We start from the raw sequence: 70357 nt of genomic DNA on the forward strand, positions 1-70357 counted from the left end.
CCATAGGTTTAGAATTCTTTTTCTTAAAAAAAAAAAAGTTTTTATTGATCTTAGAGAGAGGAGAAGGGAGAGGGATAGAGAGATAAAAACATGAACTGCCTCCTGGAGCCCCCAACCTGGGCATGTGCCCTGACCTGGAATCAAATGGGTGACCTCTTGGTTCATGGGTCCACACTCAACCACTGAGCCACCAGGCCAGGGGGTTTAGAATTCTTATTCTCAAAGCGGGGGAGTGGGTTGGAAGAGGTTTATGGGGGGAAAAGGAGGGCCTATGTAATACTTTCAACAATAAAGATTAAAAAGAATTATTATTCCCACATGGCTAGTGAGTGGCAAGCAAGGCCTCAAGCCAGGTCTTTGGGTGCTGTGTGGCTGGTCCAACATGAGAGCCAGAGGAGCTGGGGAGAAGCGCCTGAGTTTGGGGGTGGGCTGAGAGTGATGCTTACAACACACCTCATATGTACCATTCTGGGCAGGCCCCAAGTGGAAAGGACGTTCCCCGAGTAGATTCCACCATCACCCTTATACCTAAATTCGTAGATTCTCTACGGAACCAAGCTGAGTGAAGCAGTGCCCCCTGGCGCCAGCTCAGGGGTCTGAGCAGCTGCGGCGTGAGCGCCCCTTAGTTATGGGTCTGGGGCCGCCAGCTGGGCGCTCTTTGAGCAAACACTTGGCAGCCGGAGCCTCGACAGAAGGTGCGTGTGCGCGACGAAGGTCATCGCGGCCCTGGGGTGGGCTCCGCTGCACGCTCCGCGGCCGGGGTTGGTGGGAGAGGCGGGGCGGGACGGGGTCTGGAGGGCGCTGGCCTGAGCCTAGACGGCGCTGGGCGGGGCGGGGTCTGGAGGGCGCTGGACTGGGCCTAGACGGCGCTGGGCGGGGCCTGGACGGGGCCTGGACGGGGGGCGGGGCCTATAGGGGGCGGGGAATAGATGGCGCTGGGCGGGGCCTGGACGGCGGGAGTTGCTGGGCGGGGCCTGGACGGCGGGAGTCGTTGGGCGGGGCTGGCGCCCTCAGAACCGCGCGCCGGCACCTTGGGGTCTCAGCGGCTGGCTGCGCACAGACTGCTGGACACTCAGACAGACATGGTGTGCTCCCCGGGAGAAGGAAATGGGGCCACTCCCGCGGGCGCACCCGGCGAGGAACCAGAAGCCTCCACGCTGCCGGGAAGTAGGCGGGAGCGGTCAGGCCGCGCTGTCTCTTTGAGACCGTGTTCCCGCTGACAGCGACGGTGAGGAACCTAGCCCCAGGTCCCGGGAAAACCCCAGAGGATGGGCATTTGCGTTTTCAGGTCTCTGGGCGTGGAATTTTGGGAGGTTATGAATTGGGGGAGGGGGGCACCCTGCTTTGAGTCAAAGCCCCAGGTACCTTGTAAATTTTAACAGGGCTCAGGTGAGTCTGAGCAAGGCCAAGTTCCAAAGGGAGGAGAGGACGCCGTCTGGCTTCAGGGCCCACTCGGGGCTTGGTCCTTCATGATCTTGGTAAGCCCAGCCAGCTTGTGAACTAGTGGGGTGAATACAGGAAGCTCCAGGCCTCTGTGGTGGGTGGGGAGGCAGAGGAACCAACTACTGTCAGCTGTCGGGTGGCCTTGGCCACCCTGTTCAGTTTCCTGAGCTGAGAGGTGCAGCCTTGCCTGCCTATGGGCCCCAATGAGGCAGCAGCACCCCCCTTAAGACCTCAGAGAGCACAGCAGCAAGCAGTGGAGAGGTGGCTGAGCACTGTGCCTCCCTGGTACCCACTGGGAGTTGGCCCACTGGGCACCAGGGAGAAGAGGCTGGGTTGTTTGATGACAGTGGGTGGCAGAATTGAGGATTGTGAAGTCATAGTGTAAGTGGGATGCTACAGGTGGGGCCTGGGGCTGACTGCCTGGCAAGAGGAGGTATTGCCCAGGCAGACCAGTGCTTCCTGCTCGTGGAAGGGAGCTTCTGGGATCCGCAGGGCACACCTGGTTCCCATGGTGGACTGATGAACTGGGTAAGGCCACCCTACCCCCAAGATCCCTCTCCCCATCCTACACAGGAAGGGAAGCAATCCCATGCCATTCTGGAAGCCTAAATACCACCCACACCATGGGGAAGGAAAGCAGCAGAGAGACTGAGTGGCATATCCTGCTGCCCCCCTTTCTCCCAAACCTCCTCCTGGGCAGACCACCCAGGCTCTGCCTAACCCCAGCTCTGTGAGTGTTCTCTTTGTCCCGGGTAGTTGGCTTCCAGGATGTAGGGTTCCAGGGCTCTGGGAAGATGCACTGGGGAGCAGATGAGTCCTGAGGATGACCACTGACCCACCCCTACTTCTCCAGATGCAGAGGCCTCCATGGCTGTGCTAAGCCTCCTGTTCTTGGCAGTGATGTATGTTGTTCACCACCCCCTGATGGTCAGTGACCGGATGGACCTGGACACACTAGCCAGAAGTCGGCAGCTGGAGAAGCGCATGAGTGAGGAGATGCGCCAGTTAGAGATCGAGTTTGAAGAGAGAAAGCGAGTAGCTGACCAGAAGCAGAAGGCAGAGAACTTCTGGAGAGGAGACACATCCAGTGACCAGTTAGTGCTGGGAAGGAAAGACATGGGGTGGCCATTCCAAGACGAGGGCCAGGAGGGACCGCTGAACTGGATGCTGGGAAACCTGTGGAATGCTGGCCTCTTTTGCCTTTTTCTCATCTTCGAGCTTCTGCGACAGAACATGCAGCACGAGCCGGCCTTTGATTCCAGCAGTGATGAGGAAGAGGAGGAAGTCCGGGTGGTGCCTGTCACCTCCTACAACTGGCTTACCGACTTCCCTTCGCAGGAGGCCCTGGAATCCTTTTACAAACACTATGTCCAGAATGTCATCCGTGACCTGCCCTGCACCTGTGAGTTTGTGGAGAGCTTTGTGGACGACCTCATTGAAGCCTGTCGGGCACTCAACCGCCAGGTGGTCAGCCCCCAAGAGGCTCGCCCACAGCTGGAGGACTGCCTGGGCATCGGGGCTGCCTTTGAGAAATGGGGAACCCTCCATGAGACCCAGAAATTTGATATCCTGGTGCCCATTGTTCCGCCCCAGGGCTCCACATTTGTGCTGGAAATGAGGGATCCATCCCTAGGCCGCCGCTGTGGCAGTGTGCTGGTAGAGTCGGAATGCGTGTGCAAACGCGAGAAGCTTCTGGGCGATGTGCTGTGCCTGGTGCACCACCACAGGGACCACTCGGCCCTCTTGGGCCAGTGCAACAACTCCATCAAAGCAACCCTCTGCACCGGCTCCCACCTGGACGTGTGCAAGACCGTTCAGTGGTTCCGGAACATGGTGGGCAATGCCTGGGCCCTGGTGGCCCACAAGTATGACTTTCAGCTCAGCCTCCCACCGTCCACCACATCCTGCAAACTCAGGCTGGACTATCGCTCAGGCCGCTTTCTCTCAATCCGCTTGGTCCTGGGGGTGCAACGGGAAGACACCTTGGTCTACCTGGTGAGTCGGGCCCCTGACCAGGAACAGCTCACTAGTGTGGACTGGCCCGAGTCCTTTGCAGCCTGTGAGCACTTGTTCCTGAAGCTGGTAGGGCGTTTTGCTCCAGAGAATACCTGCCACCTCAAGTGCCTCCAGATCATTTTAAGTCTCCAGGATCTTCAGAGCTTACCCCAGGGAGCATCCTGTCCCATCCTTACCTCTTACCACTTCAAAACAGCCCTCATGCACCTGTTGCTGTGGCTGCCCCTCACGGACTGGCAGCACAGCATGCTCTCCCAGCGGCTCCAGGACATCCTCTGGTTCTTGGGCCGTGGCCTCCAGCAAAGGTCCCTCCATCATTTCCTCATTGGTAACAACTTCCTGCCCCTGACCATCCCGATCCCTAAGAAATTTCGGAATGCCGAGCCTGTCAATCTCTTCCAACACCTGGTGCTAAACCCCATGGCACACTCACAGGCACTGGAAGAGTTCCACAACCTTCTGACCCGGGTGAAAGCTCTGCCTTGTGCCCCGTTGGCCGGGGCACATTAATGTAAAGGCCCTTAATAAAGGGGAGAAGGTATTTGTGATTCTTCAGGCTGCAAAAGAGTTTATTTTTCAGATACATCAGTGGTATATATGCCTTTACTTTGTGAACAGGAGTTATGATAGATTAAGACACTTTAAGGAGTATGTGAAGTGGTCACAAAGATGGGGTCCCAGTGGGTCTTCTGAGTTTTTCTTCTCCTGACTTAACTTGCATCATGACCCACAGAGAGACCAGGGAAACAGATGTTGTGGGAGCATCTTGCTGCTAAAGAGTTAGATCCAGAGTTGGCTTGGGAAGTTGTGTTTTGTATCAACACTGGAAGTAAAAGAATCAGAGAATACCTCCATTCCAGCTTACTCCTTCTCATATTTTAGGAGCTAATTTTTCAGACTTTCACTATTTGAAGATAAAACCAAGATGTTTATTTTCTGTTTTCTTAATTTAGCCCAATCTTTATATGTCAGTATTCTTGTTTTATGCATCTGAAAACATTCCAATACTACCCAAATAACTTATTAGCATTGATTCAAAAATATCAAGTCAATAGTGACCTGTCCCATAATTGAGGTAATGTATTTACTAAAGAGCAACGTCTGCCGAAACCGGTTTGGCTCAGTGGATAGAGCATTGGCCTGCGGACTGAGGGGTCCCGGGTTTGGTTCCGGTCAAGGGCATGTACCTTGGTTGCGGGCATATCCCCAGTAGGGGGTGTGTAGGAGGCAGCTGATCGATGTTTCTCTCTCATTGATGTTTCTAACTCTCTATCCCTCTCTCTTCCTCTCTGTAAAAAATCAATAAAATATAGAGAAAAAAGAGCAACATCTGATGACCTCCTCCGTGCCTGGAAGCAACATTATAAAACCCTTAACAAGGATGATCTTTTGGGGGCTCTGAGATGAATAATTGTTTCCGTAGGGAGCCCCTTGTTTGGTGAATGGAAAGAAGTTCTAGCTACCATGTGTAGCTCTGCTTTTTCTCAGCCTGGTAATGCCTTTGTATTCTCTTTTCAAAGATCAGAGGAATTACTTGAACTATATTTGCGGTTTTGCAAAACAAGTTCATAACGATTGACCACTGGCAGGGCTGGACTGGAAGGGACTATGAAGCAGTCCAACTCAAATAAAGTCGAGGTTCGGGAGATGTGATTGATGTATTTTTCTGTGCTTTAAAAGCCTGAGGAGGAGTGTTAAGAAATGTGAAAATAGTTGTGGGTGTGGTTGTTTTGGAAATCCAATGCTGTCCCTCCCTTGCAAGCCTGGAAGATCTGCTCAGAGGAGGACGTGGTCCCACATTTAACTTGACCTCGGTGGGGTTAAGATGTTGGCCTTATGGGCTTTGGTTGTAGAATCCACACCCTCCACCAAGCAGAAATAAATTACAAGTGTCCCAGAAACAGATGCCAGTCAAAATTTGGGGCTCCCTCTGCTCAGTAGCTACTGTTGTCAGCTGGTATCTGCCAGGTACTGCTTTCAGGTTAAGGTGCGTGATGGATGGTTCCATGCTGGTGGGATTTTGGTGTTTTATATTCATATGCTTTTTGTATAGAAAATAACTGGTGTTTCTTTCTAAATCAATAAATGAGGCTATTTTCTGTATCAGTTGGAATCTGTGCAATAACACATACAGCAGATCAGCATTCTCACAGCCTGTTCCCAAGAAGTTCATGTTACCCTGATGGCTCATCTAGCACATCCTGGTGTTTCTCAGCATACCTGGAACCAGTCTGCCCTGTGGTTTCCCAGTGGCCTGGCCAGTAGCCAGGAAAGAATAATTCAGAATGTTAAGGAATACCTAAGTCATTCATTTCTATGGGGCCCAAACCAAAATAGCAGCCAAATTGAAAGATCTTAGCGGCTACAAACAACCTAAGTTCTAGAGGGCATAAGTCTGTCAGGTAGTGAGAAGTTGGTATGAAGTTCTAGCACTGGGGTTTCTAGTGTACTAAGAGGCGAGAAAGAAAAGTTATGAACGGGCAGAAGACTACAAGGAACAGCACAGCTTGGGTGGGGCAGTAGATGTGAGAGAGTATAGCAAAAACAAGTAGTGGGAAGAATGGAGCTGTAGTGCTCTGGGAATACTCTTACAATGAAAGGGGAAACCAGATATTTAGGAAGCTGAGCTTTCTTCTAAAACAATACTGGCTGGCACCCAGGATAAAACAGCAGTCATAGTAATGAAAACAGTAGCATTCATTGAGCATTGCCAATGTTCTAAATGCTTCACATCTGGTAACTCATTTAATCCTCACACACCCCACGAAGTTGGTGCTTGATCTTCTCCACTTTACCAATGAGATGACAGGCACAGAAAGAGCACACAACGTTGCAAGGTCACAGCTGGTAAACAGCAGAGCCTGGAGGGAAGTACCTGTCCCAGCAGGAATCAAACAACACGTAGGGCTTAAAGTTATTTCAAAAGCAAAAAGCACTGTATTAATTTTAAGCTAAAGGGTGGTATGTTGGGAATTCCAGAAGACAGAAATTTTTGGTTCTTAGCCCAGTCTTTAGGAGGTCAGGAATTTTATATCACATACAAAATTAAAGGCATTTGCTCAGAGGCCAAAATGAATGTAAAGCCATTTTAACTATGTGTCCTTTGAGCCCCAGTGACAATATGGTTTATATTATAAGCCAACTGCAAGCTGGAAGGTCAGGGCAGATTTGAAGCCAAAAACTTGCTTGTTCAGGTAACTAATTTATAGCACTATTGTTCTTCACCTAAACTGAGGCTGTTGGCTTTCATTTGGGGGAAGCAAAATCTCAGTGAGAAGTGAAATGAGGAAGACCAATGGCCTCAGCATTGCTTTTCTGCGGAGAAGGAATGGGGGAGGGGCCCCACTACTTTACTTTTGTACAGACAGGGTAATTGAGTTTTGCACACCATTGACACCACTGATAAATCCATCTTTTTGCACCCTCTGTACTCCTAATCCCCCAAAACAAAAGATGGGCTGGGAGTGGGCGGTGAATGAGCTGCCTGCGCTCAGAGAGAGCAGGAGGTGGAGCTGGCCCCTTCCTCCCAGCACATGGCACCCCAAGCAATCAGCTCAGGAGGCTCCATTATAACCACAGAACAGCTGTCTGCCTCACCTAATGGGTCACCTAGTAGCCTTCCTTTGCCAGGAGTTCCAAGCCAGTTCTTCAGAGGCTCCCGATTTTGTGCCACCTATCACCCCAACACCCAATGCTCTTAGTTGGTGCAAACATGGAATCCAGAGGCTTACTCTCCTGGACCCTAGCACATACTGACCCCATGTGCTCACTCATGGGAGTTTAATCTGTTACTAATTCCTCATAAACCCCAGTGAAATGGGGTATTCTCATCACTGTTTTTTAAAAATATTTTTGATTTCAGAGGAAAGGAGCGGGAGATAGAAACATCAATGATAAGATAATTGATTGGCTGCCTCCTGCACGCTCCCTACTGGGGACAGAGCCCAATACCCAGACATGTGCCCTTGACTGGAATCAAACCCGGAACCCTCCAGTCCTCAGGCCAATGCTCTATCTACTGAGCCAAACTGGCTAGGGCTATTTTTTTTTTTAATTTTAAACATGTTTTTATTGATTTCAGAGAGGAAGAGAGAGGTACAAACATCAATGATGAGAGAATCATTGATCAGCTCCCTCCTGCACACCCTCCAACTGGGGATGGAGCTCGCAACCTGGGCATGTGCCTTGACTGGGAATTGAACTGTGACCTCCAGGTTCATAGGTCAACACTCAACCACTGAACCACACCAGCTGGCCAGCTGGGCTCATCAGTGTTTTATAACTGGGGAAAGAATGGGGCCCAGAAAGGTTAAGATGCCCAATTTAGGATTTAAACTTATCTTCCAATGTCCCTCATTTGCTATGCCCAGGGCTAGCACCAGGCCCTGGGAAAACAAAGGTGAGCAAGGACACAGCTTCATCCTCATGGAATTGACAGTCTGGGGAGGGGATAGACATGAAATAGTCACCCCAGCAGATGTAAAATTTCACAGGTGACAAGTTTTGCTAAAGCCTCTAGTACAGATACTTGAGTATATCAGGGAAGGTCTCCCTGAAGAAGTGATGTGACCTAATTGGGTGAAGATGGGATGAAGAGGATCCTATGTGGAGGACATGGCGTGCGCAGAGGCGCTGTGCTGGACGTGGGCCTGGCGAGGGCCAGTCTGAAGGCCAAGTGACCGGAGGGCAGGGAGCAAAGGGAGGCAGGATGAGGCTGGAGAGGCTGCAGGGACGGGACCCTGCCAAGACCTTGTAGACCACTTTAAAGTTCCCAGAGCAGTGCAATGTTTTAATGTGTGGGGACTAAAAAAATTAATACTTTTCCTCCCACCTTCTAAGTTCTTCTAACTAGACTAATAAATGAACAGAGACAGATTAACAGGAGAAAAATGTTTAATACATGTTCCTGGGGAATTCACACAAACATGAAAAGTTCAAAGACACTATTGAGGCAACATTCAATATATATGACATTTTTGGACAAAGGAGAAAAGGGGTTGGTGAATGGGTAAAATGGGCGATTTACAGGTGGTTGAGGAAGAACGGATTATACATGGCAGGTAAATTCTTGCCAGGCAATTCAGAAACAATGGGACATGGGGTATCTAGCTAACAGGCCTGGAGTCTTCCTGACTAAAGCTAGGGTGAAGATTTTTAAGACGATTAAGCCAAACTCCCTTCCTAAAGCAGATCTGTCTGAATCTTAGGCAGCAAGGGAGTGAGGGTCAAGGGTTCTGAGTCTTGTTTCTCAACAAACAGCTTAAAATCAATATCCCAAAAGGACAGCTTAAGGGTGGCAAAAATTTAGTTCCCTTCAAATGCTTTTAGACTTTGGGGGAAAAGTAGCAGGTCAGATTTGTACTTAGCGACCACCACCCTGGACCCAACGAGAACGGGGTCAGAGCAGGTGTGGGGTTGCTGCAGACCTGCAAGGTGGGACAAGGAGACACGAGACTGAAGAGATTTTTAGGGAGAAAAGAGAACTCAATGGATTGTACATGGAGTGAGAGGGAGGCGCCCAGGATGGCTCCTGGGTGGCTGGTTTCATTTGTGGAGATGAGGCGTACTGTAAAAGTGTTTTATCTCCTCTCTCCCACGTTGCCTTTCGCTAAAGATTTGGTGGGCACAGAGAGAACAAGTTCATGCAAAAAACAGGCTTAAAAAGTAGTTTTCAACAAAGGGTAGCACATTTTTGGTTGCCAAACTGACTGAGGGGCACTGATGGTATTTGGCAGGTGTTAGGGTCGCTGAAGGAAGAATCCATGAGGCCAAAAGGAGTGAAAATTATGAATTTATTAGGTCATCTGGATATGAGATGGGCTGACCCCCAAAATGGCGCCAGCCCCAGGGACAGGGAGTCAGAGATTTTAAAGGACTCTAGGCTGGCTTTTTCTGGCGGAGAATGCTCTGGGCAGGTCTGGGTCCTAGGAAGGTTCCAGGGGAAGGATGATGGCCTTAGCAAGTGGAATGTGGTCTCAGTGAAAGGGACTGACCGCTGTGAAGTGGCCTCAAGGTCAGTCCCAGGGGAGGGGTATCGATTTAGTTATTTGATCAGACCTAACAGCAGGCAAATGGTGTCAGGGATTCCGAAGAGTTCTACACAGAGGGCAGGAGTCCCACACACCAGGAATTGTTTCGTCTTCCTGGAATCAGATCCAGGGGTCAGGTGAAGCGGAGCGAAGGGGCAGGCGGCACATTGCATCCGCCTCACTTTCTTGATTTTTCCATTGATTTTTAGAGAAGATGGGAGGGAGGGGTGGGGGGAAGAGAGAGAGAGAGAGAGAGAGAGAGAGAGAGAGAGAGAGAGAGAGAGAGAGAGAGAGAGAGAGAGACACGTATCGATTGGTTGCCTCCCCCACGCGCCTCAACCGGGAGGTGCCCTGGACCAGGAATGGAACCCGGGACCCTCCAGTCCGCGGGCCCAGGCGCTACCCACTGGGAAAACCGGCTAGGACCCGCCTCACTTTCGACATTAACTTTTTTTTAAAAAGGGGGTTGGAGAGAGAGAACTAGGAAGCTTTTCACGAGAACTTGAAAACGAAGGCCTGCCTTTAAAAAAGGTACATAAAACATTGTGCATCTGTCCTTCCCGCCCGGAACGCTCGTTGCGGGGTCGGCTCCCTTCACCTCCGTCCCGCGCCCGTCTGTCACCCGCTGGGCCCCGCGCTGCCCTCTCAGCACAGGGGCAGGAACCTCGTTCCCCGGGAACCGGCTTTCCCCGTCAGGGAGGGAATCCCAGGAAAGCAGAGCCCTCGCCCGCCCTGCTCCACGCTGGGACCCCAGCGCCCGGTGCTCGAAAGGAGGGAGTTCACCCTGTCCCGGGGGTCTCCACGGACCCCTCCAGTCAGCCCACGGGACGCGAGCCTGGACCCCACCTCCCTGGGCTGGTCCCACCCGCGCCTCCCGAGCGCGGCTCTCCCCCACCCCTCGCGGCGGACCCGGCGGTCTGCGCAGGCGCGCCTCCGATCCGCCCACCGGTGACGTCAGCGCGGCCGTTAACCGCTCTCCGTCGTGTCGGCGCGCGATTTAAAAGCAGTTGAGGAGACGCGACGGGCAGGATGGGACCTCCGTGCCCAGGTGAGGCCGGGCGTGCGGAGGCGCCGTGGGAAGGCCCCGGCGCGAGCGAGGGTCCCGCGGGCAGGGTCGGGGTCTGGCCTGAGCGGGACTGCGGCGTTCTCGGCCCAGTCGGTGCCTTAGCTCTCCGTCGGCCGGGGGGGCCTGGCGCGGGGGAGGGGGGAGGGGAGGAGGGAGGGCCGGCGAGTGCGCTCCGCCAATCAGGACGCGGCCTCGGGGCGTCCGCTCGGTTCGCGGACGGAAACCCGTCTCCCCGGGGTGCCTCCGCCGAGCTGGCGTCTCCGCTTTCAAAAGGCCGTTTTCCTGGGAGGCGCGTTAGAAGCGCCTTGATCACCGCTGTCTGCTTAACACGCTTGTATTAAATTTTACTTCCGTTCCACAAATATTGAGTGCTCCTTTTGGGCCAGACGCAGAGACACAGTAAAGAACACGTAAGATGCCAGGCTATTGTATTCTAGTTGGGGAGACAGACAATAAACAAACGAAATAATTTACAGGTGAGACCGAGACCGAGACCGAGTGCTGTGATTGAGAATAGCGGGGGAGGGGGGCGCTTTAGATCAGGATTGAGCCCTTAGCAGAGACTGGGGAACGTGTTTCAGGCAGAGGAGCAAATGCAACAACGAAAAGGGCTAGCAGGAAGTGCCCGGCAGGACATGGAGACTAAACAGTGAGCAGGTCTCTCAGGTGAGCAGGGGCCTCTGTAGGTCTTGGTGAGACATTTGGGAATTTAGAGTTATATTTTAGACGTGATAAATTACTTACCTCAGAGGCAGTCAGGTGGAGGGAAGGGGTCGATAAACACTTGGATAAGAGATTGCCATTGAGGGGAAGTGATAGGGCCGCTCAAGGAAGTGGCCCATGGCCTGAGGAATAAATTTGGATATCATCATCATAGATTGTAAAACCATGGGAACAGGTGAAGAGCCTGTAGAGAAAACCACAGGACCAACATTTAGAAGCTGGATAGAAGAAAGTTATAGAGGCCAAAAGTGTTTCAAGAAACGGGCGTGCCAGCTGCTTCAAATGCTGCTGAATCTCGAGAGATGAGGCCTGAAAAGTGCTGGATTTGGTGACTTGAAAATTGTGGGTGATCAGTAATAGTTATCATAAGGTGGTGGGGATGGGGGTCAGACTAGAGGGAGCTGAAAATGAGTAGGAGGTGAGGAAGGGAATGCAGAAAGTGTTCTTTGAGCTCAGTAACCGTGATGCATGATGTCAAAAGCAGAGCGAGAATCAGAGAATGTTCCAAGAATTGAAGTGTGCCTCTAATCCCCATCTTGAGTCTCCCTCTTAGACAAATTCCTTCTTCGATGCTTCCTATTCTGTTCTCTTCTCCCAAGTCCAGCTCCTTCCTTACCTTGCGGTGCCCACATCTAAATAGTCACAAGCCCTCTTAATTCAGTCTCTCAAAATGTCTCTTACCTCCTTCCTTCCTGTTTTTACTTTTTTTTCTTTTGTTTTGATCTCAGCTGAGAATTATGTTAATCACTCTTCAGCTTGTGGGAAGCTATCAGGGGAACATGTGAAGTTCTTGTATGTTTCCTTTTAAAAAAAATTTCTAATCACCACTCCGTTTTCCTTCCCCTTACATGGGCAAAAAAATTCAGTGTTTATTATGTATCATTTTTAATGTGTTCCTATGAAATATGTGCTATAATGTACATATGTATTTTTTAATATCATGAATTCTGAACCATCTGAGATACACATTTTTATTCTCATTTAGAGGATGAAGAAGCAAATGCTTTGGGCATGTACATGTTTCAAATTTTTCCAGCTAGTAAGTGATGGAGCTGGGGTTTGAAAACAGGCTTTCTGTTTCTTAAATTTGGAAACATTCTTCCATGATCTCTGTTTCCTCATCTCTCTCTTCCAGTGATCTTGCTTCTCCCAATCATAATAAGCCTCAGCACTCACTACCATAGTCACACCCTAGACCTTGTCATTATCAATAGCTGCACTACTCTACAATCTCAATTTTAAGACCCCGTTTCTCAATACCACTCCTATCTTTCCAATTCACTCCCTCTTGTTCCCTGACTCCAACAATCTTTTGATGACCCAGCAGATCCAATATTCTTTCACTGTCCCTCACTTCTCTCATGACCTTGTTCCCTCCTTACTTAGCTTACATTCCATGGTCAGTCAGTGTAATCACTCCCTTTTATACACCTGCAACCCCTTGCCCTCTTCTTGCTTTCTTACACTTGCTTGATTAAATCACAACCCTGGTTAATTCCAACTTTGCCTATTCTGCTCAGTGTACCCAATGGCCAAGGGGACCCTAAGGCCACTCAGCAGTCATGCTTTATTCTCTGATTCACCCACTCCTCTCCTAGATGGTTATTTCCTTCCTTCCTTTTTCTTCTGAAATCTCTTCCCCAACCTTTACACTTAATTGTGGAGTTTTCAGTTTTCACTTGCTTCCTATTTTTCTAAGAAAAGAAAAGCAACCAAAAGAGATCATCCAGCCCAAGATGGTTTTGCTCGTTAAAAGGTCAGCCTGTGGACCAAAGGATCTCGGGTTTGATTCCAGTCAGGGGCACGTACCTCCATTGCAGGCTCAATCCCCAGAGGGGTCGGGGCCCCTATGGGAGGCAACCAGTCTGTGTCTCTCTCACATCGATATTTCTCTCTCTGCCCCTCCTCCCCCTCCCATTCTCTCTAAAAATCAATAAAAAAATATCCTTAGGTGAGGCTTTAAAAGAGAGAGAGAGAAAGAGAGAGAGAGAAAGAGAGAGAGAGAGAGAGAGAGAGAGAGAGAGAACATCCAAAGTCCACCATGGAATCTGCTCCCCTATCCACACTTGTGCCTGTGCTCTCCACCCTCCCGTTGCTGTGGATGGGTTCTATGTGCTCTCAGCAGAGGAACCCCTCTAACTGCTTGAATACTTTGGTCAGCAACTTTTACCCCTTCTTCTGCATGATCCCTGTGAATAATGTCCCCCAAGGTGTCTGGAACCTGTGAATGTGTTACCTTACATGTAAAAGACTTTGTAGATGTGATTAAGGATCCTGAGATGGGGAGATTATCCTGGACTATCTGAATGGGCCCAATGTAATCACAATGATTCTTACAAGAAGGAGGCTGAAGACAGAAACAAGAGGTTGGAGTGATGGGAGGGAAGGGACCCCAACCCAAGGAATGTAGGTGGCCTCTAGAAGCTGAACAGGCACAGAAACAGATTCTTCTCTAAAGCCTCCAAAATGAATGCAACCCTGCTGACATTTGTTTTTTAGACTTGAGTCTAGAACTGCAAAAGAATACATTTGTGTCATTTTAAACCACCAAGTCTGTGGTAATTTGTTATAGCTGTAATAGGAAACTAATACAATCTTTTTGCTTTATTCTTTCTACCAACCTGGGATTTTCCCCCCCATCTTAAAATTACTTTCTTGACCTCACTTGCCTTTCAACTTCCTCCCTCCCATTTCTCTCCTTCCTTTTACAGCATAAGTCCTTGAAAACCTTGTCCCATTTGCTGTTTCCAATTTCTTCCATCTACTCTTGAATCTCTGCTCTTTTGACTTTTTCTCTTTCCTCTGTCACTCTAGGAAAACTCTTGTCAAGATCATCAATAAGTTGCTAAATGCAGTGATCAGTTTTAAGTCCTTAACTAATTTGACCTGTCAGCTGCATTTGACATAGTCATCACTCCTTCCTCCCTCCTGAAATGTTTTTTACCTGACTTGTAGCATACCACATTCCCCTGGTTTTTTCCCTGCCTCGTTAGTTGCATATTCCCCATCTCTTTTGCTGGTTCCTCATTCTTTCCTTCTCTTTAAACCTTTGAAGTATTCTAGGACTCAACCTTCTGCTCTATTTGTACTCATTTAATTGAAGTTCTCATCTAGTCTTATGGCTTTTAATACCCTATATATGCTTATGATATCCAAATTTATGTACCTAGCTCAGAACGTCTCCCTAAACTCTAGACTTAAATATCTGCTCTCTATCCCAGTGGATGATTAGTGAGCATCTAAGCCCAACATGTCCAGAACTGAGCCCTGATCTTGTTTCTTTCCCCACAAATATGCTTCGCCTGCAGCCTTTCTTTTTTCCAGTCATGGCAACTCTGTTACATCAGTTGTTCAGATAACTGTAGAGTTATCCTTGATTCTTCTGTTTTCTCTCATGCCCACATTTAATCCATCAGGAGATCATGTTGGCTCTGTCTTGAGACTATATTCAGTGTCTGACTACTTCTTACCACTTCCATGCCACCTCTCTGAGCCACCATCATTTCTCTCATGTGTGGTGAACAGGGAAGTGATTGGACCTGGTGAGGAAGGGAATAGAGAGGTGGTGTATAACGACACAAATGTATTCTCTTGCAGTTCTGGACTCAAGTCTAAAATCAAGGTGTCAGCAGGGTTGCATTCATTCTGGAGGCTTTAGTGGAAAATCTGTTTCTGTGCCTTTTCAACTTTTGGAGGCTGCCTACATTCCTTGGCTAGGGGTTCCTCCCTCCCATCAGTCTTGCTTATGTCCTCACATCTCCTCTGACTCTGTTTCCCTCTATCGGGACAATTGTGATTACACTGGGAGATGAGAATTGCATCATACCGAGTTATTGGTGGTTGCCCCCTAATCTGTCTTTCTGCTTGTCAATTCTGCTCCCTTTTCAGTCAGTTTTCATCACAACAGCCATTGTGATCTTCTTGAAGCAGAAGTTAGATCACTTTATTTCTCTTCTCACCATTGTCCAATTACTTCCCTTCTCACTCCACCTGAAAGCCACAATCTTTTCAGTGGCCTGTGAATAAGGCTCTACACCCCCGTCAGCTGTCCTTCCCTTATCCTGACTTGGTGTCTCTGCTCTACCAGGCCCTGGAGAGCCTGACCCCATCCTCTCTCACTCCACTTTAACCACATGGCCCCTCAGACATGCCAGGCATATTCCAGCCTCTGTGCTTGCAGTTCCCTCTGCCTCGGTGTAGCTTCCCCCAAATATCTCTGCGGTCTTGATTCTGAGGCTTCCTTCTTAGTGAAGCCTCTCCTAACCACTGTATTTAAACAGGCCTCTACCTCCATTCCCAAGTCCTCCTTCCAGGCTTTACTTTTCTCCACATGTTTATGGTCATACAGCATGCCATCTATTTTCTGACTTCTTGTATGAAAATGTTTAAAACACAGGGACATTGAAAGGCCAAGACAATAAACAGCTTATACTCAGTACCTAGATCCAACAATTGCTAATTGGCCAAACTTACTTTAGCCCCCCCCCCTTACATACACATATTTTTGACTGATTCAGATGAAAGTTGTAGACATCATGTTATATCACCTCTAAATTGTTTCTCATGCATCTCCTAAAAGTAAAGATATTCTTCTACATACCATAATAATCATTATCACATGTAAGAAAATAAAAATTATTTTTTAAAGTCAGTGTTATCTCATAATTCAGATTGTATTCCAAATTTCCCTTTTTGTCCCCAAAATGTTTCTAGCTGATTTTTTTGTTTGACCAAGGATTGGCTGAAAGTTAAGACTTTTGCTTGTTTGTTTTGTATGCCTCTTCGGTTTCTTTTGATTGAGAAGACCCCTCCTTCCTCCCACCTGCATTTTTTCTTTTTTTTTTTTTGACACTGATTTCTTTAAGAGACTAAGTCAGTTGTCTTGTAAACTATCCCACATTCTGGATTTGTCTGAATGTTTCCTTGTGATATTTAACTTGCTCCTCTGCTCCTATATTTCTTATAAAATGGAAGTTAGATCTAAAATCTTAGTTACATTTAGGTTCCCCATCTTTGGCAAAAATATTTTATGGGTGATGTGAGTTTCATATTTTGTCCAATCAGGAGATGAGACAGTCAGGCTGTCTCATTTTTAGAGAGGCTACATTGAATGTTTGGTTAACGTGGTGACTGCTAGACCTTTTGTTGTTAGAACCATCTTTCCCTTTGCAGTTAGCGAGCAATCTGTGGGTGATTCTTTGGCACGTTATATTTATTTTACACATTTGTGTTGTTTATTCTCTGTGTTCTATTGGGATTATAACCTGGCTTATATCTGACTTGATAGCCCATTTCTCACCCTTATTTCAGCATCTGTTTCTCTCCCCTGGGAGTATGCTTATATGTGTCTGTTGTTCTGTTAGTTTGTGAGCTTATCAGAGGCAGCAACTTTCTCTTAACCCATCTTTATATCCCAAAAGTGCTGGAGGTTCACATAGTGGATATTTGTCCCATGGGGAAGGAAGCATCAGCAACCCCTCATTCCCCAAGAAAAGCATGCTAAAGAGGTTCTAGCCATAGACTCTTAGAGTTGGCAGCGATCTTGGTGGGCATTGTGCAGTGAACTTCCACCTTGTGATGGGCCCCAAGCCCCCTTTAGATCTAGGAAACATTCTGTTGAAGGTTCTTGAGCAAGTGTTTTGTCCCATCACTGTGAACCACAATGAATCACTGTTCTTCAGAGACCCGTGGACACTCCCTCAATGCCTCACCGTCAAAACGGGTGTTCTCGATGCCCCCACCTAAGAAGGCCCCTCTCAACACTCCTGGCACCCCAGTTCTTGAAGACTTCCCTCAGAATGACGATGAAAAGGAGCGTCTGCAGCGGAGGCGCTCCCGGGCCTTTGAGCTACAGTTCAGCATAGATTCGCCCCGTCTGCTGGCCTCCCCCTCCAGTCGGTGAGTGTGTTCTGGGCTACCTCGTAGGGTAGCACCTGGCATGGGTGCATGGGCCTGGCATCTCCACACTACCTCGAGCATTCTGGGTCTTGATTTTGAAAAGTTACAGCATCATGGATCCACGCCAGAGTTTTTTATTTTTTGTTTTTCATTTAGGAATATTGACATTTCAGCTACAATTCCGAAGTTTACAAACACACAGATTACAGAGCATTATTCCACCTGTATCAAACTATCCACTGAAAACGTGAGTATCTGCTGGGGTTTATCAGTGAAGCTTCTGCAGCTTGAGCACCAGGGAAATCTAGCCTTGATTCTATGGAGAATGCATGATCCATAATAACTGTGTATGTCTATTCTCCAGCGACTCCTCTTAGTGTTGGTGCTTTCATTATGGTTTTACTGTTTCTTATATACCTTTGGTGTACCTTCTGACAGGTTGCCTGTCACCTGCAGTATATCAGCATGGCTTAGGGGATAATAGTGTGGGCTCTGGAGCAGATAGTAGAGTTGTGGAGCTAATGTGAGCTTTAGAGCTCACTTGAATTGGAATCCTGTCTCTGCCACTTACAAGCTGTGTGGCCTTGGCAAGTCACTCAACCATTTTGCTGCGGGGTCCTCTGTAAAATGAGAATGAGAATAGTGCCTGCTCATAGAGTTGTTCTAAGGGTGATGGGGTCCCTTTGTGTGCAGTATTAAGAACAGGTCCTGCACAGTGAGCACTCAGGAGTCATGTGCTGTGACTCTCTAGGACTTGAGAATGAGGAGGGACACATATGTATTAGCTGTGTCTCGAGTGTTTGTGGAAATTGATATCTGTGGGAATATGTGGGATATCCCTGTTTAAAAACTTAGCTACCTCGTAGGGTAGCATCATTTATGTGAACCTCTGCTATAAATAACAAATGTTTCTGCAATTTTCTCTTTCTAGAAAATCACTACCAAGAATGCTTTTGGCTTGCACTTGATTGATTTCATGTCAGAAATTCTTAAACAGAAAGACACCGAACTGACCAACTTTAAAGTAAGGAGGATATTACCTTCTCTTGCATCTGAATTAATGATGAGTATTTCTGATACTTAGTATAGCACAATCATTAAATTCTACAAACACATGAGATTCTCCCTTGTTTAAGACATATTATTAACTACTTTACCTTCTTTTCCTTAACTGACGAAATGTAGAAAAGCTATCTTTCTGTTATGTTGTCTAATCCCTGTCAGTCTTAAGGATCTTTGTCACTTTTTTCATAAGGACAAGTAAATATTTTATGAAGATTGCTGTGTTTTGCCTGTTCAGCACAACCTTTTTATATATCCCCACGAGTACAGCTCTGCTTGTCTGATTAGGTGGCTGCGGGCACTCTGGATGCCAGCACCAAGATCTATGCTGTGCGTGTGGATGCTGTCCACGCTGATGTGTACAGAGTCCTTGGGGGGCTGGGCAAAGATGCACCATCTCCAGAAGAGGCAGAGAGCCATGCTGCAGGTACGTGTGTGAGGATCTGGATTTAAGGTAAGGGCTTCTTAGAGGGTGTGGCAGGTTGTTATGTGAGTAATACATTGGAATGAAGTCACACGAAATCAGTTATCTCATCTTGTGAAGACACGGACATTTTCCGATTTGTCTTGAGAAGCATTAGATTTTATTTAGGCCTGATTGAGTGAACATCACCAGTTCCCTAGGGAACTTCTGATTTGTGGGTCTTTGGAAATTGACCTGTCTTAGAAGCTTAATTGAGTAGTTTGGTTTCTCCTTCAGCTGCAGATTAGATGTGCCTGTTGCTGTGAGAGAATGGCATGTGTTTGTCACAGTCTTTAGAGTTTTGAGGAACTTGAAGTTCAGTTGCACCCGCCAAAGCAATCCTTGCAGTACACAGACTTATTCCTTCTTTAGATGGAAGTGTGACTGAAACAGGAACTACTAAAAAGGCTCCAAAGCCCAAGAAGAAGCACTCGCACAAAACCATCGAGCAGAATATAAACAACATCAATGTCTCCGAGGCGGATCGGAAGTGTGAGGTGAGGAGCCGTGTGCACAGTGTGGTCTCTGACTCATTTGAGACGTGGGTGCTGAGCCTGTCTTGCTGGTTTGTGCTTGTTTAGGTCTCAAGGAGGTAAAATATTCAACAGGTCTCTTCAGTGTCATCCTTTAGCCTTCCAGTAAGACTGATGGGCAAGTCCCTGCTTTCCCTCAGTGTTTCAGAATGACTGAAGATGGCAAATTACCGAGAAATCTGATTAAAACATTTCTTAGTACATGCAGCAATGCTGGCATTAGTGAACATTTATTCTGTACTTGCTAGGCACATTGTGCTGCCCTGAGTGTGTGACCAGTGTTAACTTATTTAATCCTTATAACATCCTTGCTACATTTTATGAAGAGGTGATTGAGGTGCAGGGCTGTTAAGTAACTTGCCCAAGATGGCACAGCTAGTCTGTAAACCTGGATGGGAAGCTAAGTGGTCTGCTCCAGAGTCCTTGCTCTAAGTAGCCAATACAACTTGGCAAACTTAAGGAATCTGCTTACAGGAATGGTGTTGGAGCTTCATTTATAATTATCACAGTTAATTTGAAGCAAACAAGTGTTGCCAGAATATTTTTTTAAATTTGCTATTAAAAACAATACTTCTATGAACATTTTTGTACATATCATCTTTGCACTCTTCTGGGAGTATATGTATAAGAAAATTCTGAGGGAATTTCCACTGCCCTCAAAAAAAGTTTGTACCAACTTACTTTCCCACCAACAATGGACTAGATTACTTCTTTGTTATCTCCATGACATTCATAAATGGTAATTAAGGTCACGAGACTGGACTTGATCACCAAGGGGATGTGTGCATGTGGAAGAAGGACTGAGCCTTGGGGGATGCCCCAATTTTAAGAGTTCAGTAAGCTGAAGGGAAAACCTCCAGTAGGTAGGAGGAAAGCCAGGAGAGTGTGGTATCCAAATGAGGGAGCATTGGAGTTTCAGGGAGGTGGGAATGATGAGCCACGTTACATCTGGCAACCTGAAGCTTCTAATGAGCTTGGAGGGGGCCCTGTGGAACTGAAGCTCAAGCCTCCAAGAAAGGGAAACTTCTTGGCTGTGCTGGTGTCCCTGAATTTGGAAGAAGGGCTCGTGGGCCAAGGACCCAAAGGGCTTGCTGGTTGGTGCTGGTGTCTGAGGCACACAGTGGGGCTGGTTCTTTGAGTGAGAAAAGGTAGATTGAATGCAGCTACTGTTACAGGTAGGACCTGTCACATCTGGAATGAAGAAGCACTGCTGGGTGACAAATAGGAGGCTTGCAGAAAGAAGTCCTTTCTCCCTCTAGCCCTGCACTCTCTCTCTAGTGCCCCCTATTGGTGGATCCCAACAGCAAGCTGCTGGCAAAGCCAGAATATGGCCACAGACCCAGCATCAGAGAATAGAAGGTAGTTTTGGAGTTGAGAGGCAGTAGTAGCTTAATAACTGGCAGAGAAGTAGAATGAGTGTCATGATCTCTTCTTTCAAAAAAAGTTCTGTTGTGGGCGGGGAGGGAGGAAGAGAAAGGCAATATGCAAAATGTTACCCATTGGGGAATGTAGGTAAAAGTTAAGTGGAAGTTCATACTACTTTTTCAGAATTCTTGTAGGTGTGAAATTTTTCATAACAAATGGGGGGAAACAAATAGAAACTGATATAGGCTGTTGTTTTAAAGAGTAATGGATAGGTAAATGGAGGGGAAAGTAAGATCTGGAAGTTTTGTATTTTTTTAAATGGGAGAATTAACAGCATGTTTGCTTCTTGATGGCAACAATCTAGTGGAGAAGGAATTACTGACAATGCAGAAAAGAACAGAGAAATGCTAGCATGGCATCCTTGAATGTGGGAGAAGGGAAGGGGATGGACAGCATTGATGGGGCTGGGCTGAGGAGCCCAACACCAATGGGAGATGGGACATTCTCTTCTGGTTGAGTGTCCATCTCCTCCCCCAACCCCAATTGAAATAGGAAGCCACATCATCAACTGACAGAGAGTGTGGAGGAAGAAAGTGTTAAGAGGTTTGAGGAGAGAAAAAGGTAGGAAGGAAAGAGTCACCTGGGGGTGGTGGTAAGAACATGGACTAGGGAAATACAGTTTGCTTGCCAGACAATACTTAGGGTCCATTTGATGGATTTGAAGTGAGGTCAGTCAGCATGCTTTGTTTCATCATGATAAGCTATGTGGGTGCAAGCATGGAGTAGGCAGAAAATTGTATTTAACAAAGGATTGTGTTTAGCTGAATGAATGTGACACAGAAAGAGGCTGGAGTTAAGAGCATGTGCATGGGAGTGGTCACAATCATTGCTTATGGAATTTTAGCTGGGAAGGTAGGTAAAGTAATGGGTAAATAAATAAAACCTATTTTACTTTGTGAGTGTAAAGTAATTTGACCAGTAGTTGTAAGGCCTGGTGGGATCAAACTTGTTGGAGACATCACCTCTAGGCTATACAGGTGGGAGGTGATTGTCAGAGAGGCACTTAGAATTAAGGGAATGGAGCCTGGCCATCGTAGCTCAGTGGTTGAGCGCTGATCTATGGACCAGGAGGTCACTGTTCGATTCTTTTTGTATTATTCACTGTTCGATTCTTGGTCTTGGCACATGCCCAGGTTGCGGGCTCCATCCCCAATGCGGGGCATGCAGGAGGCAGCCGATCAATGATTCTCTCTCGTCATTGATGTTTCTTTTTCTCTTGCCTCTCCGTTCCTCTCTGAAATCAATAAAAATGTATTTTAAAAAAGCATTAAAAATGGTGACTTAGGAAAAGAGACCAACATAAGGTTACTGTTCAGGTTGTAACAAATGTGTTTGTTGATGTGTTATAAGGTTGCGATCATGTGCTATGTACTTGAGTGGCATCTATTTATTTATTTGACTACATACAGCCTTTCTTTTGAACTGGTATCTGTTGGGATGGGCCTTTGCCTGATCAGTTAGAAAGCCCCATCCACTTTTTTTTTTTTAATTATTTTATTATATATCTTTTTTCAACAATTTTTTTTAAATCCTCACCTGAGGGTATTTTTCTATTGATTTTTAGAGAGAGTAGAAGAGAGAGGGAAAGACAGAGAGAAACATTGATGTGAGAGAAACATCGATTAGTTGCCTCCTGCATGTGCCCTGGAGCCTGCAACTGAGGTATGTGCCCCTGACTGGAATTGAACCCAGGACCCTTCAGTCTGCAGGCCGACACTCCACTGAACCAAACCAGCTAGGATCCCATCCACTTTTGATTATGTGCAGAGACATTTCAGTCCAGTGTGTGCAGCCGTGATGAGCAGGCCCAGTGAATGGATTTGATATTTCCTTTGGCTCCTTTCCATAACCTTGGGTTCCCTGTGTTTGTGCTCAGATTGATCCCCTGTTTCAGAAGACTGCAGCCTCGTTTGATGAGTGCAGCACAGCAGGCGTGTTTCTCTCCACCCTCCACTGCCACGACTACAGAAGCGAGCTGCTTTTCCCTTCGGATGTCCAGACCCTCTCCAGTGCAGGGCCCCCTGAGATGCCAGATTTAGATTGGGTAGAAATGACAGATTTAAAAGGTAAGTCCACACAATGCCTTTCACTGAGATGTCAGTCATTGGAGATGATTCTTATAACCCTGGGGTGTAGAAAGCGCCTGGTGCTCTCGGGAAGATTCGTCTGGAGTGCCAGATTGGGCACCCTATTTGGTGAAACTGACTTTCCCACTTTCTGAAGCATGGGGAGTCTGAAACAGTAGTTTCTAGTGTTCTCCTGTTCTCGGCCTGGGTGTGCCAGTCCCTCAGGTGCCCCATAGCAGCCAGTTCTCATAGTCACATATTGCAATGGAGGGCGGAGGGGGGAGACAACCTGCAAAGAAGGGGGCATTGGGAACTGCTCACAGATGGCTCTGTGGTAGTCTGAGAACAGACTGCCCTGTTGTCAGCCTCTTATGCTGGCTTGGCAAGGATTTTAACCCCCATCCTGTCCTCTCCCTCCACGCGCCCCTAGTGCTTTCTCCTCTTTTAGTCTTCTCCCAGATTTGTTAAGTAGAACAGTTTTGTACTAACAATCTGTTTTCCAAGTTTATGTGCTCCAGTGGGGCTCTAATCCTGGGAGGCAGTAATCTGTAGTTTGGGACTGAAATGACATGATGGGGCGCTGTGTACTGAGCACGCTCTAAGGGAGGGGTTTTCATTTCCCGACTATAGCGAAAGGCATGGGATCTGTTTCATAGTCACATGTATGTGCTTCAGGTTTCTGCTCAAGGGTTTTACTAATCGTTGGAATGCTCGTGAGCAGCTTGCCTTTCAGTGGGGGTGCCTGCGTATCTGCCTCTCCCAGAGAACAGCCATTCTCTCTGCCTGGTGACTGTGCCTCCCTCGACATCCTGCTGCTCTGATCCTTCTGGGAGTGGGGAGCGGGCTCTTCTCACCTTAACCTTCTGTGCTCTCCCTGTCCTCTCCAGCACTCCTGGAGCAGTGTACGGAGGACCGCCAGATCTGCCCTTCCTTGGCTGGCTTCCAGTTCACAAAATGGGACAGCGAGACACATAATGAGGTGTGGACCCTTGGACTTTTTAGGGCTTTGGGCATTTCTCCAGCACCTGTGGTTTCAGTGAGACAGTCTGAGATTAGTTCTGCCCAATGGGAAACTGTGGCATTACTTTTATTTAGCCACAAGTAGAGAAAACATTTCCTTTGGCACTTTTTTTTTTCCCCTTTGGCACTTTTGTTGGGACTAAAACCTGGGAACATCCGGAGGAGCTAGGAGTGGGGTTGTGAGATCCAGCAAGACCAGTGGACAGGTGGGTGAATTCTGGGACCGACTTTGTGTTCTCCTTGCACGAGGCAGCCCTGCCATTTCTGGGTACACGTTTCTATCAGATTTACTCTTGAACATAGTTATGCCATGGCCATTGGTCTCTTGGACAGCTGTCAAGCTCGAGGAATTTCCTGCTCTTTGAGATTGAGACCCTTGGCACAGAGTTTCCCGAGAAATTGTCACGTGTAAAGCTTTCCTCTGTGTATTTTTAGCCAGGCCCCTTTAGCCTACTTACTACAACTTCCAAAACAAATGGTCTCCATGGACAACTCTTTTCTCTAAACATGTAGCTAATGATGTGGAGTCCTGTTTCACATTTTACAAAAGACAGTACAGCTCCATTCTGTACTGCACAATATAAACTTCCTCCACGCTTTTCTGTTATGAGAACATTGGCTCTGGGGAGCGGGGGAGGAATTCCTCCAGCATTGACCGTGGTCACCAGAATGAGAACTCTCTCTTTGTTCCTCTAGTCTGTGTCAGCCCTGGTAGACAAGTTCAAGAAGAATGATCAGGTATTTGACATCAACGCTGAGATAGAGGACAGTGATGGCGGGGACGTCCTTGATGGGCCTCTGGAGGATGACTTTGATGCCAACGACGAACCGGACCACACCGCCTCTGGGGATCATGCAGAGTTCAGGAGCTGGAAGGACCCCTGCCATAGTCAAAGCTGCCAGTAAGGCTCTCAGGGCCATGGAGAATGTTCCCATGGGAGTTTCCCCGGATTTCCTTCTGGGACAGTCTCATTCCATCTCTTTGGATAGCTGGGCTGCTGGGCCATGTTGTCTATACAGGTGGAGCCACCTGACTCACAGTGGAATCATACCTGCCTTTGAATGTCACCTCAGCTACTTAATTGGTTATAAAACTGACATTGCAGCCTTGGCCAGGTGGCTCAGTTGGTTGTGCATCATCCCATAGACCAAAAGGTTGCAGATTCCATTCCCGGTCAGGGCACTTACCTGGGTTTCGGGTTTGATCCTTAGTCAGAGCAGGCAACTAATTGATGTTTTTCTCTCTGTCCTTTCCTCTCTCTAAAATTAGTAAACATAGCCTCAGGTGAGGATTAAAAAAAACCGCGACATCGCAGGAGTTTGTAAGGATAGAACTAAAATAGGTAAAGTGCTGGGGGAAAGTAGCGGGAATATAGTAGCTACTTCAGTGGTGGCTATTGGTAGCACTTGCATTTGGTAGCATGGAGGGTGCCCCCTTTCCGCACACTGCAACTGGTCCAGCTTTTGGCTAAATTGCTCTCTATTGTTATAGATGGAAACAGGCTAATGTGTTGCTTACAGAAAAAATGTGGTCCCTGCCTGAAGGACCAGGCAAAGTGGGGCTGGTCAGTGTTGGGTTACTGGGGACAAGCAGAGCAGGGGAAACTCAATAGGTAGATATCATTGAGCATATGGGGCGGGTAAAATTGGTCTGTAGTCATTTATTACTTTAGTAACCATCTAAGAAAATCAGAACTTTCTTGGCCTTTATTATATGTACTTAACAAATTAGTATTATTTAAACTTTGAATATAATTTGGAAGCAGGATCTCATAAAATCCTATAGTGCTGAGGGCCCCTAAAGGTCTTGAATGGGCCTACGTGTAGAACAGACCCTCTGATGTCGCCTGTGCCTCTAAGAGCAGCTTTGCAACCCTGGACTGGGGACAACCAAGGTGGTTGAGTATGTGTAAAACCTTAGAAGTCATCCAGTGTAATTTCCCACTGAGGCAAGAATCCCTTCAAGAGCATTGCTTTCTTGAGCTCATTTTGTCTGCCCATGTGGGAAATGATTCTACTGATTAATGTCTTCAAGTTGGAGTGGACATCAAGGCGCTGAACATTTGGTACCTTGAGACACAGCATCTGGCACTTTAGCACCCTCCTTGCTGCCTGATTTGTGCTGTTGAACTGTGATTTGTTCCTTGTTCCTATCCTATCTTCTAAGAAGTGAGAAATGGCAGGCAGCTTAGTGGGACATTTTCAAATGTCAGAGAAGAAGAGCTGTCACTGTTCCTGAACACTGAGGTGGCATCCGAGGAATTGATGATAGCAAATTCACTTTCATTTGGTTATTTTGTTAGGACCATAGATACTTGTTTTGAACAAGTGTCTCCATTTCTCTCCCTAGCTCCAGAGAGAGCACACTCTTTTTTTTTTTAATATATTTTTATTGACTTTTTACAGAGAGGAAGGGAGAGGGATAGAGAGTTAGAAACATTGATGAGCGAGAAACATCGATCAGCTGCTTCCTGCACATCTCCTACTGGGGATGTGCCCTCAACCAAGGTACATGCCCTTGACTGGAATCGAACCTGGGACCTTTCAGTCCACAGGCTGACGCGAGAGCACACTCTTAGACTCCATCCTAGTGAATGCATTAGGGGTGGGGGCTTAGGTTCTAGTTAGGGTTTTGTCCATCTTGAAGTCCCATACCCTTACATGGAACTGGCCTATTTTGGGAGCTCAGTAAATGAACTGAATTGGACCTGATCCTGCCATGGAAGCTATGAGGTGTCGGGTAAGAGGCATCACCTGTTTATTTTTTTAAATATGTTTTTATTGATTGATTATTTACTTACTTATTTATTTTTTAGAGAGAGAGGAAGGGAGAGGGATAGAAAGATAGAAATATTGATGAGAGAGAGAGAGAAACATCATCGATCAGCTGCCTCCTGCATGCTCCATACTGGGGATCGAGCCCGCAACCCAGGCATGTGTCTTGACCATGGAATCAAACCTGTGACCTTTTGGTTCCTAGGTCAGTGGTCAACCACTGAACAACACTGGCTGGGCTGACATCACCTTTTAGGCGCTTTCTTTTCTCGAAGGGTTGGGATTTGATGATTATAGTGATATCTGATATTTATTGAGCTCCTTATTCTGGCTTTGAGCCAGACACTGCTAGGACCCTTACCTGCATTGTTTTATATAGTCTATATAATATGTAAAATGTACTCACTTAAACCTCACAACAGTCCTATAATTAGGTTCTATTTGCCTCATTTTACATGTGGAAACAGGCTCAGGGAGGTTATGTAATCCTGGCTGCACGTAATGAGCTATGAATGACAGCTTCCACTCAGAGCACTTAGCTGAGAATCTGTGAGGCAAGCCATGTGTTGCCATTTTCTTAGACCACCCTGGGTGACCATCCTGTGCACCACGGCTAAGAACTCCTCACCATACTGAAAGGTCTTCAGGGTGGGGTGGGTGGGGGCGATGCTGGATTAAATCCCCGTGTGTGTATAGCCTGCCCACGTTACCTGTACCTAGGTGGCATCACTGACAGCTGTGCACAGTGTGAAAGGTGTGTGTGTGTTAACAAGGACACAACTGAGAAAGTGCTCGATGTTTAGGAGCAGGTCTGTGTGTTCCCTCTTCCTGGTCTCTCTGTGGTACAGGCATAACTTGGTGAGGTGCTCGCTGTCCGAGGTCCAGGCCCAAAACACAGCCTGCCCAATGCCTACAAGAGTGAGGTGTGTGCTAGGAGCCAGATGGGAGGAGACCTTTAACCCGAAGATATTAGTGACTTAACTAGTGCTAAGCTGAAGGAAGCGGGGGCAGTATAGAAGAAATAGAATTCCTCTAGGGGATTAGAGATGTTCAGTGCGGGGGGCGGGGGGAGCAAGCTTTGAGAAAGACTGTGGTTAGGTTAGCTATTGAGTGGGGATCAGTAGGCTGCCTCCACACAGCACTGTAAGAATTGTTACTAGTAAATGGCTAGAGTTCAAGCCTCCAGGTCCTCAGTCCAGCCCTGGCCCACAGACTCACTTTTAAAAAAATACATTTTTATTATTTCAGAGAGGAATGGAGAGGGGGAGAGATAGAGAGAGAGGGAACGGGGGACAGAGATGGAGAGAGAGAGACATCAATGATGGCAGAGAATCATTGATCTGCTGTCTCTGCATGCCCCCCACTGGGGATCGAGCCCGCAATCCAGGCATGTGCCCTGACTGGGAATTGTACCGTGACCTCGTGGTTCATAGGTTGATGCTCAACTACTGAGCCATGCCGGCTGGGCCAGGCTCACTCTTTATAGCTTTGCCTTTCAACTCCTAGTGATTCCCAGGATGACCACCTAAGCTTTATCAGAAGAATATTCATGAGAATTGTGTGGGGATGCTGCTGGAGCCATTTTTCTCCGTCTGGAGCTCATAGTGCATACAGTTACTTAATAACATAGGCCAGGCATTTTTGCAGGCTAGAAATGTACATTTTTTAGTACATTTTATTCTTTAAAATTAGTATTTATGCAATAAATATATAAATACAATTTCCTGGGTTTTAAAAAAAGATTCTGTAGATAAAGGCGAAGTCCCCTTTTAAAACATTTTTAGCTTATTCTATAATGCTTGATATAAAGGGTTTATACTTATTGCTCACAACAGGTTAGAAAGCCTTCTGAAGTTTCCTTGTTAACCTTCCTTGTAGCAGGCAGTAGAGCAGTACTCACACACTGGCTGACGTCAGAAGCCTTTAGGAGAAAGCTACCTCAGACAGTCTGGTAATTCACAGAAAGGGTGGAAAATCAAACCAAAGCTGCCATGCTGGACTGGCCAGTTAGACACTTCACACACAGCAAAGCATGAAGCTAGATGGTCTGAGAATTAGATTATAAGGGGACCTCCCAGCATTTGCAGGACATAAATTAGAGTAACATCTTCACTTTTAGTAGGAATGACAATGGTTACTGGAGCCCTCCTTTATGGAAGGATGATGAGGAAAGGATGAGAGACTACCAGCTTATGAAGCACTTGGAAAGTACTTGTGTAGATTTGGTCATGTTGTTATAAAATTAAGAGAGGCAAAACACTTTGATGAAGAAAAAACTAAGGGGTTGTTGATGTGCAGTATTTATATTGGACTTAGAAATGTTGCTCATTTGTGGAAAGGTGGGTAGGTAGAGCCTTCAACTGCATCACATGCTGCTTTACATGTAAGTACATGGTTGTATGCTGACGTGGACATGATTGTATCTGTAAAAACATTATTTCATGTGTGTTACAGGGAAGAAATGATTCCCCTCGGGGATGGAGACATTAGGACCATGTGCCCCCTTCTATCCATGAGACCTGGAGAATATTCCTATTTCAGTCCCCGCACCATGTCGATGTGGGCTGGACCGGAGCATTGGCGCTTCAGACCCCGACACAAACGTATGTACTTCAGGAAAAGAGATAGTGTAGGTGACCAGCAGTCAGCAGGTCGGCCGAGGAAGGGAAATGCCAGTTCCTGACCTATTGAGCCTTTGGCCAGCTGCAGATGCACATAGACAAGCCAGCCTCTCTCACTTGGACAGTCAGTTGGCCTGGCCTAGGATGAGGGATCAGTTAAAACTGAGGCCTCGTGAGGCCTCGCGCACCCAGGTCCGGGTGAGGCCACGCGCCCCTGGGCCCGGGTGAGGCCACGCGCCCCTGGGTCCGGGTGAGGCCGTGTGCCCCTGGACCCGGGTGAGGCCACGCGCCCCTGGGTCTGGGTGAGGCCACGCGCCCCTGGACCCGGGTGAGGCTGGGTCCCTGGGTCCGGGTGAGGCCGTGTGCCCCTGGATCCAGGTGAGGCTGGGTCCCGGGCCCTGGTGAGGCCACGCGCCCCCTGGGTCTGGGTGAGGCCACATGCCCCTGAGTCCGGGTGAAGCCGTGCCCCTGGGTCCAGCCGAGACCAAACCAGAGGGAGTCGGACCTCCGTTACCACCATTTGTCCACCAGCCAGAGCTGAGGGGTCAGTGCTGACATGTACACATAGGGAACTGGTGGACATTGAAATTGGGTCTCAAAAGAACTGTTGGTCCAGAAAGAAACTCACTACAGACTGATTCATTTGCCTGTCAGCATAACTATTATTGCTCATCTCACATTCAGTTCTTATAAGTATATCTCTAGTGACACATGATCTCGCTCATCTAGGGGAAATGATGAACAACGTAGACTGAGGAACAAGAACAGAACCAGAAACAAGGAGGCATTGATCGGACTATGGGGCCTCAGAGGGAGGATAGGGGAGGGGGGGGGAGGGGGGAGAGATCAACCAAAGGACTTGTGTGCATGCATATGAGCCCATCCAACGGTTAAGTTCAACAGGGGTTGGGGCATCCGTGGGGAGGGGTGTGGGATGGGAATGGGGGGTTGAAGACAAATATGTGACACCTTAATCAATAAAGAAATTAAAAAAACAAAACAAACAAACAAAAACAAATACCTGCAATTGAAGTGAAATAAATAAATAAATAAATAAATAAATAAATAAATAAATAAAACTGAGTCCTCTGAGTGGGATGAGTCAGGAGAGCTGGGCTCCTGACCTGGTACTGCCCTCTAGTATCCACGTGGCTTCAAACAATGGCTGCAGGTGGGAATGACCAGGCTCTGGGGCCCATGTGAGTTACTGCACCAGGCAGCCCTTGGCAGGATTCTGAAGGGGGTTTTTCATTCCCTCTTTGAAAAGAAGATATTAATTTGCATACATTTTTATTGTGTTTTGGTAGCAAAACCACAAATTATAAATTAAGGATGAAAATCAGACCTATGATTTGCCATTCCCAGTGCTTTATGGTGCAGTTGGTAAGACTGCCAGTGTGTCCTGTGAGGTGCGGAAATATTGTAGGCCCCTGAAGTGAGCAGTGTTGCTATCTGTGTCCATTTCTGCAGAAGATGCTGCCTTGAAATCAGAGAACAGAAAGAAGAGCACAAAGAAAGAATTTGAAATAGACTTTGATGATGACATTGACTTTGATGTGTATTTTGGAAAATCAAAGGTTTGTGCTGGATTTATTACCCTTTGTGCTTTCTTAAATTACTCTTTGCACTCCTTTTTCCCTTTTAGATGTGATTTTAAAAAATTAATTATAAATTTAACTTTTAAACAGATGGCTTTATTGTCCCTCGATTCTTAGAGGAATTGAGAAATTGTCCCAAGTTCAGTGGCAGAAGGATAAAGTTTAGAATATGAATAATGTCTAGCAAAGTTGTTGGGGATTCTGGATGGCAGACTAGTGCTGCCTATACCCAAGTTTCTTCTAAAAAAGAATGGGTGTTGACCATTTTTATTAAAGATGCCTAGAAAGCACTTTTTTTTTTTTTTAATTAATAGGCTGCTACTATTCTGACCAAGTCTACTTTGGAGAACCAGAACTGGAGAGCCACCACTCTTCCTACAGACTTCCACTATGAGGCTGATCATCTGGCTCAGCTGCACCTCAAACCGGGCACCAGGGTAAGGCTGGTTTTTTGTTTCCCCAAGGCTGCTGTTGAACCTGTTTATGGCATTGGAGGTGTCCAGTGGCTGGTATTGTTGACTGTCAGGCTGTGCCTTCGAGGAAAAGGCGAGAGAGCATGAGCAGGAAAGTGTGTTAACTAAGAGAAGTTACTTGAAGATCCAGGGGGGAGAGGCAGAGCTGAAGGGAAAAGCTCATAGGGAGATGATGGACACTAACGTTTAGGAAATGGCTCTCCTGGTTGGAAGACTATACACAGCCCTATATGTTGAAATGCTAGGGGGCGATAAACAGAATCTTTTGTTGAGGTTTGTATAAGATGTGAGTTGTTTCTGGGTTCTTTCATGTTCTCATTGATGTTGTGGATTCACTAGCTGGGGGCTTTCCCTAGCCCAAGAGCCCTCCCACAAGCAAGGTGTAGACGGGAGCTGACTGTGACCCATTGGGTAATGGAGGTGCCAAGCACCTGACTGTGCAGTCTTTCGGGAGTTTCTAGAACTGCACAAGCGGTCCGGGTTGCTTCTATGACTGTCAGGATGAACATTTGAGACTATCTGGTGCTGTACCCCGGTTACTGTTCACTTCCTTTGCCTCTGGTTCCTCTGGCAATGCTAGGAGCAAGTGCATGTCCCTGTCTCCAGGGTGACCAGACAGTGGTTCATGCCAAGTTCCATTTGATTGGGGCCTTCTGCTCATTTGCATTCCTGGTTGTTTTATTTAATCTTTGGTATCAAATGTGCAGTCTACAGTTTCTCTTCCTTATTTTGCCTGTTCCTTGACAGGGTCGTTTTTTTTGTTTGTTTGTTTGTTTGTTTTATATATATATTTTATTGATCTTTTACAGAGAGGAAGGGAGAGGGATAGAGAGCCAGAAACATTGATGAGAGAGAAACATCGATCAGCTGCCTCCTGCACACCCCTCACCGGGGATGTGCCTGCAACCACGGTACATGCCCTTGACTGGAATCGAACCTGGGACCCTCCAGTCCACAGGCTGACGCTCTATCCACTGAGCCAAACCGGTTTCGGCTTTTTCCTTAAATGTTTATTGTTGAAAATATTACATACGTCCCCTTTTTTCCTCCATTGACCCTTTCTAGTCCGCCCCATCTCCCACCCCAGGCCTTCACTACCCTATTGTCTGTGTCCATGGATTATACATAAATGCATATAAGTTCTTTGGTTGATCCCTTCCTACCCACCCACACACCCCCACCTTCCATCTGAGATGCTTCTATGTCTCTGGATTGATTTTGTTCATCAGATTCCACGTATGAGTGAGATCATGTGATACTTGTCTTTCTCTGACTACCTTACTTCGCTTAGCATAATACTTTCCAGGTCTCTCCATGCTGTCTCAAAGGGTAAGAGATACTTCTTTTTTTACTGTTGCATAGTATTCCATGGTGTAAATGTACCAACACTTTTATCCTCTCATCTACTGATCGGTACTTGGGCTGTTTCCAGATCTTATCTATTGTAAATTGCACTGCTATGAACATAGGAGTGCATATATTCTTTCTAATTGTTTTTTTGGTTCTCTTAGGATATATTGCTAGAAGTGGGATCACTGGGTCAAATGGCAGTTCCAATATTTAATTTTTTGAGGAAACTCCATACTGTTTTCCATAATGGCTGCACCCCACTAGCAGTATACTAGGGTTCCCTTTTCTCCACATCCTTATCAGCACTTGTCACTTATTGATTTGTTGATAGTAGCCATTCTGACATGTGTGAGGTGATAACCTCATGGTCATTTTAATTTGCATCTCTCTGATGATCAGTGACTGAGCATTTTTTCATGTCTCAGCCATCTGTATATCTGCTTTTCAGAAGTATTTAAGTTCTTTGCCCATTTTTAAATTGGATTGTTTGTGAAGTTGTATGAGTTCCTTATAAATTTTGGAAATTAACCCTTTTCAGAACAGTGGCTTTGTAGTATAACTTGATATCTGCATTCTGATCCCTCCAACTTTGTTCTTCTTTCCCAAGATTGCTGTGGCTATTCGGGGTCTTTTTTGGTCCCATATAAATTTTTGGAGTTTTGTTCTAGATCTGTGAAATATGTTGGTATTTTAATAGGGATTGCATTGAATCTGTAGATTGCCTTGGTTAGTAAGGACATTTTAATGATGTTAATTCTACTAAACCATGAGCACGGTATATTCTTTCACTTGTTTATGTCTTCCTCTATCTCTTTTTTCAATGTCCTGTAGTTTTCCTAGTACAAGTCTTTTACCTCCTTGTTAAGTTTATTCCTAAGTATCTTAATTTTTTTTGTTGCAATGGTAAATGGATTGTTTATTTAGTTTCTCTTTCTGAGAATTTATTATCGGTGTTTAAAAATGCCATCGATCTCTGGGTGTTGATTTTTGTATCCTGCTACATTGCCAAATTCAGTCATTAAATTTAGTAGTTTTTTGGTGGAGTCTTTAGGGTTTTCTATGTACAATATCATGTCATCTTCAAATAATGAAGCCTTCTTTCCAATTTAAATGCCTTTTATTTATTTTTCTTGTCTGATTGCTGTGGCTAGGACTTCCAGTACTATCTATATAAAAGGCTAATATGCTAAGTGTCCAACCGGTTGCTAATATGCGCACTGAGCAGGGGGCAGATGCAGGAGCTGCTGTGACACACACTGGCCATTTACAGAGAAATGGACCTGGTGCCCACAAAGCAACACTCGGCTTCTCCCAAGTGGGACACAGACCCCGCCACCAACCCGGAGTGATAGCCCACCAAATTGCAGCCAATGCTGCCGAGACCCCATGGCGCAAAATGCAGCCCACAGCCCAGCCCAGCCCAGAAATGGTTGCTGTGGGCGCCGGGTAATAACATCACATAGCAATGCCTGGCTTCCTCTCCCTAGCAACGAAGAGCCTCCATGCAGTTTCTTCAGCCCAGGTACACAACTTGTTTTATAGCCAGGTGGAAACATTTCATACTTGAACCAAATTTCTGTGAAGCATTTTCCTGTGCCTCATCTCATTTGATCCTCACAGAAGTTCTGGAGTAGATAGATAGGAAACTCGGTGGAATCCTATTTTCTTTTCATTAGCTGGAAAACGGAGATTTAGAAACTTGACCTGACTGAAAAGAATTAAGAAATGGTGGACCTTGAAAATGAGTTTAGGTTTTCTCACTGCGCAGAATATAGTCAAACACTACTATAGTTAAATATTTCACCCTTTGTTCTCCCTGTGTGATCTACAATAATAATTAGCTTTGTGTTGATATTTACTGCTGTGTTGCTGACAATTACCTGAAAGAGAATTTGGGGTGCTTCACTCGGCTGGAAAAAGTTTAGCTAAATCAGAAAGGTCTAGTTAAGCAAGTTTATTCTATATCTATAAAAGGCTAAGTTGACTCGCGCATGTGTGATACATATAAAGCTCTCACTGTCTCTCTCTTCTCTGTCTCTCCTTCTCCCTTCCTGTCTGAAATCAAATAAAATATATATTTAAAAAAAGAAAATCCCAGAGTAAGTAGAAAGAAGAAAATAATAAAGATTAGAGCAGAAATAAATGACAAAGAGGCTTAAAAAAATGCCAAGAAATATCAATGAAACCAAAAGCTGTTTCTTTGAAAAGATAAACAAGATTGATGAACTGTTAGCCAAACTCTTCAAGAAACAGAGAGGAGCCAAATAATCAGAAACTAAAGCGGTGAAGTAACAACTGACATCACAGAAATACAAAGGGTTGTAAGAAAACACTATAAACAACTATATGCCAACAAGCTGGACAACCTGAATGAAATGGACACATTTCTAAAAAAAATACAATCTTCCAAAACTGAATCAGGAAGAATCAGAAAACCTGAATGGGGCAATAACAACTGATGAAACAGAAGCAGTAATCAAAAAACTCCCAGCAATCAAAAGCCCAGGTCCAGATGGCTTCACAGGGAAGTTTTACCAAACACTCAAAGAAGAACTAACACCCATCCTCCTCAAACTATTCCAAAAAAATCCAAGAAAAAGGAACACTTCCAAACATATTAGCCTTTATATGTATAGACTAGAGGCTCAGTGCACGAAATTCATACACAGGGGGTGGGGGGTGTCCCTCAGCCCAGCCTGCACTCTCTCCAATCTGGGACCCCTCAAGGAATGTCCAACTGCCCGTTTAGGCCCGATCCTACCGGGATCGGGCCTAAACGGGCAGTCGGACATCCCTCACAATACAGGACTGCTGGCTCCCAACTGCTCGCCTGCCTGCCTTCCTGATTGCCCCTAACAACTTCTGCCTGCCAGCCTGATCACCCCCTAACCACTCCCCTGCCAGCCTGTTTGCCCCTAACTGCCCTCCCCAGCAGGCCTGGACACCCCTAATTGCCCTCCCTTGCAGGTCTGGTCGCTCCCAGCTGCTCTCCCCTGCTGACCTGATCACCCACAACTGCCCTCCCTTGCAGGCCTGGTCCCTCCAACTGCCCTCCCCTGCTGGCCATCTTGTGGTGGCCATCTTATGTCCACATGGGGGCAGTCATCTTGTGTGTTGGAGTGACGGTCAATTTGCATATTATTCTTTTATTAGATAGGATTATACCTCACTTTTAAAAAAAGAAAGAAGTGCAGAAAAATACAAAGTTGCAGCAGTCATAGCAACTATGGCTACTGTGCATATTGATTAGATGTCAGCAGCAAGTTCCCCACTCAGAAAACAGCCCTGAGGTAGAGCCAGGCTGCTGGGAGCTGAAGGAAGATGATGGAGCTCGTCCACGAGGCCTGGCTCAGCCTTGAGTTGCTTATGATTATCCAAGGAACAAATGCCCCATGTGTACCAGGGCTGCAGTCACAGGGGCAGTGTATCCCCTCACCCTTCCAACAACACTACACTAGGAAAACGACTTTTCAACAGTGGAAAGTGAATGCTGGACTAGTAAATGCTCTATTTACCTAGAGAATCCACAGATCAACTAGCCATCCAGTTTAATATCTTAATGGGGGATTCTAATAGCTGCCAGCCAATACATGAAGAGTTGTGTACCCTTTTTGTGTAATATTATTTTGAGATTTGTATTACAAGAACATTGAGTTGTGGGCACTGCTTTTGGAGTATTTAGTTACATTAAAATACTCATTGTGCTTTTGTAAACTCTACACAGCTTTAATACCATTTCTTTAGCCCAAAGACACACACCCCAGGTGAAAATCACTGGTTTAAGGGCCTGCAAATATCTGAAGGGCTGTGGTTAGCAGGCACTCCCCAAAGAGGCAGCCCTGACCAGTGTGTTCAGTGGTTAGAGCGTCCTCCTGCACACCGAAGGGTCTCAGGTTCAATTCCTGGTAAAGGGAACGTACCTCAGTTTCAGGTTCGCCGGTCAGGGCATGTGCAGGAGGCAGCCAGTCCATGTGTCTCTCACATCAATATTTCTCTCCCTTCCTCCCTCTCTATCTCCCTTCTACTCTCTGAAAAGCAATGGAAAAAATATCCTCAGGTGAGGATTAACAAACAAAAAAAAGGGGGGGGGGGGCGGTCAGACCTGACCTGTGAGGTTCTGGAAGGCAGGACAAGGACCCTGGATGTAATGACGGAGAAGAGCTGGCATTTCTCCCTGTAGTTCTGTGGGGAACAGCCATTGCCTCATTGAAGCAGTGAGTGAGTGAGTTTTCTATCAGAATTGTGCAAGCAGCAAAAAGTTGACTTCTTTTCAGATAGCTATAGGCAGTCTTGATTTTAGTGAAGAAACCCCTTTTCAAATAAAGTTGTGTACAGACCTCATTTCACACTAGCTGCTCTTTTATTTGGGATTGATGGAGGCTCTGAGCCTTACTAGCTAGGCTTGCTCTAGAATGGAGTTGTGCAATTGGAAAGTTGGTTGGATTAGATGACTTCTGAGGGCCCTCATAACTAAATTCTAGGAGATTGAACATAGGGATCCAGTTGAGTGGTTGCTTTTCTAGAAATTGCTTTCTGCAGTTTTTCTTTTCTGCATTATAGATACTTAGGATCGCCCGAGGCCAGAAGACGGGGACTGAGCATTATGAAGAAATTGGAGACTATGACTATAATAACCCTAATGACACATCCAACTTCTGCCCTGGATTACAGGTAAAGGCAAAGAGCTATCCTCTTCCAAGAACCACAGTCTATCTTCCTGCTCCCATTGCCCCTGCCATATGTCGGAGGCTGTAGGGTTTTAATCAGGTGGAGGTTTTCGGATGCCTGCCCTGCCCCAGGCATCAGAGAGCTGAGCAGAGCTGAGGACACAGCCAGAACCCAGCCTGCCTTACTGTTAGCCCTGTTTTCAGAAAAGTGGACCGCTCCAGTAACCCAGTCAATGTGTACACTGAGTTGTTGGCATTTGCAAAGTACTTGTATTAGCTATTTTGGGATTTTAAAAGAAAACACTGTTCTTAGGAGCCGATATTTTGGCCAGGAAGACAAAACTTATAGACATGAGAAGATGCCGGGTGCTAACAGGGGAAAAAGTTCATGGTGGGCCTCGGGAGACCAGGCTGTAGCTCTGATGTTGGTCTCACAGTTGGTTCTGTATTAGCTGCTCCTTTCTGTAGGTCTGTGGACTAGATAATGTCAGTGTTCATCCTGTGAGTCTGCTACTTAGACACACATGGAAATGACTGCAATGGGGGAACACTAGGCTGCATGTGGGGAGAGGGAAAAGAATTGGAAGGATAGTTTATTCACCTTGTTTTCTTACGTGGATAAGAGTTGGGTTTTTATATTTTAGTGGAAATTCAGATTGACCTCTTGACCAACTTTCATTGTGTTTAAGAGCCCCAGGGAGAGCTAATTAAACCATTCCTGGGCCCCACCCAGAGAGCTGATCTATTGCTGCTGGGCTCGGCTAGCACTGACTTTCTCACAGGCTCCCAGCAGGACCCTTGCTCTGGCCTGCTGACAGGTCACCCCATTTCAGGAATGCTTTCTGTAAAATGAAACCCTAAATTTGTTACAAGTCATGTTGTGATGACTGTATTCCTTTTAACTCTCATTCCACAGTCGTAGTTACTAACATGTCTCCCTCGTAGGGTTTATGTACCACAGGAGGATAACTAGAGGTACCTTGAAGTCCACCTCAGCTGACTTAGTGTAACGAACCCTCTGCTCTTGCTGTATAAACCGGGACTCTCTTTCAGGGATATCTCTAAGCCCCTCCCACAGATTCTGCAGAAGTTAAAGAGTTGTTTCCTTGTGCAGGCTGCTGACAGTGATTATGAAGATTCGGGTGACTTATTTGTGGGACCAAATGCGACCTCTGACCTCTCAGCGTATCCTTGCCATTCGCCTAAGACAACACAGGAGGATGACCCACCTGACATCCAAGGATCAGACATCACTCGTTACGGAGAGTCAAACCTGGTAGCTGAGCCTCAGAAGGTAAAGATGGAACGTGGATTCTATTTCCTGGTGTTCTCCTGAGATCTGTGTCATTTGCTTCCTGAATGAGAGTCACATTGGTCTGAGCTTGAGTTTTTTCTTTTTTATTTTAAGCCATTGCTATCTAAGTGGCTGATTCTTAAATAGGACGGTGGGGATGAAATCCATTGGATTTGCCGAACAAGCCATCTCTCCTAAAGTCATGATATACTGCATGTGGCAAACCAGTCACATGAAGTTTGTGAACGAAGGCTGTGGGCAGAGGGAGTGGGTTTCTGTGCCAACTGGCTGAGGCTGTTTGGCTCTGGAAAATCTTGGCCTGGTTCAGTTCATATTAAAATACCTGCATTAAGCATTTGTCTGTTTCTTAGCAGATGATAGGCTCATCAATAGGGTGTCCCCCAAATATGATAACTTAATTTTTACTCCTTTTCAGGTTTAACTAATTTGAAATAATGGGTGAAGCCAGACTAAGCTTTGAACAAAGTGTCACTGGACATTATTTTTTATGGGGATACATAAAATATAAAGTTTACGGCACCAAACAGTGGATGATTGAGGGCACACAAATACCAAATGAAATTATTCTTAATGTTTGTGATTCCATTGCTTCACGTTAGCAGCAGTGCCAGGATCAGAATGGTCATCAGTTTGAAAACAGGCATTGACAAAAAAAGTATTCATTTCTGTAGATTCTTTTAAATGTTGAAAATGAAGTGTATGTTAGTAAACACTTGGTAATCATTAAAAGTGTGTATACATTATTTTGGAACATATTGTTTATGAGATTCTCTCTCTTACACTGGAGTTCCAGGTTGGCCAATGTCATATTTGAGCAAGAAGAAATTAGGTTGAAGTGAAGGACTCTATTTTAATATGTCCAAAGAAAGCTCTCTAACTCTGTAGTTTAAACGGGATTCTTTTTTACTTGAATTCCTGACTCATTTTACAGTGTGTTGATGGTAATGCCTCTTTCTTCTGCTTAGTTTTACTTTTGTCACATACCTATTTCAGGTAAATAAAATTGAAATTCATTATGCCAAGACTGCCAAAAAGATGGACATGAAGAAGTTGAAGCAGAGCATGTGGAGTTTGCTGACGGACTTCCCACAAGTGGACGCGGAGGTTAGCAGGCATGGAGGTGCTGGGGTGAAGGGCTCCACTACTTCTAGGCGCCCGGTGGGGGTGGTGGTTGGGTAGCTGCCGGTATCCAGGGCTCCAGGATCCAGAGTGCCAACACAGAATTCATCACTCAAAAGCACCAGGATGGCATCACACCTGAGAAGTGAACCGAGGGTGTGAACAGGTCACATACAAGGTGATAGAGATAGTAACATGGGACATTACTCAGCCTTGCTGTTGATCATAACGCCAAGCCACGAAAGGATGTTTATCTTGCTTTCAAATAGCAGCTTGGTAGTTAAATGGATTCACTGCTGGTACAATTTAAGTTGATGAATGTCCCTTCTGGAGAGCAAATTCTGACATCTCAGGTGCTGTAAAGTTTTAAGCCCTTTGATCTAATAATTCTTGTTTGAGAAATATATTCTAAGTAACAAAGTTAAAAAAAAAAATGCTGTCAAATAATGTCTTTCTCCTGAGCAAGGTGAAACATTGATTAACACGCTCTAACTGAATGGAACTCTCCACTAACTAGAACCTTCCGTCTCCCCTTTCAGACCTCTCTGCTCAGGGGTGTTCTGAGCTTTCCAAAGTCCGCCCTTTATTTATTTATTTTTTTTGTACTTCTCTGCTGGCTGAGAAGTGAAAATTATGCTTTGATTGAGGACCCTGAGCTGTGTAGTCTTGGGTATCAGATAAAACTTCTGTCATGTTTATGAAGTTTTATCAACTAAAATGGAATGGGATGTGAACATCAGAGAAATGTGCTTTCTGAAAAGTAGGAAGGGAGTTCCTGGCCAGCGTGGTTAGAGCATTGGCCTGTGAACAGAGGATCGTGGACTCGATTCCAATTAAGGGCACCCACCTGGGTTGCAGGTTCCTCGTCCCAGTTGCGGCTTGTGTGGGAGGCAACAAATTAATGTGGCTCTCACATAGATGTTTCTCTCTCATCTCTCCTATTTCCCCATCCCCTCCCTCTCTGTAAAATCAATGGAAAAAATATCCTCTAGTGAGAATTAACAAACAAACAAAAAAGTAAGAAGGGGGTTCTGCTTTAACCTTTGAGTCTCAATGACTCAAAGTCCTCCAGGGATTCTGGTTAATTAAAGATTTGTTGTTGTGTTTTTATTTTTTATTTTTTAAATATATTTTATTGATTTGTTACAGAGAGGAAGAGAGAGGGATAGAGAGTTAGAAACATCGATGAGAGAGAAACATCGATCAGCTGCCTCTTGCACACCCCCTACTGGGGATGTGCCCGCAACCAAGGTACATGCCCTTGACCGGAATTGAACCTGGGACCCTTGAGTCCGCAGGTCGACGCTCTATCCACTGAGCCAAACCGGTTTCGGCATGTTGTTGTGTTTTTATAAAAAAAAAACCAAAAAACAAAACACAACACACCTTTTATTATAGAAATATTCAAACAGATTTAAAAATAGAATATAGAAAGTTTAGTGAACGTTTGCTTCTAAAATTTATTAGTATTTTACCTATAGTCAGTTCTGTCCTCCACTCCCCACCACCACCTCATCATGTACACATTCTGAGGGTGTTTTTTTTTTAAATTGTTGTTGTTAATCTTCACCTGAGGATATTTTTCTGTTGATTTTTATTTTATTTTATTTTTTCTATTGACTTTTAGGAGGAGTGGAAGGGAGGTAAAAAGATGGAGAGAGAGAAACATTGATGTGAGAGAGAGAGACACATTGATTGGTTGCCTTCCACACATGCCCTGATTGGGGTCAGGGATCCAGTCTGTAACCCAGGTACGTGCCCTTGACCAGAATTGAACCTGTAACCCTTCAGTCCATGGGCCAATGCTCTAATCACTGAGCAAACCGGCTAGAGCCATATTCTGAGGTTTTTTTTAATGCAAATACCAGCCATAATATCCTTTTATAACTGCTTGCCTGCTAGTAAGGAGGCAGGTGTGTGTGTGTGTGTGTGTGTGTGTGTGTGTGTGTGTGTGTGTGTGGTGTGGTGTGTGTGTTTTAAGTGGAAAGCTTAAGTCTACTTTTAGATAATGGATTCTGTATTGCCCTTGACTGTGTGGTCCAATTGAAGCTATAAATAATCATGGCTTTTTGTTATTTTATTATTTTTTTCTTGCTTTTCTTTGCAGTTTTTCCTTTCTTGAATTCCACTGGCAATCAACATCACATTTACCAAAAACTGTCTAGGGCTGAGGCACTGGATCCCTTTATGGGTCCTTTCCCTTGAAAATGTGGCTAAGAGCCCTAACCGGTTTGGCTCAGTGGATAGAGCATCGGCCTGCAGACTGAAGGGTCCCAGGTTCGATTCCGTTCAAGGGCATGTACCTGGGTTGCGGGCACATCCCCAGTAGGAGGTGTGCAAGAGGCAGCTGATTGATGTTTCTCTCCCATCAATGTCTCTGACTCTCTATCCCTCTCCCTTCCTCTCTGTAAAAAAATCAAAATATATTTTTTAAAAAAGAAAGAAAATGTGGCTAAGAAATTGTTTCGGTTTTATTCAGACTTTCTTTTTGGAGATAGAACTTTGTAAATTTATGTTGCTCTCTCAAAAGTGAACCTGGCCCAGGTGTCTGATCTGTGAACATCCTTCTTCTCTTAGACAAACCACACTGAGACTGCAAAAGAAGGGGACCCGGTGGAGGTGGCTGACAAGAAAATGCTCAGCAGGCTCACATGGGACTTGCAGAAGAGGTGCGGTGTGTGCCAGCTCTCCGGGGGCTGGCGTCTCCTCTGAGCTTTGCCCCTGCCCAAACTGTTAAGTGTGACGGACCCTCCACACACTGTTCTAACACTCTAGCCGATTTTCTGTTTCTTCTCTGCATTGATAAGTGAGTTAATATAGACTAACTTTCAAAAGGCATTTTTCTGCACTAGTGACTGGAATGAAACAGGAGATAAATTTTATTTCCAGATTAAAAAAACTGGAAAAACCTGCTTATAAAAATGCATCTGAAATAATTCTTTGTTTCTCGTTAGTTTATTCATTGGACATGTGTATTCATGTAGATGAAAGAGCCTTTGTTCCTGGAATTGCAGTCACCCAGATAAATGCTGCCCTTTGTTTCACAGCCTGCCGCCCCTCATGGCTCAGAACCTCTCCATACCCCTGGCCTTTGCCTGTCTCCTGCATCTAGCCAATGAAAAGGTAGGTGCTCTGGTAAGCATGGGTGTGTTCTCTATTTGTGTCCACCTGCTTGAACTTTCTATCAGATCTTGCCTGGGCTCCCTCATAGAATGGATGTCTTACATACAGTGACCTATGTGGTACCCTCAGCCCAGAGGATTGACCAGGCACCAAGAAAGAACTTAGAAAAAGGCCGTCAGGTGTAATTAGCAATAAAAAGAATGAGGAAGACCCAAATGGGAAAATATTAGATGTGTGTGTGTTTCCAACTTGAAAACATAAAGTATTTTTACATCATTGTATGTCAAAGGCTTCAAAGGCCAAATCCTATCAGAGCCAAAGTCAAGACACACGGGAAACATGGTGGAGAAGAGGGGAGAGCAGAGTGCAGCCGGAAGTCAGATGCTGGCCAGCAGAGCTGAGCAGTTGTGGCATGATTATTGAAAGAGCAGGCGGTGACCCACCCTCTCATAAGCCTGTAGATGCTGCAGGGGGGCACCCTGTATGTATGGTGCTGCTGGAGACTTGCTGTCCGTGGGTCTCCCCAGACTGGTCCCTAATGCAGACTTCCGTACTTGGAGTAGTGGGCCATGGGCTGGGCTTGGGCTGTATCACTGGGGTTAGGGATGCCTAATGCCATCACTGTGGCTGCTCAGCCCTTTCTAGGGCAGGTGCCCTGCCTGGGAGGGAGAGGGGAGAGGAGTATGACACCTGAAGTGTGGCTTGAGAAGATCGATAAGACTGGATTGGAATAGTAGCAAAAATGGGCTGTTGGGCCCTAGCTGGTTTGGCTCAGTGGATAGAGCGTCGGCCTGCAGACTGAAAGGTCCCCGGTTCGATTCCGGTGAAGGGCATGTACCTTGCTTGCGGGCACATCCCCAGTGGGAGGTGTGCAGGAGGCAGCTGATCGATGTTTCTCTCTCATCGATGTTTCTAACTCTCTATCCGTCTCCCTTCCTCTCTGTAAAAAATCAATAAAATATATTTTTTAAAAAAATGGGGTGTTGGGAGCAGTGCCTGGGATTACTATGTGCTAGTGTCTGACCTCTGACCTTTAATGACATCAGGAGCAGTGATGACCGGCTCAGTTTCCCAGGCCTGCCTTTGCTTTGGACTGACAGGCCCCAAGGAGGGAATGCTCCCTATAGGGCAGCCTGTGTAGCACAGCCTCCAGCCAATCCCAGTGGACCTAGCCCTGGGAACCAGGGACCACTTCTTTTGCCATCTTGTAAGCTCATGACCTCACTGAAGACACAGTCCATTTGGCAGAAGCTAGTTCTGATTTTGGGTAGGGAATTGATGTAAAAGAGCCATGGAGACAGAGCCTCGTGCTGCATGTGTCCAACTGTGGGGTGACCACTGGGCCTGTAACCTCCAGGCTGGGCAACACCTGAGCCAGAACAGAATAAGCCAGCCTTGCTCCTGAGAGTGAGCAGTTGTGCATCAAAGCCAACTTTAGATAAGCAGTGACCCAGGAGCACAGTTCACAGCTGCTGTAGGGTCCTGCTCGGAGGAAGGTGTGGGAGCCAGGTCTCCTAGCGAGAAGGTCTCTGTGTGAGTCCTGACACATCCAAGGTGTCTGAACTCAGAAGCCAACTACAAGAGGAAAGAATGACTAAGAAAAAAAAAATGAATAAAAAGCTATATTGTCCTGACAAGAAATCCACAAAGGGCTTTGAGGACTCCCCATCTGAAGAGGAAGATGCGCCATCCACCCTCTGTCTGACACTCGGAAGGGTCGCTGTTGAGCTCTCCTGGGGAGGCCTGGGATCTCCCATTGTCCTCATGGACAGAGGTGCTGGTCCTAGCACACACGGGCGCCTGAAAGGTGGGCACCTCCAAAGCCCCAGTCTGAGAAGCAGAGCGCCCGGGCTGTGCGCCTCCTCAGAGGCCTGCCTCTTCCTCTGAGAGCAGTTGTGCCCTCACTCGCCTCCCAAGTAGCCTGGGACCAAGTAGACACTGCAGAGCAGGTCGGCGAGGCCCAGGCTCCAGCGCTGCCTTCCCAGTGGCAGTGCGGCTTTGTTCCTTGGGCTCTGACCAAGTCTCTATAAGGGGTCCAGGCCTCAGCATCTGAAGGATGGGGAGGTAGGCCCACACCATGACCTCTTGGGCTGAGCACTGAGGCCATAACTGGGGCCTGGCTTTGGGCTATGTGAGAGATGACGTAACAGTGGCCCTGACAGTAACAAAAAATCTTCAGGGATCTATGTTTGATGACTCAGCTTGGAGCCACCAAGAGAAATCTCCCCACATTTTCTGGCCTTTCTTCTCCCAGTCTTTCCCTTCGATCTGAACGCTGGTAACAAGCCCCTCATATACAGTGTGATGGGGCTTAGGTTGACCCACGATGGATGCTGGGCCCTCTGCCTTCGTGATTGCCAGCAGTGTGTCACTGGTCAGCCACGCCTAAGCAACTTCTGGACCCCAAGCTGCAGACATCATACCTGGGAGGCATGATCTGAGCTTTCCATCGTTAGCAGTCTGGGAGTGTATGCTAATGCTAGACTAGGGTGGATTCTTGGCATAACATACCTTATCTCCCTCCAGTGCCGAGTGAGGGAGGGGTGAGTGAGGTTAGGCAAGAAGGACTCTGACAGTGCTTTCGTCCTGGGGGAGTGGTTGCCTGGGGTTGGTGGAGAAGTGGGCTGAGAGAGTGGGGAAGAATTGGGAGGTGGGAAAAGGCCTGCAGAGAGATGAGGGGGAGAACTGATGTGTAGCCATCACTAAGGGATGGGGTTTGGGGTGGGGGAGGAGAGCCTGGAGAGGGCACATATGGACAGGTTAGTAAACGCACTGTGGCTCCTAGTAGCCTCCCATCCACTCCTTCCTTCAGGACAGATAGCCTAGCTCTTGGGCCTGAACACAGAGATGGTTGTGAGAACCAGAGCCGGAGAAGGCGCGCTCTCTGCTTTTTCCCCCTGCGATTGGCAAGAATTTGGAACCAGCTTTCATGCAAATTCTATTTGCCGTGATAATTTCACTTATAATCATGGGACAAACCTCATTCTTTGTTTCCTCAGTTAGGATTTGCTTTGCGATCCTTTAATTCTTGGTGCATCAGAGTCCATGTGTGTTTGTCCTCTTTCAGAATCTAAAGCTGGAAGGAACCGAGGATCTTTCAGACGTTCTCGTGAGGCAAGGGGATTGAGTTCCCCGGGAGAAGTCAGCAGGCGGGGGCTCATCACTTCAGTGACCAGGACATCTCCACTGGATGCTACAATGTGGGGCTCGGGGCAAGGTCCCCATTTGCCTGTCGCTCTTCCCTCCTGTCCCTCTCAGTCTGGGAAACTACTGGAAGCTCGCCCTTGATTAGAGCTTTCTGCCCTACGACCCCTAGGCGGGAGGAGAGGGTGAGAGTATGTTTCTGAGACCTACATGCATTCTCTGTATTTGTGCGTAGACTTAGTCTCCTAAATGGATCTGTTGTTCTGCCCACTCTTTTGTAGAAGAGGAGGCATATGTGGTCCTTTGCCAGCTACCTAATTCATGTACATAAAATGTCACGTGCCCTTATAAATGTATATATAATGCTTAAAAATAAAATTCTAACAAGCTTGGTAAAATATTTGAGTACCCATTAGATAAGTATTGACCTGGTCTTTACACTCAAGGGGGTGCCATCTTTGTAGCTAGACAGGATACCCATGTGTCAGCGTGAGGCAAGAGCCGCCTAAGGAGGTGCTGCAATGTTTTGTCTGGTGGCGGCGGGAGGGGTGGGGGGGCCAGAAATTGTGAGATGACCCAGATTGTGAGATGGCATCCATGCGGCCTATGATTTCTGCTGCAGAATGATGGCAGTAGCCATGGCTGGCTCCTGTCTGTGGCTTGCTGACTTCATTAGCCTTCTCAGCATCATTGTGAGGAGCATGCTGGTATCGCTCCATTTGCTGGAGGAGAAGCAGGACACAAAGTTCAAAGAACCTGCATAAGGAAGGGCAGCTGACCATCAGGAGCTTGGCCCTGAACCAGGAAATTGCTTCTGGGGTCTTCCTTTGTAGCTTCTCTGCTATATGCTGCTCAGACCACAGACTCAGTGCTTTGTAGGTGTGGATCCGGGTGGCCCTGTCCTTGGCAGTCCTGGTCTCTGCCAGAGCATTCGGTCACCATTCATTGGGTAAATAGAGGTTTTGGATGCTAGGTCAGAAGTCGTGAAGTCTAATTGTCGAGTACTCTTGATAATAACTTGCTTCTAAGCCAAAGTCCACACACAATAAAGAACAAGTAATCCCGCCGAAACTGGTTTGGCTCAGTGGATAGAGCGTCAGCCTGCAGACTGAAAGGTCCCAGGTTCGATTCCGGTCAAGGGCATGTATGTTGGTTGTGGGGCACATCCCCAGTGGGGCGTGTGCAGGAGGCAGCTGATCGATGTTTCTAACTCTCTATCTCTCTCCCTTCCTCTCTGTAAAAAAATCAATAAAATACATTAAAAAAAAAAAAAAAAAAAAAAAGAACAAGTAATCCCTAACACCCAGAAATGGGCTTTCCAGACTGCGTCCTAAACACAGTAGGTTTGCAGTTGTTCATATAAAAATACAATAATCCTATATAATAAAAGGCTAATATGCAAACCAACCAAACGGAGGAACAACCAGTCAATATGACATGCACTGACCACCAGGGGGCAGATGTTCAATTCAGCAGCCCTCTCCTGGTGGTCAGTGTGCCAGAAGTTGAGCTTACAGCTGGTGAGTGCAGCGGCGGTGGCGGGAGCCTCTCCCACCTCCAAGGCAGTGCTAAGGATGTCTGACTGCCGGCTTAGGCCCACTCCCCCAAGGGCTCCCGGACTGCAAGAGGGCGCAGGCTGTGCTGAGGGACCCCTCCCCCTCCCTCCCCCGAGTGCATGAATTTCGTGCACAGAGCCTCTAGTTAATAAATAATAATACAAAAATGAACTTCGGCATACAACCGTAAACCTACTTCCGCCCCACCCTGTATTACCCTTTCTGCTCTGTTGAAAGGGTTAGACTTGAGCATGTGAAGGGAGGGCCTCTTCCCTGTCCTGCTGGCTGGAGCCTCGAACACGTTTCCCAGTGCCGGGCAGTGCTGGTCCTCTTGCTCTGCTTCCCGCTCTCAGTCCACACTCCTCTATGGTGAGGCTGGGCCAGCGTTGAGTGGCCAGTAGAACAGCTGGGATAGTCCCAGCTTCCTCAATGAACTCCCCTCCCCTCCCCGCTACTCACAAGCTTCTCCCTCATTCATATGGTTGCTGTATCAATAGTCTTTTGGCTACATGTAACCGAAAGCCCATGCCAGTGGGTGTGCACATAAGTAGGCTAGGGTGGCAGCTCCATGAAATCAGACCAAGGATCATCCCAGCTCTCTTCTCCGCCATCCCTAATGTGTGACTCTCATCCTTGTCTTTCAGTGTGGCTCCTGGAATCCAGCCATCACATCCATATTCTGGGAGCAGGATGAGGGGTTTGGGGAGGCGGCAACCTACTTTTGGTCTCTAAGGATTTGCCTTTTATGGACATTTCATATAAATGGGAGCGTATAGGATGTAGTCTTTTGTGTGTGGCTTCTTTCATTAAGCATAATATTTTCAAGTTTCACCCAAATTGTGTGTGTCAGTGCTTTATTCCTTCTTATAGCTGAGGAATATTCCATTGGAGAGACGATATTTTGTTTAGTTGTTCATTGGTTGCTAGACATATACTTTCCACTTTTGAGCTATTGTGAATAATGTAGCTATAAACATGTATAAGTTTTTTGTTTTTGTTTTGTTTTTAAACCTCACCTGAGGATATTTTTTCCCATTGCTTTTCAGAGAGAGTTAAAGGGAAGGAGGGAGAGGCGGGAGAGAGAGAGGGAGAGAGAGAGAGAGAGAGAGATAGAGAGAGAATGAATGAGAGAGAGAGAGAGATGGATGTGAGAGAGACATCGGCTGTTTGCCTCTCATGTGTGCCCTGACTGGGGTTGGGGAGCAAACCCAGGTATGTGCCCTTGACTGGGAATTGAACCTACAACCCTTGGTTGTGAGGGCTGATGCTCTAATCACTGAGAAACACTGACCAAGGCCATGTACGTGTTTTTATGTGGACATGTTTTTTAAAAATAAATATATTTTTATTGATTTCAGAAAGGAAGGGATAGAGAGAAATATAAATGATAGAATCATTGATCGACTGCCTCCTGCACACCCCCTACTGGGGATCAAGCCTGCAACCTGGGCATGTGCCCTGATGGGGCTCCAACCGGTACCTCCTTGTTCATAGGTTGATGCTCAACCACTTAGCCCATTTGTCTGTCGGGTAATGTGGACATGTTTTTAGTGCCTTTGGGTATTTACCTAAGAGTGGAATAGAAGGGTCATATGGTAACTCATTGTAACCTTTTGAGGAACCGCCAGGCTGTTTTCCAAAATAGCTGCACCAATTTTACATTCCTACCAACTGCATCCAAGTAAGTGATCCAATTTCTCCACATCTTTGCCAATAGTTATTATGTCTTTTTTATTCTAGCTGTCCTAGTGTCTGCGGCTTTCTTGCTAGGACAGGATTCTCATGTCTTCCAGCTGCTCTGCCTTCTCTGGGCGCTATCTGAGCCCATCCAGCTTTGGAGTTTGGCCAGCTGAGGTGCATGTGCTGGAGGGTGTGCTCAGGGCAGAGAAGCATCTCCGCTCTCGCTCGCACTGGCCTCTCAGGAGTAAACGGCTCTTACAGCTTTCCCATGTGCATCTGGTTGAACTTCAGGGGTGAGGGCAGCTGATGCTAAAAATTTGTGTCTGATTCCTCCTAAAGTTCTCACGCTGCAGGATTTCCCTTTCAATGCCCACAGCCTTCCCAGCCCTCCAGTCCCTCTACCACCTCACACTCTTATGTTTGCAGGATCTCACTGCTGTCTGAATTATCAGTCATTTCCCCTTCTTACCCATCTCTCCAGCTCCTAAAAGAGTCCATAGTATGGACTCTGTACATGCTGAATCAATAAATGTCCCCTTTGTAAAACTGAAAAACAAAATGTGGCAATTAATCAGTGAACAGCCACAGGGCAGAATGGTGTGTGTGTCAGGAGCCTTAGCTCTAAAATACCTAGCATGGAGGCCTGGCCGGCATGGCTCAGTGGTTGATCGTTGACCTATAAACCAGAAGGTCACGATTCGATTCCCGGTCAGGGTACATGCCCAGGTTGGAGGCTCGATCCCCAGTAGGGAGCATTCAGGAGGCAGCCGATCAGTGATTCTCATCATTGATTTTTCTAGCTCTCTCCCTCTCCCTTCTTCTCTGAAATCAATAAAAATATATTTTAAAAACAGTATCTAGTGTGGAACATTGGATCAGACCCCTAGCCTCCCCATGCCTCAGGTTCCTCATTTATCAGGCATAATCAGCCCTTATTTTCCCACTTCACAGGCCTGGCTGTATAGACATGGTTGGGGAACGTGGAAGGTGTGCAAGCATAAAATGCAGGCTACCGCGGGCGTGTCCAGCAGCTTTACACGTAGCATTCTTGTAGTCTCTGCCGAGGGTGGGAGGGCCATTCCTGCTGCAATCAGATGCTGGCTGTGCTGTCAGGCAAGGACTCCAGGTCCTGGCGTCCAGCTGGGGTCCTGATTCCCAGTGACGATGTTAGTGAAGGAGAGGAGTCTGTTTGCCCACCTCACCTGCCCGCCAGGTGCGCTGGCCACACGTTCACAGGCAGCTGGCGAAGCCGAGTGCTGCCTCCAGGCTCCACCGCCACAAGACTTCACCTTGGGTTCCTCGAGTCCTGAGCTCATCACAGTCTACCCTTTTCAATAAAAATGATTTAAGAAACATTGTGAGTTCATTTCTATGCCTTTGTAAGATTTCACATGCGTAAATCCTCGGATCAGGGAGGAAAGAAAGCCGTGGGCAGTTAGAGGGGACACTGTCGCGTGGCCAGTGCCCGTCTCAGTGGGTTGCCTCCTCAGCACTTCATTCTGGATCCATGGCTCTTGTTTTCCACGTCCCTGCCCCATCTCCTCAGTGACAGTTCCGACCATTCCCTCGGTGTGGAGCTGCCGTGGGCGGTGGCATTTCCAATGAAGATAAACATCCTTTGTTCTGTGGGATGGTTGGCTGGGAAGTTTGCTTCTGGAGCTCTGCTAAACAATCCTCTATTTCCTGGGGAGGAAACCCAAGTCTCCCAACTTCCCTCTGGTCCGGAGACTCCCGGGCAAGTGGCCCTTGTCTGAGTCCAAGCCCACTGGACCCTTTTCTAACAAGTCTTACCCAGAGGGAGTGTTCCCTGGACGAGGAAGAGTGGAATTCATCCCCAACTGGGTTTCCCAGCGTGGGGTCTGGCAGCCCCTCGGGAGTTCCACGGGGAAGGGAGGGGCAGGCAAGCAGGTGGTGAGGCGAGAAGAGGAGAGTCCTCGAGGCTCAGCTACAGCTGTGCGTGTCCTCAGCAGAAACAACTCTGCCAAAGGGAGCCGGTGGGAAACGCATGGTAGTACCTGACACCGGCCCGCAGGGCCGCAGTCTGCACAGCGGGTGGGTGTTGTGCCGTTAAGAGTCTGGCTGGGCCCTAACCGCTTTGGCTCAGTGGATAGGACTGAAGGGTCCCAGGTTTGATTCCGGTTAAGGGCATGTACCTTGGTTGCGGGCACATCCCCAGTAGGTGTGCAGAGTTGTTGACACAGAAAAGGTAAAAAGAGAACTCAGGTTCAGGTGAGCAGCAGCCAACCCCACCCACCCCCTGAGCTGGGGATGAGGGGAGCGGAAAGCCAGGCTTGGAGGAGGAGGCTCCAGGGAGCACTCGGCCCCTGGGAGGGCTGCCCAGGGCACTGTCTTCCAGGGACACTGGTCCAATGTTGGGGAGTTGGGAACTGCTGCCATGGCAGGAGCTGCCACGGTGGGGGCGGGGGGCGGGGGCACTGAGGCAGCTGTGGGACGCTGGCAGGAGCAGGGAGGGCAAGTCCCTTTGGCCAGCTCTGCTGTTGCTCCCTTGGCATGACCTCTGGGAGCTGGCAAAGCAGGTGGTGCTTGGAGGGCCAGACTCAGCGTCACCTGCAGAGGGTGGGGGTGGGGTGGGGGGTGGAGCTGAGAGCAGTCACCTAAAAGCTGGCACAGGCTGGGTCTCTTCTGAGCATTTCTAAAGTCCTTCATGCTACCTTGTTGGAATGGTATTTATTGATATGTGCTTGCCTGTCTTTATGATATGATGGTGAATGTTCTGAAGGAGAGGGCAGGGCGGCTCTGAGGGGCAGAGGCTGGCCACAGAGCCCAGGCTGAGGGGAGCAAAGGTGTGCTGCGGGCCTGGCCTCCTCCCTCTCACTACCCTGGAGCATCGCTGCCTTTAGCTCCCCTCTTCCTCCAGCACACAGCGCCGCTGCCACCTGTGACTCCCTCCAGCCCTTCTCCCCTCCTCCCTCCTCTCACCCCCTCTTACGCTCCTGCTTCCAGAAGCTTTCTGAGGCCCAGGCGGGCAGCAGCCGAACTGGGGCGTGTGTGCTGTAGGATGCTCCAGTCCTGCCAGTGCCCCCACCCCCGCCCTGAGGCTCCTCCTGGTGAAGCCCCCGCCAGGACTTCAGACACCTCCACACCTCCACCGAGGACTGCCACACCTCTGCCGAGGCCCCGCCCCGCTGCTCACCTGGGGAGGTGGCCAGTGCTGTGACCCACGTGCTTCTCTGTGGCCCAGCTCTGCCCTGTGGGTGTGCTCTTGCTCTCCTACCCCTGCCCTGAGCCCCTGCAACCAGAGGTCACAGCCCAGCGGAGGGACAGACGTGCCTCCCGGGATCAGAGCCTGCTGCTCTGCTCACACCTGGTGACTGGTGACCGCGGAGCTGCCTGGCCAGCCCTCTGCTGCCCCGGCTAGGGTTTCTTGGATGTGGGAAACAAACCAAACCCACGTGTGCGTTTGATCCACTGTCACACCATCCTTTCTGCTAAATCACCGGATCTCACCCTCAGGGACACAGCCACAAACGGGCATTCACTCCAGAGGACGTGCCAGGCTCGGTGGGAGGCAGGCAGCGTCCTGCGGGCAGCAGCGGGCGGTCAGGGAAAGGAAAGAGGATGCGGCAAAGGCCTCAGACAGGGTTTGTGAGACGGGACTGCTCCTCCCACTGCCAGTGGGAGTGTAAGTGGCACGGCCTTTTGGGAGGACACTGGCCACAGGTGTTTTGTAATATAAAGGCGCATGCCCTCCAGCCCAGCAGCATTCCCAGGTCTGTTTTAGAGACCTCGCCCCCAGGTGCACGAGAGGCTTGTAAAGAATGTTCTTCCCAATATTGTTTGAAGTCTCTAAACTCCTGCTTTAGTGAGACTGTGAAATAAACAGCTGCACATGTACTAATACGCAGCAGCTAAAAAGAATATCCTGAAGTAGAAACAGCTCCAAGACACACTTACATTAAAAAAAAAAAAAGTTGTAACAAAGTATACCATTTATGTAAAAATCCAAAACACAAACAGTAGATTTGTGTATCTGTGAGTCTGTGTGTTACGGGTTGAATTGTGTCTAACAGATGTTGACGCCTGAACCCCAGGACCTGTCACCGTGGCTTTATTTGGAAAGAAGATCTTTGCAGATGATCGAGGTAAGGTGAGGTCATAAGGGTGGGCCCAACATGCCTGGTGTCACCCCCATTAGGATGGCTACTGAAAGAAACACCTAAAACCGGAAAAGAAGGAGTGCTAGGAGGATGCGGGGGACGGAGAGCAGATCTCGAAGAGGTATTTGCAAACCATGTTTACTGCATCGCAGCATTTTTCACAATAGCCGAAAGGTAGGAGCAGCCCAAGCGTCCATTTGGGACAGCCACACTGGAAACTGACCCAGAGCGGAGGGCGCTGGCTCGGGCTATGGCTGAGCCACCAGCAAGCCCCGGCCCTGCCCCCAGCTCGGTCTGTGAGTGGGCAGGTCGCTTCCTGTTGCTCCGGCCACATAAACACTGGCGCTTACTGTTCCAGCTGGCATGGCTTTCGCCTGTTGGGAACAACGGCCCCATTGTACCAGCCAGGCATGCCATGCGTGCCTCAGACTCATTCAGCCGGAGGAACCGTGGGGACCAGCTCCCCTACAGTGGCCCGGGGACCCTGATGTCAGACCTGTGACATCAGCACCCTCACACTGGCTGAAAGGACCCACACAGCTCAAGTTGTAACTCAGTGGTTATCTGAAGGACACGAGCCGGGAATGAGGGTCCTTTCTCTGCTTTCCCACACACGATGCAGCCAGCCTGTGTCTGGCGCCCATCAAGCAAGCCCTGCCCTCGGGGTCCTGCCCGAATGCCTCCCGGGCACACAGGCCCCTTTCACTGAGCTGATGCAGATGGCTCCTGCCAGGCACTGAGGGGGCGCTCCCAGCGAGGCTGGCACTGGCCGCTGCTGTCCTCTTGCTCTCAGGGATGACCCTGCCTGTTGGCACCCTGTTCTCCTGGCTTCCTGTGTGTGGGTGTGTGAGTCTGAGGGGCAGGAACTGGGCAGGGTCTCATTCCCAGGCCAGCCCGTGTGAGGGTCAATATGTGCCTGACCCTCGCACGGCGCCCCCTTGCTGCCTGTCCCCACCGAGGGCAGACAGCTCTGCTGAGGATGGTTGTGGAAATGTCAGCTCAGCTCTAGGTTGGCTGGTGAACAGAGCTATGGCCCTGGAAACAGCCACATTCAGTTTGCTGTCTGCATAAAGCTCTGAACTGAAACACTAGCGGGGCCTCTGGGCAAAGGCTGGGCCGCTGGGCCATGAGCCCCGGACCGAGGCCCGTGCGCCGTCAGTGCCTGCTCTGCCTCCCGTGATTACTTGGGAAGACAACCTTCTGTGAGGCAGGCCGTGCTGTGGGCAAAGCGTTAAGGCAGGGCTTTCTCCATTAATTTTGACTAAAATGGTTTCTCTCGGGTAGAATTAGCACTTTACTGTATAGGGGAGGGGAAGTTTTTCTTTTCTTCTTCTTTTTTTTAAATAAATCTTTATTGTTCAGATTATTACAATTGTTTCTCCTTTTTTTCCCCCCATATCTCCCCACCACCCGGTTCCCACCCCCCCTCTGCCCTTACCTCCCCCCGTTGTCCTTATCCATAGGTGTATGATTTTTGTCCAGTCTCTTCCTGTACCCCCCACACAGACACCCCTTTCCCCCTGAGAATTATCAATCCACTCCCATTCTATGCCTCTGATTCTATTGTGTTCACCAGTTTATTCTGTTCCTCAGATTTTTAATTCACTTGATTTTTAGGATCACTTGTTGACAGATATGTATTTGTTGTTCATAATTTTTATCTTTACTTTTTTCTTCTTCTTCCTCTTTTTAAAGAATACCTTTCAGCATTTCATATAATACTGTTTTGGTGGTGATGAACTTCTTTAGCTTTTTCTTATCTGTGAAGCTCTTTATCTGCCCTTCCATTCTGAATGATAACTTTGCTGGGTAGAGTAGTCTTGATTGTAGGTTCTTGCTAATTCATCACTTTGAATATTTCTTGCCACTCCCGTCTGGCCTGCATAGTTTCTGTTAAGAAATCAGCTGACAGTCGTATGGGTGCTCCCTTATAGGTAACTAACTGTTTTTCTCTTGCTGCTTTTAATATTCTCTCTTTGTCTTTTGCTCTTGGCATTTTAATTATGATGTGTCTTGGTGTGGTCCTCTTTGGATTTCTTTTGTTCGGGGTTCTGTGCGCTTCCTGGACTTGTAAGTCTATTTCTTTCACCAGGTGGGGGAAGTTTTCTGTCATTATTTCTTCAAATAGGTTTTCAGTATCTTGCTCTCTCTCTTCTGGCACCCCAAAAATTTGGATATTGGTACGCTTAAAGCCATCCCAGAGGCTCCTTACGCTATCCTCACACTTTTGGATTCTTCTTTCTTTCCGCCTCTCTGGTTGGGTGTTTTTTTTCTTCCTCATATTCCAGATATTTGGTTTGACTCTTCGGGTATGGTGGTCTACAGTTGAGTGTCTGTATATTCTTTATTTCAGACAGTGTATGCATAATTTCTGACTGGTCCTTTTCCATTTTTTTTGGTATTCTCATTAAGGTCCTTGAAGGTCTCTTCAAGTTTCTCAGCGGTTTTTAGAAGATTCTTGAGTAACCTTATAAATGTGGCTCTGAACACTGTGTCGTCCATTAGTTTACTTTCCTCCATCTCTCCTATTTGTGACATACTTTGGTGTTCTCGCATTTTGGCTGCCTCCCTGTGTTGATGGAGTGGCTTTGTGTGGTCAGTGACCTATAGGGGCTGGTAGCTCAGCTTCCCCAATCACTCTAGGTGGTCGCTCTTGGTACACCCCTTTGTGGGCTGAGTGGAAAGTCTTGGTGTAGTTAAAAGCCTTGATTGCTGTTGGTACACTGGGAGGAATTGACCTCCAGGCCAATTGGCTGTGAGGACCTGCTGTGTCTATAATGGAAGAATTGCTGTGCTGGAGACACAGTAGGGCTTTGGTGCTCACTGAGTCTGCCTCTTGAATGTGTTCCTTATGAGAGTGGTTGAAATCTGGTGTCATCCACACTGACCACTAGATACCCTAGTGTCTGGATCTCCAATGGGGTGCAGGTCTGAGGCCTCCCAGCAGGAGCTACAGCAAGAGCTACAGTTTTCTCCTCTTTGCTTGGGCGGTTTTGGAGCAGTCTGACTGGAGCTGCAGTTAATTTGGTTGAGCTGCCACAGAACAGGCCATTTATATGTAAAAGCCGCTGTGTGGAGCCTGGGCGGGTTTGTAGAATGTGCAGGGCGGGGTCTCAGGGCGTCACTAGGCTGGGGTGTGGCCAACGGCCATGGCTGCCTTCAGCCGTCTCTGCCTTTCCGCGTTTCCAAGTCCCCGTGTCCCGCGCTCCAGCGCAGCAAACCCTGATTGCTGGGTGCACCTCTGCAGAAAAGTCACTCTCACTCTCCGACCGATGGCCGAGAGTCCAGCTTCTCCCCGTAGGTGTCTGGGTCCCCCGCGTGTCCCCAGAAACTGGAGTTCAGAGTGATCGGGAGTTTGTCTCCCTTCGGTTTGAAGAAAAGCTGCGCACCCAGTCGCCCGCCACCAGCCCGCTTCGCGCGCGCCTTCGTACCTCAGCTCTCCAGCGTTTGCACTCCCTTTTCTTCTTAGTTGTAAATCTACCACTCAGCCAGCTTTCCCGTGGTTCTGGGTGGTAGATGTTTTGTTTTTTAGTTGTATTTTTGAAATTGTTGTGCGAGGCGGCAGTTTAGTTGTTTAACTTTGCCGCCATCTTGGTTCCTCCTCAAGTTTTTCTTCTTACCCTCTTAGGTTCTATACCTGAGTCCTGCAAATTAAACTGCAAAAGACAAACTAGCAGGAGAAAAGGTACAGTTTTTATTTTATGTGCATGGTGGCCTCACCGAAAACAAGTGAGAAACCCAAAGAAGCTGCTAGAAATGGGAGAAGTAACTAGACACATGAAGAACATTTGGGGCCTTGGCTGGGTAGCTCAGTTGGTTAGAGCAGTGGTCGGCAAACTGTGGCTCACAAGCCGCGGTTTGCCGCTCTGTTAACTAATGAGTTTGCCGACCACTGGGTTAGAGTGTTGTCCCCAAGGCTGTGGGTTTGATCCCTAGTCAAGGCAGACCAATAACCCAAGAAACTTGGTCATTCTAATGGAGAGAAGACCAAGTTCTAGTTTCCCATCAGTGTACTTTGATATTAAGCTTCATTTTTTTTTTTAAATTCATTCAGCCTTGGCCAGTGTTTGATTCCTGGTCAAGGGCATGTACCCAGTTGCAGGTTCGCTCCCGGCCCCCCCCCCCCCCCCCGGTCTGGGGCATATGTGGGAGGCAACCAGTGGATGTGAGACACATGGATCTCTCTCTCTCCTCTCTCTCTCTCTCTCTCTTCTCTCTCTCTCTCTTGCTCTCACTCTCTCTCGCTCAGTGAGTCTGGCCAGGCTAAGGCAGGAGCAGGAAGCTCGCGTGTGTGGCCTTCCTCACCCTCCAGATGGACTCTGACCCCCAAAGAAAGACCTGGGCCTCCTTAACCTCCAAACATCACAGGACCCATTTAAGTGCATCCTGTGGCTCATGGCCCTCGAGAGGCCCAGCGCATGGGGCAGGGGCCACATCACCTGCTCTGGAAGCTAGAGTCCTGGTGGCCTTTGGCCGAGGCTGCCAGGCAATGGCTGCCCAGTGAGGAGGCCAGGGGCCAGGCGAGGGGCACCAGGAAGGAGAGCCAGGTTGGCAGGCCCCTGCGGAAGCCCTGGGAGATGGGCTGGGTACCTGGTGCCCCATCTTGGTGACCGGGGCCTCTGCTGGCATCCTCTGCTGGCAGTGTCCGGGCTTTCGAGGCGCTCTGGTCCTGCCACAGGCCGGGCCGGAGGACAGGGACACTCCAGTGCATCGCGGCTGGAAGGCAAAGGGAGAGCCAGAGCTGATTCTCTTTGGGGACATGCTCCGTGGCCTTGGCACCTACTGGGTGCTCAGAACTTTTCATCCACGGTCCTCCCCCCGTGACAGACACCAGACACCTTAACTTCAAATGCAGGAAGGACAATACTCTCAACAATAAAGATTAAAAAACCCCAGCTCTGGAACATTGCACTGTAATGTCCAAATAATAACAACGATAATAATGATGATAAAAGGGTATAATTTTTCTTCCAAAAAATGCAGGAAGGACAGATAACGGCACAGCCTCAGGGACAAACTGGGCCTCTTAATCTGTTGTCTCCCTCCTTGGGTGGACATCTGTGTCTCGGCCCTCCTGTTAGCAAGGAGAGTGAGCCGGGCCTCTGGCCCCAGCGCTGGCTCCCGCGAAGAAAATGCAACATGTTGGCACAGAGGCTGCAAACTGGTCACCCCAGGCTGATTCTGGCCCACGACATGTTTGAATGTAGCCCAGCCAGAGAATAAGCTTACCATTAAAAATTGGAGGTTTCTGATATAAACCTAGATTTCCAGCTTTTTTTTTTTTTTTTAATAAGAAAGAGTGGCAACAATAGGCCCTGGTTCTAATAAGTGTGTGGAGCTGAACAGTGGCTGCCCCCAGGCTCCCCACAGTCCCCATCAGCCCCAGCTACCTACCCCGGCTGCAGCCCTCCTGGTATCTGGTTGGGGCAGCAGCATCCGAGGTCCCTCAGGAGGTGCCTCCTGGGGCAGTGCCTGCCCAGCACGCAAAGGCTTTGGCTCCGCCAGCAGGTGGCAGTGCAGTGCAGGGAATGGCGTTCTGGGCTGGTCTCAGCCTGGGAGTGGTCCTGGGCACTCATTCCCGCCCACGCTGCAGCCTCCCCTCAGGGGAGGAATTCTCATTGCTGGATTTTTAAAAACAGCTTTGTGGTATGATTGACATACAATTAGCTGCACATATTTAACTTGTACAATCTGACAGATTTGGATTTACATATACGCCTGAAAAACGATGACAGTCAGGCTCATGAGCATAGCAGTTACTACCAAAGGGTTCCTCCTGCCCCACCCCCACTCACAGATTTATTTCATTTTCTAGAAATGTTTGCCTGTCTCCATCCCCTCAACATCATTATTTTGAGATTTGCCCATGCTGTTGCTTTTATAATAAACTAGAGGCCCGGTGCACGAAATGTGTGCACTCAGGGGGAGGGGTTCCCTCAGCCCGGCCTGCACCCTCTCATAGTCTGGGAGCCCTCAGGGGATGTTTGACCCTCAGGCCCACTCAGCGGGCCTGAGCCATCAGTCAAACATCCTTAGTGCTCCCGCCACTGCCGCTGCGCTTGCCAGCCTTGAGCCCGGCTTCTGTCTGAGTGGCGGGAACTCCCCCTGTGGGAGTGCACTGACCACCAGGGGCCAGCTCCTGCATTGAGCATCTGCCCCCTGGTGGTCAGTGCATGTCATAGCGAGCAGTTGAGTGGCCTTAGCATATCATTAGCATATTACACTTTGATTGGTTGAACGGCCGACCAGCCAACTGGACACTTAGCATAATAAACTCTTGTCTGGTTTATTATATAAGATAACATATATATTATCCTATTTTCTGCCCACTAATCCAATGTGTGACTATGCTGCCATATGTCTACCTGTTCATGAGTTGATGGACATTGTATTGTCTCCAGTTTGGGGCAATTACAAGTAAAGCTGCTCTGAACATCCCTGGACAAGTCTGCGTGGGTGTCTGCTTTCCTTCTTAAGGAAACAGGTCATGTGGTAGGAGTATGTCTAACTTAAGTAACTGCCAAACTGTTTTCCAAAGTGGATGCACATTTTATATTCTCACCAGCAGTCTGTGAGCGGTCCAGCTCCCCACATCCTCACCGACACTCAGTATATCTGTCCTTTTACTTTTAGACGTTCCATCACTCTATTATGCCCTCATTGTGGTTTTCTTTTGTATCTCTCATGACTAATGGTATTGAGCATCTTTTCATGTGTTTGCTTGGCATCCCTGTATCTTTTTGGGTGAAATTTCCAAATCTTTTGCTCATTTTTAAAGCTTGGGTTGTTGATACTCATTGCTGAGATGCTGAGTTTCTCTTCTGGACTCAGGTCCTTGATTGGACATGTGATTGCAGATTGGTCTAAGGCAGTGATGGCGAACCTATGACACGCGTGTCAGCACTGACACACGTAGCCATTTCTGATGACACGCGGTCGCTGAGGCGGCCGCATGCCGAGGATGAAACATTTGCTGCTCCTGAATATGAAACATTTGCGAAATAATGTTTTTTCCTCAAAGTGACACACTACCCGAGTTATGCTCAGTTTTTTGGCGAAGTTTGACACACCAAGCTCAAAAGGTTGCCCATTACTGGTCTAAGGCCTGCCATCTCCTGGCTCATATCTTTTCTTTCCCATTTCTCAGGGATTATTTTATTGTCGCTGCCCAGCATCTTAAAAATCATTGTTTATATACTTTGTCTGGGTGGGTGAGTTTTTTTTCTTTCAGTTAATCCTCACCTGAGGATATTTTTCCATTGATCTTTTAGAGAGAGTGGAAGAGAGAAGGAAAGACAGAGAGAAACATTGATGTGAGGGAAACACATGGATTAGTTGCCTCCTGCACGCACCCAGACCAGGGCTCAGGCCGGGGAGGAGCATGTAACCGAGTGTAAATATTTCTCCCTTTTCCGCGTCCAGCATGGCTAGAGAGTGGTCCGGTTCCTGAGTAGGGGCGGCTGGGGATTGAGAAAATGAAAGAGACAGACACAGAGATAGAAGGAAAAAGCTGGGGCCGGGTGGGACCACTGTCCTATGACATGGACAGTGACCCAGAGCCGATACAGTGTGTTTATTTTATACCCCAAATACCAGGAAGTTTTACTAAAAGTCAAGACAAAGGAGATTATGTGCATTCTTGGGTCCTATTCATTCCTGGTGCTTGGCTTGATTTAAATAACAAAACCCACCCCCTGGCACCTGGGCTGAAGGTCAAGCTGACAACACTCCTGCCTCTGGCAAAGCATGTTTCCAGGACATGGCTTTGCCAACGCCACTCGATTCAGCTGACAATAATTAAAGAAATGCCCCTGTGCCTTCCCAGGTGCTCTCTACAACCCAGGTACATGCCCTTGACTGGAATCAAACCCGGGACCCTTCGGTCCACAGGTCAGTGCTCTATCCACTGAGCCAAACCGGCTAGGACAGTGGTCAGCAAACTGCGGCTCGCGAGCCACATACGGCTCTTTGGCCCCTTGAGTTTTTAGCAAAGGCCAGCTTAGGAGTACCCTAATTAAGTTAATAACAATGTACCTACCTATATAGTTTAAGTTTAAAAAATTTGGCTCTCAAAAGAAATTTCAATCGCTGTACTGTTGATATTTGGCTCTGTTGACTAATGAGTTTGCCGACCACTGTCCTAGGGCGTCTGTGTGGGTTTTTTCAGTTGTTCCAGCCAGGAGGGTAATCTGGTTCTTGTCACTCCATCTTGGAAGCGCGAAGGTCTCCACTGGCTGATTGGAAGCCAGGATGTGACCCCAGGTGCAAACAAGCAGTGCCGGGGTCACAGGAGCCTCCAGGAGGGTCTCAATCACCAGCCGCGCCTCCTGGTTCAGTTTCAAGGCCTCAGGGACTCAGTGTTCCAGATTCAGAAAGGAGCCTGTGGAGCAGCTAACAGAAGCTAATGCTGGTCTGGCTCGATTCTATGCCTGTGCTTCGGGTTTTCACATGCATAACTCACAGTCCCTCCAACATCCCCAGGATGTAGACACTGTTGTAATCTTTCTTTCCAAGCGAGGACACTGGGCCTCAGAGAGGCTAAGTAACATGAGCAAGGTGACCTGGCTAACTGTCCCAGACCTGCCCCTCCGGGCCGTGTAACCTAGGACACGCTCCTCACAGACCTCGCGTTCGCAGCTGCAGCAGAGGGAACTAATAACGGCACGCACCCCCGGGGACTGCGGACACAGCTGACTCGGTGTCTGGCTCACAGTAGGTGCGCGGGGAATGTTGGTTGTATTGTTACTGTGGATTAAGCCCATTAGGTGGACGGTTGGACTAAGGAGGCGGGGGTGGGGGCTGCGGGTGCAGACTTTCTGTTTCACGGAGCCCTGCTGAGCCTTGCAACCTTGAGCAAGTCACCTGTCCTCGGAGTACCTTCCTCCGGGACATCGGAACCACCATCTTTGTACCTTTCACTCGTTTCCTTCTCATGCTCTGAGGGCTCAGCACCCCATGCTGCTCCCCTTCCTCTGAGCCCCGGCTTCCGGCCTGGCAGCTTGGCCTGCCTTCTAGAGCAGCTTCTGGCACGGTTCCTGCTTCACCACGTGGTTCCCTGGCTAGTCTCCCGAGCTCCAGCCCCACCGTCAGTCACACACACACACAGCAGTGGCTTTAATAACTTTATCGAATGGCCAGTGGGCGCATAGGCTCTGAGAAGCCAGCGCGTCACCCTCCTGCGCTCTGGGCCCCACCCCCTGAGGACATTTCTTCCACGGCCAGAGTGCTGGCCTCAGCTTAGCCCGAGGGCAAGGACCACAGGAGCGCACAGTAGGCCCTGTAAGTATGTAGGGTATGCTGCAGGGATCTGAAGGAAATCGCATCATAGAGCACACAGCTCCCCTATGCCTCTGGGAAGAGTCCCTCTGGCATTTACCAGGGTACCCGGGCAGGCTGGTGAGTGCCCGCATCCAGGGGTTTCTGGTGACATGGCTAGGAGATGGCTCTGGGCTGCTTTATTGCAGAAGGAGGCTGCCAAGGAGGAATGCCAGGCATAGGAAGGACTTTGACTCCTGTGATGAGGGTGGGGCGGGGAGGGAGCCCAGTGAGAGAAAGGAAAACACCTGCCCTGGCGGTCACTGACCTGAGACCTGCCCTTCCTCGTTCTCCTCTGGCCCTGCCTCGACCTCCTCTCATCACCGTCTGAGCGGTCCAGAAGCACACAGAACGGAGGCGGGAGGGGGGGGCGGGGGTTTCTCTTCCAGTCCCCCTCTCAGCCCCCTTGGGTGGAAATGCACTCATCTTGAGGCAAGCACCCGCTATTGAAGGTGCCCCCCAGGCCTGCTGCAGGGCAGGAGGGTCTCTGTGAGGAGAAGGCTGTGCTCTCTGTGGCCTTCCGGCTTTCCCCACACAGAGGCACCCTGGCCAGATGCCCAGGTCTCTAACGAGCAGGTTTGAAATGCGGGGAGTACCCAAGGGCCCCAATAGCACTGCACACCTTTGGCTGCTGGTGACTGGCCCCCCGTGATGGGCTGTGGTGGGGCCAATGCTGTCTGCCCTACTTCCAGCCTTCAGGGTGCCCAGGTGCCCGAGTTTCAGGTGAGTGTGGGTGGGTGGACACCAGGCAGGGCTCAGCTGGTCTCTTACACTGGAGATCCTTCCCTGCTTGAATCTGGCATCAGAGATCCCCAGGGGCCCAGATGGGTGGGTGTGACCATCTGTCTGGGTTAGAAGCCAGGAGCCTTCATGGCAGGCACAGGCGCAGGCAGGAGTGGGGGAGTGAGCTTGGGCCTTGGGACAGCTGGGCAAGGACTAGAGGCCCGGTGCACGAAATTCATGCATGGGTAGGGTCCCTAGGCCTGGGCGGCAATCAGGGCTGATCAGGGCCTTCCGGCTGCCAGCTGGGGCCTTCCTTTGTTCCTCGCCGCCCCCTGGTGGTCAGTGCCTGTCACAGTGAGAGATCCAACTCCCTGTCTCCTGGTCAAACTCCTGAGGGGACCCTTTGCGTATTAGCCTTTTATATATATAGCTGTGACTGTGTTTGGGGATGGGCCCCTAAAGAGGTGATTAAGGTAAAATGAGGTCACCTGGGTGGGCACTGATCTAGTCTGACTGGGTCCTTACAAGAGGAGATTAGGACTCAGACACAGAGGGAGGACCACGTGAGGACCCCCGAGATGAGAGGGAGGGGAAGAAAGGGAGCCTGCAGGATGGCTCGGAGGAGGGACTGGCTGGCTGATGTGGCCTCAAGTCCCAGCACCGGCACATGCAGGAATGTCCCCCACCCCCATCGCCCACGGCGTCCATCGCCCACAGCACAGGCTGCAGCAGGCCGGTTCTTTCTCTTTTTTAAAGTAGACGTGTTGGGTGACAATGGTTAACAGGACCATATAGGGTTCAGGTGTGCCCTTGTATGACGTGTGATCTGTACACGGCATTGGGTGCCCCCCACCAGGTCAGACCACCTCTGCTGGCAGGGCCTTTCTGGAGCAGCCCCAGGCACGTGGGTCGTTTCCCATTTATCTCAACTGGCTCCTCCCCATCCTGCCCTGCTGGCTGCATCCACAGCCGATGAAATTCCTCGGAGGCTGCGGCAAGAGGCCAGCCCCAGGCCTCTCCCTGTCAGGGAGCTCAGGGCTCCTGGGGAGCCAACCCCAGGGCCACACACACTTCGGTGGGACAGGTGAGGGCAAAACGTGGTGGATCCTCTCTGGGGCCGGCAGGACCGGGGAGCAGAGGGCGTCAGGCGGGTTCTGGAGACGAAGCCAGAAAGATGGCGGGGCGGGGGGGGGGGGGCAGGAGGGGCCTGGGAATTTGGCTCCTTTTGTTGGGAACTGTGGGGGGATGGGAAGAGGTGTTATCTATCCGGTGATCTGTATACACATCAAACCACAAATGGAACAGCCTGAGGCAGCAGAGTCGGGATCTAGTCGGGCAACACCGTGGGCTGCTGAATGGCCTTGGGTAAGTCAGACACAGTCTCTGGGCCTCAGTTTTCCTGGTTATGAAATGGAACTGTTACCACCGGCCGTGGCCCACCCACTCCATGCAGATCTGAGCCAGGGTGAGGGTGGGCTATACCACAGGACAGAAGCAACACCTCCAGGTGCACAAGGGGACCCTCCCTCCTCCTCCTTCAAAGGAGGGAGTCGGGGAGCAGGCGAGCTGGCAGAGGACCAGGTCCCTGGCGGGTGGGACAGCGCCTCCTTCTCTGCACCCGGCTTCTGGGCTCAGAAACCGTATCCTCCCTCCCCGTCCCCTTCCTCGGCTGTGAACTCTGAGTGGCATTTCCTGAACAGCTTACCAGCGGGAGGCCTCTGCCTGTAGAGCAGGGGCTGGAGGCTCTCAGCAGGCGATAGCGCTGTGGAGGCCTCTGGAGACAGCATCTGGACCGTGTGTGAGCGTGTGTGTGTGTGTGTGTGTGTGTGTGAGCGTGTGTGTGTGTGTGTGAGCGTGTGTGTGTGTGTGTGTGTGTGTGTGTGTGGGTGGGGGCGGGGGGATGACAGCAGGCACAGTGACCCTGGTCCCCTGGGGCGGGCGTGTTATTCCCCACACCCCAGTTGGCGAACAGGAAGCCAGCTCTGCAAGTCACCTGGACAAGGGGATTTCTTCCAGGAAAGCCCCGCTGTGTGTCCTGGACCTGCCCAGGCGGCCTCCTGCTGACAGTCCGCTGTACACTTTTGCTTTCCTTTCACTCAGCATAGGATCGTCCTGTTAGTGATTCATTGCACACGCCCTCTGTATGCTTTGCTCCAGTGACCTCATCTCCTCAACCTCTAAATCTCGGACTTCTAGGAAAGTGAAACCTAGCAGCCGCCCACTGTCCCTTGGACGGGCCTGACCCATGGCCTCCTGACAGATTGGCCTGCGGCCAGCCACCTTCCCTGTGGGCTCCTCCTCGGCCTCCTGCTCCTGCTCCAGCCACGGTGACCTCCTCCTGGTTCCCTAACACCTGCCTCGTCCCTCTTAGCGTGTGCCACGCCCACTCTGCAGAGTACCCAATTTTCCCTCCTCTCCCCAAACAGCCATGGGATCTGTAAGACCAGTTCAAATGTCACTTCCTCCTCACTCTTCCTGCTCCCAGGGCTAAGACTTCCTTCCTCTTTTTCTCCCGGTGGCATTTCTTTTTTTCTTTCTCAGGGGAGAGCACAAACGCAGTCTCCCCCCACCCCCCCGCCCACCCACTACCACAAATTACGCAGTCGCGTTTCCCATGGGGAAACCACAGGAGTCAGCACATCTGGAGTGCAAGGGCCAAGCCGCGCCCTGGGACACCACCTTCTGACCATGGCCTCTCCCCTGCCAGGCAGCTACCTCAGCAGTACTTTAGTCTATTTTTTTTACATTATTTAAAAATTAGGATAAAATTTACATACACAGTATCTACTCCTTTAAAATGTGCAGTTCAAAAAAGTAATAATAAATTGAAGTGTGCAGTTCAGTGGTTTTTAGTTGTGTGACTCTCAGCACTATCAATTTTAGAGCATTTTTCTCACCCCAAAAAGAAACCCCACACCCCTCAGTTATCACTCCCATTGCTCCCTCTCCCCAGCTCCTTGCCTCCACGCATCTACTTCCTGCAGATAAATACTTTCTTTTTGTACCATCTTTTTCTTTACCAGCTTTTTGAGAATTAAGAAATGCTTCAATTAACTCTGGACAACCTAAATTTTCTCCAGGATCCCACGTATCGTCAGCATCTGTGACTCCCTCCAGTTCAGGAAATGCACCTTCCCATTCGTCACCCATTGGTCCAACACGTTTTCCACTACAAATTCTTCAGGCTCCGCCTCGCCGACGTTTCTACTCTTTCCATTCTGCTTCTTTCCCATGTTCTGTGATGCGGTCTTATCGGAGGCCATTGTTTATTGCAGACCTGGAGAGTTAATTCACCGCCGGCGAGCTGCTCTGGGTCCCGCATCTCGGCATCTCTGTGTTCCTCCAGTGTCTGTCACAAAATACCTCGAACAATCAACTGTAGCACATATGCTCAAGTACATGACATAATCACAAAAATCATGCTACTATTTAAGTAAAATAAATTGCATCAAGAGACTCATATTAGACATTTGCTCAGCAAATTATATAAAAATAATTTGAGATTTAAATATTAGCTATTAAGTGGAAAAGTCATATAATTCTGCGAAGACATCAAGTCAAAGGAAACTCAAGCTGCAGCAAAAAATACACCCCACAATTTCAGTGTCTTGGCACAATAAAGGCTGGTTTCTCAGGCACATCACAGTCCAGAGCCCCAGTTCCTAGTCAGCATCACCTTCTCTCTTAGGTGTCAAGTGTCCCCTAGAATCTCAGCATCCTCTGCATCCAGGAAGCAGGTGGCGGAAGAAAGGTGGAGCCTTGGCCCAGAAATAGCACATGTCCTTTCTCTCACGTTCTCTGGAGAAGGTTTAGAACGTAGTCCCAGGCTGGGCAGCTGCTTCCCGGAAACTTGTCCTCACTTGGAATCTTGCTGAGTACTGGTACCTTTCGGATCCAAAAGGCACTGTGGCACGGGCACTGGGACACTATATGTCAATGAGCCGATAGGAGTGGAGACCGTGCACACTGCCCACACCCCCGCTCACGGCACGCTCCATTGTCCTGTTCTAAACCAGACTTGTAGTCTTGCCCTCGTTCTTTATTTCCGTCCGATGCTCCAAGTTTCCTCTTTTGCTATTGCTTTTTTGCTTGGAGAACCTCCTTTGGCCACTACTTTAGGTTTGCTGGTGACAATTCTCTCAGTTTTCCTCCGTGGGAGATCTTGACTTCCTCTTCATTCCTGAAGGGTCAATCCTCTGGACATCGAATTCTGAATTGACAGTTCTTTTTAGGGGAAACTACATGTTTCTAATCCGTTGATTTGTCTTCCCTGAACAAATCCACAGAAATCAAAGTATTGCTTAAATTGCTATTGCTTTATAATATACTAGAGGCCTGGTTCATGAAATTCATGCACGTGGGGGTGGTCCCTCAGCCTCGCCTGCACCCTCTCGCAGTCCAGGAGCCCTCGGGGGATGTCCAACTGACGGACATCCTTAGTGCTGCCTCTGAGGCAGGAGAGGCTCCCGCCACCGCTGCTGTGCTCGCCAGCTGTGAGCCCGGCTTCTGGCTGAGCGGCGCTCCCCCTGTGGGAGTGCACTGACCACCAGGGGGAAGCTCCTGAGTTGAGTGTATGCCCCCTGGTGGTCAGTGCATGTCACAGCGCCCAGTCATTCTGCCATTCAGTCAATTTGCATATTAGGCTTTTATTATATAGGATTAGTCTCATTTCAAAATTGTCTTGGCTATTTTGTACATTTAAACATTTATACTAATTCTTTTTGTTAATCCTCACTCAAGGATACTTTTCCATTGATTTTTAGAGAGAGTAGAAGGGAGGGGGAAAGACAGAGAGAGAAATATCAATGTGGGAGAGACACATTGATTAGTTGCCTCCTGCATTTGCCCCAACCAGGGCCAGGAATCGAGCCTGCAATCGAGGTACATGCCCTTGACTGGGATTGAATCTGGGACCCTTCAGTCTGCAGGCTGATGCTCTATCCATTAAGTCAAACCAGCTAGGACAATATTTATACTAATTTTTTAAACAGATCCCTAAGATCCATGGAAAACCCCATTGAGCTTTAGATTGAGACTGTACTGAATTTTTAAATATGGAATTTAGCTAAGAAGTGCTATCTTTACCATATTGAGACTGGTATGAACATAATATATAAATGTTTTATTTTTGGTCTTTTTAATATTATTTCATAGTGATTTGAATATTTTATTACATTTATTTTCAGGTATTTCATAAGGGTTATTGTCATTGCTAATTTAATCTTCTTGCTTATCCTATCTAATAAAGAGGGAATATGCTAGTTGACCATCATGCCCTCACAAAGATGGTGGCACCCACAGCCAATAAGGAGGGAATATGCTAATTGACTGTCACACCCTCAAAGATGGCAGCACCCACAGCCACAAGATGGTGGTGCCCAGTCCCCTCAGCCCTGCTAGGATGGCAGGCATGAGGCACGGCCAGGCTCGCCTCCAGGCGGATCCGGCTGCGCCACACACCTGCCTCTGGAACCCCCCAGTCTCCTCAGCCTCCCAGCTGCCCAGGGCCAGCCTGAGGTGCAGGCAAGCCTCAGATGTTGGTTGCCCAGCCACCCATGGCCAGCCCGAGGCACAGGCAAGCCTTGGATGGCAGCTGCCCAGCCGCCCAGGGCCACCCAAGGCTCAGGTAACCAGGGCCGGCCAAGGCTTGCACTGCTGGCAGTGGCAGCAGTAGAGGTGTGATGGGGCATCTCCTTCCCCTGATTGCCAGGTTGCCTCCCGCCCCTGAGGGCTCCTGGACTGTGAGAGGGGGCAGGCTGGGCTGAGGGACCCCCCCTCCAGTGCATGAATTTTCATGCAATGGGCCTCTAGTTTTTATATATTTGTTATTGCTATTATTAACCAAAGGCTATTAATTTTTGGACATTAATCTCATAAACTTTTTAGGGAATTGACTATTTTTTAAATATCTTCTAGAATTATTGAAATATGAAGTTTTTCTACTTTTTGAGTCAATTTGGATAAATTATATATTTTCCAAGTAAATCATCCATTTTATCCAGATTTTCACATTTATGGTGTAATGTATTGGTACACATTATATTCTCTTGCTAAATCTCTCCCTTTTTGTTGGTATATTAATTCTATATTGCATTGTATTCAGTGAGTATAGCTCATGCGATTTTATTTTTAAAAATATATTTTTATTTATTACAGAGAGGAAGAGGGAGGGGGAGAGAGAAAGAGAGGAGAGAAAGAGAGAGAAGCATTGATGTGAGAGGCACACATTGATTGGTTGCCTCCCACATATGCCCCCCATATATTGGGGTGAGGATCAAACTGGCAACCCAGGTACATGCCCTTGACCAGAATCGAACTCAAGACCCTCCAGTGCACAGGCCGACACTCTAACCCAGGGGTGGGGAACCTTTTTACTGCCAAGAACCATTTGGATATTTATAACATCATTTGCTGGCCATACAAAATTATTAACTTAAAAATTAGCCTCCTGTGTTTGGTCAAACATTTAATTAACTCACCCCTAAGGCCTTGGCAAGGCCAGATCAGATGCTTTCATGGCCCTTATAGGGCTCGCAGGCCAGACAGTTTCCACCTTGTTCTAACCACTGAGCAATGTTGACCTGGGCTATTTTATTTTTAAAATCTGTGGTGTAACACAAGACATTTTAATGAATGTTTGATATATTTGGAAAGAATATATGTTCTTTGGTTTGAAGAGTGACATATTGTGTACATTTGCTAGATAAAGATTAATTGCACTCTTTAGATCATTTATAGCCTTACTAAATTTTTGTCTTATTTAAAATATATTTTATTGATTTTTTTACAGAGAGGAAGGGAGAGGGATAGAGAGTTAGAAACATTGATGAGAGAGAAACATCGATCAGCTGCCTCCTGCACACCCCCTACTGGGGATGTGCCCGCAACCAAGGTACATGCCCTTGACCGGAATTGAACCTTGAGTCTGCAGGCCGACACTCTATCCACTGAGCCAAACTGATTAGGGCAATTTTTGTCTTCTTGATCTCTCAGTTTCTGAGAGATGTTAAAGTGTACCACTATGTGCCTTTTTAAA

General features: G+C 48.2%; 2 protein-coding genes and 1 pseudogene across 7 annotated transcripts; 2 read left to right on the top strand and 1 right to left on the bottom strand.

Moving 5' to 3' along the window:
• The first annotated feature begins 975 nt into the window (after positions 1 to 975).
• On the top strand, positions 976 to 5562 carry ITPRIPL1 (ITPRIP like 1). 3 transcript variants are annotated; one of them, XM_054728091.1, is made up of 3 exons: positions 976 to 1228; positions 1383 to 1478; positions 2297 to 5562. In XM_054728091.1, exon 3 carries the CDS (start codon positions 2311 to 2313, stop codon positions 3967 to 3969), a length of 1659 nt encoding a protein of 552 aa, XP_054584066.1. In that variant the 5' UTR covers positions 976 to 1228; positions 1383 to 1478; positions 2297 to 2310; the 3' UTR covers positions 3970 to 5562. The 3 variants fall into 3 exon arrangements, with proteins under 3 accessions (XP_054584066.1, XP_027988419.2, XP_008154710.2); XM_028132618.2 differs by lacking the exon at positions 1383 to 1478; XM_008156488.3 differs by lacking the exons at positions 976 to 1228; positions 1383 to 1478 and adding an exon at positions 1838 to 1971.
• Positions 5563 to 10511: 4949 nt separating this feature from the next.
• On the top strand, positions 10512 to 46411 carry NCAPH (non-SMC condensin I complex subunit H). Of its 4 annotated transcripts, none has more exons than XM_008156489.3 (18): positions 10512 to 10536; positions 16959 to 17175; positions 17332 to 17422; positions 18107 to 18199; positions 18526 to 18664; positions 19073 to 19197; positions 22535 to 22724; positions 23612 to 23703; positions 24441 to 24646; positions 28974 to 29122; positions 30611 to 30717; positions 31053 to 31175; positions 37122 to 37232; positions 38343 to 38522; positions 39537 to 39647; positions 42240 to 42331; positions 42710 to 42785; positions 45853 to 46411. In XM_008156489.3, the coding sequence occupies exons 1-18, from the start codon at positions 10518 to 10520 to the stop codon at positions 45910 to 45912; spliced, it is 2181 nt and encodes a 726-aa protein (XP_008154711.2). In that variant the 5' UTR covers positions 10512 to 10517; the 3' UTR covers positions 45913 to 46411. The 4 variants fall into 4 exon arrangements, with proteins under 4 accessions (XP_008154711.2, XP_027988416.2, XP_054584407.1 ...); XM_028132615.2 differs by lacking the exon at positions 10512 to 10536 and adding an exon at positions 10766 to 11030 and having other exon boundaries at positions 45853 to 46346; XM_054728432.1 differs by lacking the exon at positions 10512 to 10536 and adding an exon at positions 10766 to 10964 and having other exon boundaries at positions 45853 to 46346.
• Positions 46412 to 65861: 19450 nt separating this feature from the next.
• On the bottom strand, positions 65862 to 66036 carry LOC114228066 (U1 spliceosomal RNA; annotated as a pseudogene).
• Between the last annotated feature and the right edge of the window lie 4321 nt (positions 66037 to 70357).

Source organism: Eptesicus fuscus, chromosome 16 (assembly GCF_027574615.1).
Source record: "Eptesicus fuscus isolate TK198812 chromosome 16, DD_ASM_mEF_20220401, whole genome shotgun sequence".
Lineage (NCBI taxonomy): Eukaryota > Metazoa > Chordata > Mammalia > Chiroptera > Vespertilionidae > Eptesicus > Eptesicus fuscus.

Bases quoted from the DNA above. Each gene is read 5' to 3' on its own strand.
- ITPRIPL1 (XM_054728091.1), top strand. From the start codon at position 2,311: ATGGCTGTGCTAAGCCTCCTGTTCTTGGCAGTGATGTATGTTGTTCAC.
- NCAPH (XM_008156489.3), top strand. The intron at 31,176-37,121 runs GTAAGGCTGGTT...TCTGCATTATAG, and splicing joins ACCTCAAACCGGGCACCAGG to ATACTTAGGATCGCCCGAGG. The intron at 38,523-39,536 runs GTAAAGATGGAA...TACCTATTTCAG, and splicing joins TGGTAGCTGAGCCTCAGAAG to GTAAATAAAATTGAAATTCA.